Source organism: Miscanthus floridulus, chromosome 2 (genome assembly GCF_019320115.1).
Source record: "Miscanthus floridulus cultivar M001 chromosome 2, ASM1932011v1, whole genome shotgun sequence".
NCBI lineage: Eukaryota > Viridiplantae > Streptophyta > Magnoliopsida > Poales > Poaceae > Miscanthus > Miscanthus floridulus.
The window spans coordinates 8661262-8728980 of record NC_089581.1 but is presented as its reverse complement, the minus strand read 5'-3'; the positions used below and the strand labels follow the sequence as shown (position 1 = coordinate 8728980).

General features: G+C 43.9%; 6 protein-coding genes and 1 pseudogene across 7 annotated transcripts; 6 read left to right on the top strand and 1 right to left on the bottom strand.

Moving 5' to 3' along the window:
• Positions 1–269: 269 nt before the first annotated feature.
• LOC136537852 (uncharacterized) lies at positions 270–2665 on the bottom strand. Its single transcript, XM_066529826.1, has 5 exons — positions 2460–2665; positions 2213–2360; positions 1995–2099; positions 1805–1889; positions 270–749 (listed from the first exon to the last, which is right to left on the bottom strand). Exons 1-5 carry the CDS (start codon positions 2561–2563, stop codon positions 580–582), a joined length of 612 nt encoding a protein of 203 aa, XP_066385923.1. The 5' UTR covers positions 2564–2665; the 3' UTR covers positions 270–579.
• Positions 2666–7535: 4870 nt separating this feature from the next.
• Positions 7536–12161, top strand: LOC136516361 (hydroxyproline O-galactosyltransferase GALT6-like). Its single transcript, XM_066509748.1, is given in 8 exon segments — positions 7536–8593; positions 8685–8917; positions 9042–9314; positions 9316–9330; positions 9401–9529; positions 9618–9791; positions 10948–11055; positions 11472–12161. Coding segments are annotated over 8 exon segments (1959 nt in total). The 5' UTR covers positions 7536–7773; the 3' UTR covers positions 11679–12161.
• Positions 12162–12867: 706 nt separating this feature from the next.
• LOC136516350 (protein NO VEIN-like) lies at positions 12868–26849 on the top strand. 2 transcript variants are annotated; one of them, XM_066509728.1, is made up of 13 exons: positions 12868–13583; positions 15383–15717; positions 15859–16489; positions 16663–16767; positions 17401–17593; positions 17709–19477; positions 19581–19793; positions 19970–22237; positions 22310–22422; positions 22579–22966; positions 23145–23462; positions 24789–25046; positions 25298–26849. In XM_066509728.1, exons 1-13 carry the CDS (start codon positions 13011–13013, stop codon positions 26438–26440), a joined length of 8307 nt encoding a protein of 2768 aa, XP_066365825.1. In that variant the 5' UTR covers positions 12868–13010; the 3' UTR covers positions 26441–26849. The 2 variants fall into 2 exon arrangements, with proteins under 2 accessions (XP_066365825.1, XP_066365833.1); XM_066509736.1 differs by lacking the exon at positions 15383–15717 and having other exon boundaries at positions 13453–13583; positions 25298–26848.
• Positions 26850–31445: 4596 nt separating this feature from the next.
• On the top strand, positions 31446–36997 carry LOC136537851 (uncharacterized). Its single transcript, XM_066529825.1, has 7 exons — positions 31446–31685; positions 32822–32939; positions 33234–33382; positions 33519–33626; positions 33734–33853; positions 36238–36411; positions 36520–36997. Exons 1-7 carry the CDS (start codon positions 31569–31571, stop codon positions 36619–36621), a joined length of 888 nt encoding a protein of 295 aa, XP_066385922.1. The 5' UTR covers positions 31446–31568; the 3' UTR covers positions 36622–36997.
• A 2511-nt stretch (positions 36998–39508) lies between these two features.
• Positions 39509–42973, top strand: LOC136537850 (hydroxyproline O-galactosyltransferase GALT6-like). Its single transcript, XM_066529824.1, has 7 exons — positions 39509–40453; positions 40690–40913; positions 41014–41301; positions 41376–41504; positions 41605–41778; positions 42159–42266; positions 42386–42973. The coding sequence occupies exons 1-7, from the start codon at positions 39655–39657 to the stop codon at positions 42593–42595; spliced, it is 1932 nt and encodes a 643-aa protein (XP_066385921.1). The 5' UTR covers positions 39509–39654; the 3' UTR covers positions 42596–42973.
• Positions 42974–45194: 2221 nt separating this feature from the next.
• Positions 45195–47272, top strand: LOC136537849 (probable prolyl 4-hydroxylase 6; annotated as a pseudogene).
• Positions 47273–63139: 15867 nt separating this feature from the next.
• LOC136537848 (uncharacterized) lies at positions 63140–64748 on the top strand. Its single transcript, XM_066529823.1, has 2 exons — positions 63140–63668; positions 64576–64748. The coding sequence occupies exons 1-2, from the start codon at positions 63418–63420 to the stop codon at positions 64613–64615; spliced, it is 291 nt and encodes a 96-aa protein (XP_066385920.1). The 5' UTR covers positions 63140–63417; the 3' UTR covers positions 64616–64748.
• Positions 64749–67719: the final 2971 nt, after the last annotated feature.

Here is a 67719-nt window from a genome sequence, read left to right as displayed (position 1 = left end):
AGGTGATCGATTTATTCCCTTCAAAGCATGTGGGGATCGTAGGGATGGTAGTTTCTTTTTCTATCGCGCCTTTTCTTTTCTCGCTCGCCCGTTGGACAGCGTGAAAGGTGGGATCTCCTTTTCTCGCTTGCCCGTTGGACAGCGTAGGAGGTGGGATCGATCGTATGGGATGGCAGACGAACGAACCAAGGCAATTGTTGCACCAAAACAGTGTCCACACTTTATTCTTTTAGTGGCAGGAGAAGGAGATTCATGATAGCGGTGCTATATTCATTTCTGGCAATACTGTTCTTGATTTCATTTCCGTGAAAATAAAATAAAACTAAAACAATTAGGCCTCTTCGATCGTTCCCTATAAAAAATATCAACAGAAACTGAGGTCCAACACTTGCTCCGTGGCTACATGATTGACGTGGATGCGTACAGCACTAAACTCCATGGTACAACAATCACGCTTGCACTAAACTCCATGGTACAACAATCACGCTTGAATCATCTGAAAGGGAAAAGCTGTCTACAGTTGCCTAGTCTGAAAAACTGAACATTCTTGTCTTTCAACCCTACTTCACCTATCACAAGTCATGATATCTTAGCAGCATCAGCTTTGCTCAATTCTGTGTCTTCGCAGTTCAGAAGCTTATGCAGCGGGAGAACAAGTGGTGCCAGCGCCGCCAGCACGATGCAGAGCAGCGCTGCAATCCCAGCCCACCAGGCAAAATGTGGAGTCCCAAGCATAAGCTCATCGCAAACTGCACAAAAAAAATCAGATATCAGTGACCTAATCAAGTGTGCCTCTTAGGCTGTTGCATCATAAATGCCTGTAGAGCAGGGCAGGGCAGGCGATAGAAATTGAAGCATGAGCAAGGCAAAGGACACGTGGCTAATTTGTCATTTTCAGAAAGCAAGCATGGTACTTGTTTGAAGGAACCCTTTAGTTATCTTATCTATAAAACATGGCAATCATAAAGAGGATGGTAAACCAGTTGTAGTTCCAAATAACTGAATGCACACAAGTGAAACCCATTAATCCACCAGAAAAATGTACCGGAAGCTCAATAGAACATCGCCCGATCTGTATGTAGTACACAGAAATTTGTTCTTATTGTATATAGTATTTTACAATGAACTGCTACTAATGTGATGAAAACAAGTCCTTGAGGCTAAATGAAATGTTTAACATCTCCAGGTTCACTCTGGATAGATGGAATACCAAGCTTCTTAACTCTTAAGCTACGAGTATATGATTTTTTTTAACAAAAAACAAGTAGATGCTTAGTATTTTAGTATTACACAGGAACAGCAGAAATTCATGACAAATGCATTGGAACACCCAAAACCCAACCAATCATTCACACAGTATCCATTAGTAGGACCAAGGAGGGCATGCAAAAAAAAGGTATTTGCATCAATGAATCAGGGAAGTCCAGAGTAAAAAAACATAGGAAATGCTAGGTAGTACTGCAGTATTAGGCTGCCTTTTCTTAGCAAAGCAGTAAGAACCTCAGCTTTTCAAATTTAAAGTCATGAATCAGCCTATTAGGATTCCAAATAATCTTTCCAAAGCTTCCAGGTCCTAGATAAACTGTGTATAACAAGCATCAAGTATTGATGAACCAAATTTGGAAATGCATAATGCTTGACGCGGCTCAAAGGGTTGATTCATCCTATGGTTTTGCACAGGAATCAAGAGATTCACACAACTCATACATAGACTTGATAAAGTTCGTAACTTGTTTGACTAGCTTGATCTCTGATATCATAAAGGAGGACTGGAATGAATTATAGAGAAACAATTCTACCGCACCAATGTTAAAAAGTGCAAGCTCCCTCTCTGTCACATTTGGCTTTGCCACCACGCCCTCAGGCTCCACAGTGACAAGAACATAAACCTGAAATAGATCACATAGAGCTGTTAAAAAAAACTGAATGCCATTGAGATTCTGCAGGCAATGAACAAATTCAGCTCAAATGGCTGATCAACATTCAATACTAACCGGGTTGCTGCTCTCCGCCTTGAAAATTATCTTCTCCGTGTTGAGCAGCCTCCTGTTCTTACTGCTCCAATCGTCCACAAGCCGAATGGAAAAGCTCGACGGTATCTACAGACACAAGCACAACCGTCAGAGATACGAACATGCTGCAACGGTGAAACTACAATCCCTACACGTTTTCTGAAAATTCGATGTTCTCACGGGAAGGGTACTGGTCATACGGAGGCCGGGTAGGAGATCTTGACTTCGTACCACGCGGACGGGCGCAGCCCGTCGATCCTGTAGACCCGGCGGCCGTGGCGCAGCGGCATGGTCTCGGCCAAAAGCTCCTCGCCGACGCTAAGCGCCATCGCCGATTCGTTCCCCACGCTGCAGGGGGGGCCGCATGGAGCTGTCAGGACTGAGGAGAGGAGTGGAAGTGGAACAGAGAAGCGGGGCGGATCAAGGCGGGGGAACGAGGGGGCGTACCCGTTTGCCATGGAGGGGAGCAGCAGGAGCGCCGGGACGAGGACGAGGAGGAGGACGAGGCGGGCGCGGCATAGCGAGGCGAGCGGCCGCGGCGGAGACGGCATGCCCGATGATGATTCAGTGCGACGACGACGGCGGAGAACGGCGAGATGCGTTGGGTCGTCGGGAGAGGAGAGCTGGTGGTGTGGTGGCCTTGCGGGTGGAGGTTAGATGGGCCTTCAAAGTTCAAACGGACCGTTGATGGGTTACCGGCACTACTGATGTCGTTTGGGGTTGGTGGACGTCTGCCTCTAACAAATGGTTGGGCTGTTCGGATCGGTTTTCTGTAAACAAATGGGCCTCTCTGCCTCTAACAAATTGTTGTATTTACTATTGTTTACTGCAGACTCCTCTAAAAAAATACAAAGAGGGCTAATTTAGAAGAAGTGGGAGGCACGCCCGGGGCATGAAGGACTAAATAATTATTTAAATTATTTTCCATGGATTTCCTACCCTGGAAAAAGACAGGAATCCCAAGAGGATTTGGAGTGTTATCGCAGGTATATCGTATACCTGGTGATGGATTAAGAGCCAAATCCAATAAGCAGTCCAAATAGTCTCTGTCACTCCGACGGAGAATCCAATCCAATATAGTCCAACTCCATGCTAATCCAAATTCAATCAAATTATCCAAGCATGTCACGCCTTTAGTCAGGCTGCAGTACTTCCCGCATGAGTTTTGCTATTCGCCTAACACGAGCAGCCATGCAATGCACCATGCTAAAGGCCATTTTACATGTAACCAAAGATTGGTTGTGCATCTCAGTATTTGGCTAATCAAGAACCTACCAGAGACGATTAACCCATGTAGAAATCAGCAAAATTCGATGGTTTCTTGACTAAGACAGTTTGCAAATTGCAACCCCAAGCTTCGAGGAACCCGTGAGCACAGAAGGGACGTGTGCCCTGTACATTGCTCCTTGATCCTCTGGTGCGCCTTGGACTTGGAGGTGCGATGACACGAAGAAATGACAAGAGGTGAGGTCCGCAGCCGCAGGCCGCAGCGCGTGAAAACGGCGTGAGCAGGGCATGCTGCGACGGTGCGACCATCGAAGGTTTCGTTCGGCCTGTGCTTTTTCCAGATTTTGCTCATCGGAGCCCTCTCGTAGTCCCGTGAGAATGGAGGAGACAGCACGCGGTGGGGTTTCCCACCTGTAGTGTAGGCGTCGGATACCCCGGCAGTTCTGCAGCATCGGGCGTCTCATTCTACTGCAGGGTGAGCCAGATTGCCAGGCATGAGGATTGAGGGCAGCGCGGCAGCAGACGTGGCGTCGCGATAGCCGATAGCCGTTGGACAAAATTGAAATCGCGGCTGCATCCAGAAAAAAACATGCATCTCCTCGTCGCAGATAATGAACGTAACACTCCTGTTTTCCTTCGGAATTAATATTTTTTTTTCCAATACAAGAGGCGCAGCAGCAGCAGCCGAACGAGAAAAGCGAAGATTAGCCACCAGTCCACGACAAGATAGCAGCACAGAGGGAAGTCAGTTTTTTTGTAATAAAATATGAAGAAGAAGAAAAAAGGATCAGCATAGCAAGGGAGTGGGAACAGCGAGGAGGTCGTCGCCTCGTCGGGGGTGTGGAGGCGTGCACTAGCGGGGAGTGGAGTCCTCTCTTCTCTTCTGGCCACTGTCCCCGCAGCAGCGCAAGTTGCGCGTCTCTTTTTGCCGCCAAAAAAGAAGAAAAAAAAGGGAGGAGGCGCTTCCTTTGCGGTGGTGCTGCCCCCGTTCGCGGCCAGTGAGAGCTCAGCCAGATACGGTCACACGGATACGGGGCCGTGGAAGAAGAAGTGAAAGTTGCTTTCGGCGCCCGCGTTCCAATCCTTTGCTTGCCGCAAGGGACGCTTTGCTAGCGTGTTCCAGGATCACATCACACACAATGCCGTGCCGAAACGTCGAGAGAAGAAGGCCAGATCGCGAAGCAGCTCGTGTACGGTACGGAGAGAATAGCACAGTGTAACGCTGCGCATTTTCTCCGCTGAAACTTTTTTCCCCGCGATCGGGTGTATTATACCCGTATTTCTCCGCTGAAACCTGTAGCAGCAAACAAAGAGGTCGCCTCGCCCCCCACGTTCCCGTTTCGTGCACGGCGTGCGCGCGGAGCCTCGGTCCTCGGACCTCGTAAGCCTCGGTCCTCACCTCGTAATCATACGTCACGTTTAGATTCAAAGTTTTTTCAACCTGATGAATAGTATTATTTTTGTTTTATTTGACAAATATTGTTCAATCGTGGATCAACTAGGCTCAAAACATTCATCTCGTGATTTCCAACTAAACTATGTAATTAGTTATTTTTTTTACCTATATTTAATACTCCATACAAACAGCTAAAAATTGATGTAATGAAGAAAGATTGAAAAAACTTAAATTTTGAAGGGAACTAAACAAGGCCATAGGTTCGATTCCCTCCGTTTCTCGCCCGCCCCCACCACGATTCCGGCGCTCACATGGAAAGGCAAGGACAAACACCGTGCAATCGCCGTGTTTCCTCGCACGCCAAATTTGGCGCAGCAGTTACGTACGTTCCCCGAGTGCGAGTAGGGAAGCGTTTCGCGCTTTCTTGCACGGCTGGGGTCCGTGCGGTGCGGATTGCGTAGCGCAGGGACGATATGCAGATTCCGCAGTCCGTCTCCGTCCGTCCGGTGCGGCGGTGCGTACTTCGGCATCAAGTGGGCTGGGACTGCAGCGGGATGATTCTGAACTGAACTCGATGGATCGGACTCACTCAACTGGTCCGGACAAATTGACCAATCGCCGTCGTTGGTCATTGCAAGCCCTCGACCTGGACCAATTCAAGCGAAGCTTGCTGCCTGGACCGGGCCGCGCCACCGCCCACCGCCCACCGCCCACCGCCTCACCGGATGGGACGCAGCAGCCAACACGGTCCTTTCTCATGATTCTTAATTTGGGGGAAAAAACAATAATGCATTAGCCCGTTATAAGTGGCAGTGCACACTTCCGTGCTCCAGCGCTAAGAAGCACTTGTGGTGTTTGGCTGGCTTAGTGCAGCCTTGTTAGCCCAAACACAACCCAAAACTTCGAATGCTCCGTGCCTATGTCATGCCATGTCATACTATGTTATAATAATGTCACTTTAGAAACTATTGTTCCTAGCGCACCATATCTATTCATAGTGCAAACAATTAACTACTCACTTAGGACCTATTTGGTTGCTCTAGTAGATAAATTCTGACCACCGGACACCCAAAATCAATGCCCTGACCAGGGAAACTTGTCGGGGCAAGCAACCAACACGACCCCTCGTTCTCTCTGTCTATTCACTGACCATGTTTTTCCCAAACCATTTGAAGACAACATATAGACGCATGACTTGGTAATGTTTAGTGCGTAGATTTTGTTTCCCACCAATCATTGATTCGAAAACATATTCTTAGTATTCTTATTTTTTTAAAGAATTTGCAAGTATTCTAATACAAATCTACACATATCTCTTCCATGTCTCCATCTAAAAGTTTACAAAGTTATCGACAATTTTGAAAGTTTCACCAAATATTTAAGCTCTTCGGCGGATGGATAAGCCGGCGATTGTGAGAGAAAAATACGGTACCGTGGCTGATAAGCCGGGATGATAAATCTCGTTTACCACGCTCATTTTCCATAGAGGTAATATTGTTTCTCGCAATTACCACATGTAAATTTTGGATTGTCTAAACCTTTTAGTATCGTATTTTAGTCGATGTTGAATAGCTTAACTAAGAAATACGGTAAATTTCAACCGGCGGACAACTGTTTACATGTAGATGGTATCATTTTTTACCTTTTTCGCTCCTGTAATATTAAGAAACATGTATTTATAACCGAAATTTGGCTTATGTTATTGCTTATACTGATTTGTTGTGAGAGAAAAAACAATGTTCCTTTACTGAAAAGTACTGCTGAAGTAGTGTTGCAGAATAGGGCGGTCACTTTATATAATCCGGCTTGCATCGATTGAAATCCATCATAAGCCAGTTGGGGCCTTAATGCGATGCTGACCATGCCTATCGTTCTTTTTTTTTCACTCCTGTTTAATAAAGGGCCTTCTATCTCTCCATCTCTATTTACAGTTTTCGTTAGATAGAGAAGCCTTTAACATAAAATCAATTTTGGTGAGAAATCTCATGACGTTGTTTTTAAGATTATCATATCCTATAGAATAAAATAAAAAATGATCAAACAAACCACTCTCAATAAAAAGTTTTATTATATGATTTTATAGGCATTTAATTTCATGATGACTTATAAAGAGTTGATAACCGTGCCAAGAGTTTCATCTAGATTAAAACTATTTTTTTTCTTAAAACATTACGATATTATAATAAACATCTATATGCCAGCCTATTAAATTAAATATAAATAAAACCCACTAAGATGGGTCTAAAAGGCTAAGACTATGCCTAAGAGGCACACATGCGCACGATGTCGGAGGAACAGCCAAAGCTACACTTGGATACCAGAGAATAAAAATTTATTCCAACCGCTCGGCGCGCCCGTGCTGAAACAAAAGACCAACAAAATCTATCGTGTCAGATAAACGAACAATGCAAATCCATAAGATCGTGTCAGGCCAATAGTTTAGCCTAAACAATGGGAGCGTATCTCAAGGCCACTCAGCCGTCGATCCAATTTTTTATTAACCTTCTTCATCTGATTATCTCACACAAGCGCACCCGCTTCGAAAATCCATTGGTCAACACAGCGCCCCACCGCACGGGATCCCTCGCCCACCCGGAACAGCAGTCACGGCCGGCCCGGCACGCGCTGCTTTAATCCACGTGGATCCCTCCCGCCCCGCAACTGCAAGGACCCAGCCCATGGGACAACCCGCCCTCCTCACGCCGCCCACGGCCGCAGCACGAGCCACAAGCTCCATGCACCTAGCCCACGCGGCCTTCCCGCGCCACGATCACGCCGACCCCCCAGACCGCACGGCTTTTCAAAATCAGGGGAAGGTCCAAATTAACATTCGCCAAGAGGGGATTAGCGATTAAAGTAAGCGGGCTTATATGCGATTATTAAACAACTGGTATAACACGCCCCGTCGGCACGTCCCAAGTGCTCGGGCACTTTCCTTCCCCCTTGGTCCGCTCGACCGCCTCCGCCGCTGCCTTGCTCCTCCCTCCGCGACCACCACGGAGCGCACGCGCGGGCGCAGCCTCCCTCGCGCGCCTCGCCTTGCCACTGCTCTGTCCGCTCGCCCGCGTGCGCCTCCTCCTCCTCCTCCTCCTCCTAGGGTTAGGGCACGCGTGGCGGGGGGACGCGGCGCCTGGCACAATGCGGAGGCCGTCGGGGGCCGGCGCACCGTGCCGCCGCTGCGCGATGCAGGTGCTCGTGGCGGTCTCCCTCGCCTACGCGCTCGCCGTGCTGCTCCTCGAGTCGCCGCTCGTGTCCACGTCCCTGCCCGGGGCGGGGGCGTCCGCCGGGGCGTCGCGGAAGCTCCACCTCGACGGCGCGGGGCGAGCCGCGCCGGTGCGCCCCGCGAAGCACCCGCACAGGGAGACCCTCTCGGCGGACGCGGGGCGGGGACGGGCGCGCCGGCTGGCGGGGATCGTCTCTGGCCTCGAGCTACGCCACCTCAACTCCACCCGCTCCGGCTCGCTCCGCAAGGTCGCCGCCGAGGCCGCCGAGTCAGGGGCCCGCGTGTTCTCGGACCTGGAGGCTCTAGCGACGGCCCTGGCGTCCTCGCGTGATTCGTCAGGGGAGGAGGAGAAGAGCAAGTGCCCGCACTCGATCGTCCTTAGCGGCGACGAGTTCCGGGAGAGGGGGCGGACGGTGGAGCTGCCGTGCGGGCTCACGCTGGGTTCGTATATCACGGTGGCCGCGACGCCGCACCAGGCGCACCCTGAGCGGGATCCTAAGATCACGATGCTCAGGGAGGGGGAAGAGCCGATCATGGTGTCGCAGTTCATGATGGAGCTGCAGGGGCTCAAGACGGTGGACGGCGAGGATCCGCCTAGGATTCTCCACTTCAACCCCCGCCTCCGCGGCGACTGGAGCGGCAAGCCGGTGATCGAGCAGAACACCTGCTACCGCATGCAGTGGGGCACTCCGCTCCGTTGCGAGGGCTGGAGGTCCCGTGCCGACGAGGAGACTGGTCTGCACCCTCCACTGTCACCAGATAAAGTGTTGTTAAGCTACTGATTACATTGGCCCAAGGATTTTATTCTGATTGGATTGTTCTGCAGTGGATGGGTTGGTCAAGTGTGAGAAGTGGATTCGGGATGATGAAGGGCGGTCGGAGGAGTCAAAAACGTCATGGTGGCTGAACCGGCTCATTGGCCGCGCAAAGACCGTCTCCGTTGATTGGCCATACCCATTCGTGGAGGACCGCCTGTTTGTTCTAACTCTCACTGCTGGATTGGAGGGTTACCATGTGAATGTTGATGGACGGCATGTGACATCATTTCCATACCGCACTGTAAGTGGCTCTCGCTTGTACTACATGAATGGGCGGGGAATGGAATTGTAATATTATTAATATTGGTGCACTGCCGCCCGTGTTTGGCACTGTTGTTAACTTTTGTCTCTGGTGGTGCTGGTAGGGATTTGTTCTTGAGGATGCTACTGGCTTATCATTGAATGGGGACCTTGATGTGCAATCAGTGTTCGCGGGGACTCTGCCCACCACACATCCTAGCTTTTCTCCACAGAAACACCTAGAGATGTTACCCAGCTGGCAGGCCCCTCACCTTCCAGACGAACCAGTTGAGATTTTCATCGGTATCCTGTCAGCAGGCAACCATTTTGCTGAGCGTATGGCTGCGAGAAAGACATGGATGTCTGCTGCCCAGAAGTCGTCGAATGTTGTGGCCCGGTTTTTTTGTTGCCCTGGTAAATCTTGAAGACCAAACTTGAGTACTTTTTTTGTTGGGCTTGAGCTGATCATTGTTCTTTTCTGCAGCATGGCAGAAATGAAGTTAATGTGGAGTTGAAAAAGGAGGCTGAGTTTTTCGGGGACATTGTTATTGTGCCATTCATGGATAGCTATGATTTGGTTGTTCTTAAGACAATTGCCATATGCGAGTATGGGGTATGTCTAAGTGTTTTCGCTCTTCAAAATTTGCTACAATGAAGTTACTGTAAGACACTTTGTCACTATAATGAACTTGTCCTCTCAGGTCCATGTTCTATCCGCTAGATACATAATGAAGTGTGATGATGATACTTTTGTTAGACTTGATTCAGTAATGGCTGAAGTGAAGAAAATCCAGAATGGTGTAAGTCTCTATATAGGGAACATGAATTACCACCACAAGCCGTTGCGCGATGGGAAATGGGCTGTTACTTATGAGGTAAACTTATATTTGATTCCACAATGATCTCATGTGCCCTTTCTCCTTCCGTTGATTGAATAATGAAAATGAAGATGCCCTGCGCACTATGTTGCTGTAGTGAACTGTTCGATATATGGTATTTGGTCTGTCTGGGTAGCAAACAACATTAGCAATAGTCAAACATGTTTCCCTAGTAGGGTCTAAATTGTTCATGAAGCCTTGAAATCAGGTAAAAATTGATTCGTGGTACTTTATGTCAAATTTACTGAATCTTTCTCCTGTTCAAAGAAATCTAATAAGGTTCATTTCTGGAAACTATATCACATAACTGAATGAGTTAATGTGCCAATGCTACATGGATTAACAATTAAATTAGCTCCGTGAGTTGAATTGTCTAACTAATTATGGTTCCCCATGGAACAAAAGGGGTTCTGTCAATCCGTTTCCTGTAAATGTTTTTGCACTATTTTACTTCTATAATTCGTCTTTTTTTTTGGTCTGGACAACTATACAGCCTGTTCGCTTGCTCGTAAACGATCGTAAATTTTCAGCCAGAAACAGTGTTTTTCTCTCACACCAAACCAGCCAGCAGTAAATAATCCACGATACGATACGGCCTCCCGAACAGGCTTTATGTGTGTTGACTTTTGTTTCATGTGTACTGAGGAAGCTGTAGCCTTGAATCTTCTAAACTTCACTCAGTTTACAGTTTTTTTTCTTTAATCAATACCTTTTTTTTTCATTGTTAAAATTATGAGGCTATTTTGTGTTGCAAACACATAGGACTGTTCTTGCTGAGATTGGCTTGCTGTACTACTGTTGGCTTTATTGCTTTGTTGAATTAGTCTGTACAAAGATAGATATCTTACGGTCTTACCCTCAAATATGATTGTGCAACCTTTTATCTCGTAATAAAGCACTTTTATATCATTCTTGTGCCAGTAATACAAAACTTAGCAAAGCATTATCCTCTACCTCACTTCACTCGTTGACTCAGTATATCAGCGGAAAAATTGATGGTTTACCAGAGATGCCCTTTTTATCCTTTTCTACTTCATTCTCTTACCAACTACCAAGTGCGCCTTCATGTTGCCTGTAGAGTGCTGGACTGCTCTGAAGTTCAACATTTAATGCATGCATTTTCTCATCTATGCTTATCTTCTGTGCTTTACAGGAATGGCCAGAAGAGGATTATCCCATCTATGCAAATGGTCCTGGATATGTTATATCCTCTGACATCGCAGATTCCATTCTATCCGAATTTTTAAACCATAAATTAAGGGTAAGCTCAGTTGATTGCTTCTGGTCTGCATTGCGTGACACTAATAGGGGCACATATGGTAACTTGTTATAAACAGTTTGCATTCTTCATTTACAATAACTGGGGACCTACCTGATCATTTTTCCTTTCAGAATTTCTTAAATAAACTACTTCCTCTGTCCCAAATTATAAGGCGTTTTTTGCATTTCTAGATTCATAGCTTTTATTATGTATCTAGACATAATATATATATATATATATATATATATATATATAGATGCACAACAAAAGTCATCAATCTAGAAAAGCCAAAACGTCTTATAATTTGGAACGGAGGGAGTACCATTGATTACCGTATCACTAGATAGCTGGTACATGGGTTTGTAAGATGGGACATGATGCCGACAAGAGTCTAAATTTCATTTCTTGCTGTGCAGCTGTTCAAAATGGAGGATGTGAGCATGGGCATGTGGGTCGAGCGGTTCAGCAACACCAGATTTGTTAAATACGTCCACAGCGTCAAGTTTTGTCAATTCGGATGCATAGATGATTATTACACTGCACACTACCAATCACCGAGGCAGATGTTGTGTTTGTGGGACAAGCTGCAGGCTGGAAAAGCCCAATGTTGCAATATGAGATAGCAGCAATGGAGGTGGTGGTACTGGTAGGCCAATCCTTACTCACGAAGGAGTTGAGAACCTAGAAGCCTCGAGATTAACTTCAAGAATGTTGGCTGAAAATAGATTAAGCCCTCGAGATGACTAACAAATGGCCATTTAACGGATTTTTTTTTTGGTATAGCTGACCAGGCGGTGTTTCAGCTGGAAATGGAATAAAGGGGAATGTACTGCAGCCTGTAACGCCTTTCCTGATTGAGCGTGCGGTGCTCTTCTTTTCTCAACGTATAGACGGAGTTCTGTGGGCAGTATGAGACCTGCTTGGGGACTTGATTTGTAAATGGGACGGGTAGAAAGCTTAGTTAAATAACTGTTACTTTTGGCACGATTGGCTGTGGTTGCAGTCATAGACAACCCAGCTGGTACAGTTGAGCGATGTTGGCAGTGTACAATAATTTTGCTGTGCAACTTCTCTTAACATGGTCATAAGTTATGACTTGATTAGCAGGTGGACTTGTCACTATCTCACGACTTCGGCTCTGATTTTTTTTGACATTTAACTGCAGTTATTACTCCTCTTCCAAATACTCATTCCATTCCAAATTATAAGTCGTTTTGTACGTGTCAAAGTATATTTTTTTGAACATAGAAGAATTCTCCATTACTCATTAACAGAGGCCATATCGTTAGCAAACCAGGACTTGGATACAACTTGGTATACAATCTCGAACCGAGATCAAACCCGGACTAAGACCAGCTCCGACAATAGCTAGCTCATGAGCAACCAAATCACATGAACGAGGCGTATGAATGACTACCCTGGAGGCAAAATTACAATTAAGTACCTGGCACACCTTCAGTTCAGCTGTGACATCTTGCACTTGTAAGATCACTTGCTTGCCTTTATGTACTTTAACTCCCAAATAAGACCGCTCACGGAACTGCGATCTAACTCCGACATGGATATAGCTCTTAACCTCATTTAGAGCAAATTCGATGTGAATATATACTTGTATACATGTACGTTTCATCTAATGCACACAAATTCTAGCAACATACACTAAGCCAAAAGAGGCCCAACCTAAGAAGCCTGCAGCGTAAACAATTTCGACTTCAGCCCACGGGCTGGGAACTGACGTTGCCGCAAGAAGAGTTGTAACCATAAAACCAAGACCCCAGAAACCCACGGGTTGGAAAACCAACACCAGACTGCTGCCATATAAGGCCAGAGACCCATTGCCCAGGGACGCCGCCGCGCCGACCTTGCCGTCGCGCGCTGCGCTAGCTTCTCTTCCTCCCTCCTCTTCCTTCCCCTCCACGTTGTCTCCGCCTCAATCCCCACCGGGCACCACCTCGATGAGCCGCCGGGATCACCACCAGCGGCCTCGGCTCACCCACGGATACGACCCTCGCGCCGCCGCCGCCGCGCAATTTTATGGCGCCGCCTCGATGCCGTTCCCCGACCCCGGCGCGGCGGCGCTGCACGGGATGAACCCCTACGGCTTCGCCCCTAACCCCTTCTTCAATAACTTCCTCTTCCAGAACCCCGCTGCCCTAGCTGCCTACCAACTCCAGCAGCAGCAGGCGCAGGTGCAGGCGCATCACTTCGCCTCCCATGCGTACCATCAAGCCCCTACCGGTAACGCCAAGCACCGCCCGATCAAACCCGACGCCGCTGCCAAACCTGCGCCGCCGGGCTCCCAGCCGCAGCAGCAGCCGCCACCGGGCAACCAGCAGGCCGTGCTCGACCGGGCGCAAGAGGCGGCGACGAAGGCTCGGGAGGAGCTCGTGAAGGGCGGGGAGGGCGTCACGGTGTGGAAGGTAGCGCAGGCGGTGCTCGTGGCGCTCAAGGCTGACTCGTGGGACTCCCTCAGCGTCCAGCCCCAGGATGTGCCACTCCTGCGGGACCTCTTCCTAATCGAGGGCAAGGTCAGCACTCAGTACCTGTAGTCTCAAACAGTGGCGGACCCAGGATTTAAAACCAGGGTAGTCCTAGTAAAAAAATTTCTTGTGCAACACGACAAAATTCAAAGAAAAAGTTCGGTAAAATGGCTATAAATTAACCAAATTGAGATAATACAATTGAAAGGTTCAAAACTTATATAAATAGATCCGAAACTTGCACAAATAGATTATACATAAGATAAGGTCTTACATAAATAAGAGATTACAATACAAGTTCTAGTTCAAGGCTTTTGCTTTGCGCTTTCTCATTGCCATGAAAGCATGAACTATGCCATCCTCGCTTACATTGGAGAATATATCACGCTCAATAAAGGTAATCAAACAATCATTCAATAACCTATCACTCATACTATTTCTCACCTTATTCTTCGCTAAACACAATGCAGAGAATACTCTTTCAACACATGCTGTCGCCACTAGTAAGATCAATGCCAATTTAAGGGCTAAGTACACCAAACCATAAAATTCATGTTTCTTAGTGTCAACAAGCTTGTTAGAGAGCAAATCCCTAACCAAATTTACATTCCAGTGCTCACAGTCGAAACCTTTACAGTCCAATTTCCAATCTACGACTGTAAACCTAAACTAACATTACTCAAGCATTTAGTTGAAGAACATCAGACCTAATAACAGATTAACAGCACAAGCACAGCCCAGATTTGTTCCTCGAAGGACGAAGCATACTGAACCAAAGTTGACGACGGGCCAGCTCCAAGATTAAAGAGCTTGGGTTGCAAGAACCAGCATTGTCCAGACGATTTTAGTGTGAGAGATAACTTCACCGTCTACTAGGTCTAAATGTACCTAGAATCTCGCGCCAAGCAGCCACCGGAAAGGCTACTGTTACCGGCGGCGGTCAATGCAGCGGCCAGGACGGATCTAAACCCCTAAAATCCAGACGGATCTCGGACCACGGACACCCAGCGAGCCTCCAAGTGAACAAATTGAGGAGGAAGAGAGATCTCCAGGACGGCAACTCACCAGGCAGTGCGTCCAGGACAGACAGACACAGACTGTGCTGGCCGGCGTTGGCGCACCACTGCCGGACTGGCGGAGAGGCGGAGCGGAGTAGCTGGCACTGCCGCGCTGGACGCCTGGACGGCCGCTGGGCGCTGGCAGGGCAGGCCGGCGGGGTGGGGGCGGCTCCGCGGCTGGCTCTGCGGTCGCGCACGCGGCACGCCTGACTCGCGACTTCGCGAGCGTCGGGAGGGAAGGGAGTGGAGTCACGGAGACGGCTTCGCTCGGCCGCTTGCTGGTCTTGACCGGGAGAAAGAGGAGCAATGGGCCAAATTTTCATGGGCTGCGTGAAGTACTAAAAAATTTTTGGACCAAATTCCAGGATAGTCCTGGGCCTACCTGGACTACCCATTGGGCCCGCCACTGGTCTCAAATGGGATGTATGTCTAATCGTATTAGAAGTCACTACAACTCTCGTTGCAAAAATTAAGCTGTGGACTGTGGTACATGACCAAAGCTAGTTATCTTGGATATGAGCATAAGTAGCATCTAACAAAACTAGAATCATTAATAAGGAAGTAGTCAGTTGCTTTATCTTATCAACTATACTGGTCGATTTAGACCAGGGTAGTTTGATGTTTGCTCCTTTTCACGGAAAGTAAAGTGTGAGGGCTTAATTTTATTTCGCATGCAATTGCAATTCTTGCTTAGCTCCTTCTATTAGTCTCAAGTCATTACTATTCGGTAGAAATTTCTTGTTCATTCTGGTAATTTACTTTTGATGGGCATTATTTGGCGTTTTTCAGGTGAACGCATTCATACATTGCTATGTTGCAGCAAGAAAAATTGTAACGGTTTATGATCTGGAGGTTGAGATATGCAAGAATGAGGGGGTTGTACAATTTGAAGAGCTGGGTTTGGGACCTTTCCTTCAGCACCCGCTAGTTGCACATTATTTTTTAGTGTCGGCTGATTTGTCTGTGGTGCCTAAGCTTTCTAGTGAGGAGATTATCAATGTCCTGCTGAAATTTGTGGACAACTGTAAGAAAAGAATCACAATTGTAGATTTCTTGAATCATCTTACAGAGAAAAAATCAGTCTCTGGGAAGGAAAAACTTGGTGTGCGGGTACAGAGCTTGGGGTAGGTACTTGTTTGGAAATCGTGGTGTTCTATGTACTTATTATCTTTCCACATGTGATTTTAATATTGATTTTGGTGTGCTCCGCGTAATCTGAAACAGAAATGCCATTCTACTTTTACTAATTTAGGGAGGTTTTGTAGGTTGCATATTTCCTTACTACAACAGGCCAAGCAAACAGAAGTGTCTGCTGCGAAGCTTCTAGGAAATATGAGTGGATTTGGTAATAGTAGTCGGGAGAAGGATTTGTTGAAAAATGCAAGTTTCCGTACTCACAAGAAGGCTTTGGACAAGAGGTTCATTTCTTTAACTAATCGTATAAAGCAGTTACCAGGCATCAATAAGCATATCCATTTTGATTCAACCGATGATGAAACTAATGGTGATACTGGTTCTGAGGATGGTAAATCTGATGACAATGATAATAAGAATGATTGTTCTGTTCTTGACAAAAAGGATGGTGATAAGCGTGTGAATAGCTGTCCATATCCGTCAAAAACTGAAGAACTGGAAAGGCTTGGATTGAAATCTGAAATTAATAAAAGGCCATCTTTAGAGAATAGCAAGCCAAAAGAGAGTGGAAAAAAAGGGAAAGTAAGTGAAAAAAGAAAGTTTGAAGAAATCGGGAGTCCTAGCTGTTCATGCAAGCAGCCTAAGAAGCATCAAAAGTTGCAAAAGCATGAAGCATCACCGAATTGTTTCCTAAGTATAGGTAAGCTGGAGAATTTTGTAACAACATGGAAGGAAACATGTCGTGAGCATCCAGTTCAACAGGTACGTTTATTACTCATAATTGATAATTGAATCTATGTTTTCTTAAAGTAATTGTGAAGCTGAGTAATCTAATGAGGCTGCAAGCATACAACCTCCTTTTTCTCTATCGAATTGCTCTGTCTGGACTTATCCTGTTTCTAGAACTAATTTGATTGTACTTGTAACTGACGCAGGTTCTGGAAATGTTAGCAAATTACTATGGAAGAACACCAACAGAGAAGAAGAGAATAATAAATTTCTGCTCACAGTACCCAGGCATTGGCCTTCTCAACGTTGCTGTGAGTTGTTTATCCTCCTTTATTCATTTGACTTGAATTGTGAATCTTTACTCTAGTTACTATCCATTAATGACCTTTGACATGCATTTCCTGCGTGATAATAACACACAAATTAGGAACTGGTTGTCCTGATTTTCGATTTCTCTAGTCATGTAGTTCCCTCGAGTAGTCTTATATGATTTGGACTTTTGTAGGCATGTTTGTTCATGCTATATTCCTTTTTTTTTTTCTCTTGTGTTCCACACCCCACTATTATACCTTTAGAATGAATGAAAAGATCTAGTCATTGAGCAGTTTAAAATAGGGCATGATATATGATGATTCTGTTTGGCTCGACATTCAAGCGATTATGTGATAGATCTTACGATTCAGGAAAAGTTCAAATGTTCACCTGTTTAGGTGTTTGATTGAAACCTCAGGTAGTAATGCATGTTCTGAATGTGATGCTATGAACAGGCCAGATTATAGTTATTCTAGGTATGTAGAGGTAGAAATTTGTTGACCATGCATATTCATTTTTTTAGTACATGAATTTTGCCCCTTCTTTTTGTTATTAATTGATTATTGATGTGTTGGATCAGTGTTACCATTTTGAATTCTTTCTTCAAACTTTGCTGCCACATGGACATGCAGGTTAAATCAATGGGATGTGGTCTGCTGGATAGCATTTACGATGTGATACAGCTTGCTAGTGAGAATAATGTATCTTCAAGCCCTCTTCATAACACCACCACCGAGGTTATGGAAATCGAGCCTCCAAGTAAAGAAAATACTGGTTGTACTGATGGAGCCCATAAGAAGAGTGAAGACAAGAGGACTGGACATAGTGTGTACTCTCTCTTCTCTCTCTCATTTGGTTCAACTGCACTTGGTACTCATTTTCTGCTGAACCGCTGCTACAGACAAATGTCCCTTTTTCATATGTCCATTTGTTCATGCAGGTGTTGCTATTGATGATGTCATCAGGAGGATAACGGAATATATTGAATCCAACAGTAAAGTCTCTGGTGATGTGACTTTGCAAGTGAGGGCACTTAATGATTGTGAAACATGGGTAACTACTCAATTTTCAGCAAATCAATTCAGTGCTCTTGGCCATGGGACATTCCTTGAGTTTTTGGACAAACATTGTCATCAGTTCCGAACTGCTTTGAGTAGTTTCTTGAAGGAGGGTACTTGTAATTCTTCATCTCTGGAAGTTTCTGTACTGCAGCAGCAAATTGAATTTTTACTCTGTCAAGCTCAGAGTAATTGGCTGGAAGATGGTGGCTTTTCAGAGGATAGTTTCGTGATGCTTCTTAAAAGGCAATTTCCAACAATAAGCTTTAATATCGTGCAAGACAAATCTGGTGGAGGAGTTCCTGGCTTCATTGAGGGGCAGAAGAAAGACATACAAACAAATAGTTTAAAATTTTCCATCTCTTTGTTGGAGAAACGGTGGTCTGGAACTTTGCCAAGTAGACATGGGAATGTTGATGAACTGGGGAACAATGTCGCTGAAAAATCTTATTATTGTGGTACAGTTTGCTCACGAGAGGCAATTAATTGTTTACTGAGGGCTCCTATGCTGTCTGATCTGCATCTTTGGTCCCATTGGGATTCGCTATTTGCTCCTACACTGGGCTCCTTTGTACATTGGTTGCTGAATACTGGTCCAATTCAAGAGCTAGCATGCATTGCGACCACAGACGGTAGGTTTATTAGAGTAGATTCATCAGCCACAGTTGACCAGTTTCTGGAAGCTATTATCCAACGCTCACCATTTCAAGTGGCAGTGAAACTGCTTTCAGTGCTATACATTTACAATGGTTCTACGAGCACCCCAATGTCATTGCTAAAATGTTATGCACAGCGAGCAATAAAGCTCATAGTAGATAACAACAATGATTTGATGAATGCTAAATCCGAAAACAAAATATTTATGCCTGACGAGCCCCAAAACCTAAGTAGTGAAAGCTCTACTTGTTTTGCTGGTCAGTGTCAAGAAAGCTCTCAGGTGTCTTCTGCAAGATTGATCAAGTCTGATAGCTTGCCAAACTTTGATAACACAGTTCATTTGATCGCAAAATTTGTACTTGATTGTCTTGGTCATCTACCTCTGGAATTCCGTAGTCTTGCAGCAGACATACTATTGGCAGGATTTCGGGTTGTTACTAAGAACTGGCATGCAGTTATGTTGCATGAAGCCACTGAAAACGGGGAGCTTTGCATGCTTCATGATATTGGCTTGTCACTTGGAGTTGTAGAATGGGTTGAAGATTGCCGTAGGTTGTGTTTAACTGAAGAAGTTCATGTGCAGACAGAAATGCATTCTTCTGCCAAGCTTGCATCTGAGGGAGCCACACATGAAAATTCTAACATGCATATTTCTAGTGATGTTAATATGATGGATGAGAGAAGACAATTGTTTCCTGGCATAAATGATCGGGTTGGTATAGATAATGAAGACAATAAGATGTTAAATCCTGCTGGAACGGAGGCAGATATTGCAGAACTACATACTAGCAGAACTTCCAGGATGGAAGAAACAAATCTTGAAGAAGCATCTCTTGTTATTGAGACTATACGTCGTGAAGAGTTTGGTCTGGATCAGGCACTAAGTGACACTGAGAATAGCTTGTTAAAGAAGCAGCATGCTCGACTTGGTAGAGCATTGCATTGCCTTTCGCAAGAACTATATTCCCAGGATTCTCATCTACTTCTTGAGCTTGTAAGCTTGAACTATGCTCTTCCTTTACACTCAGATTTTTGTTGTGTGCTTGGAGGTTACATAGAAAGTTGAGAATATTTTTTTTTGCTGATCTATATATCAGGTACAGAACGCTGACGACAATACATATCCTGAGGATGTTGAACCAACATTAGCATTCATTCTCCAAGAGAATGGTATTGCTGTTCTAAACAATGAGAGGGGCTTCTCTGCTGAGAACATTAGAGCACTCTGTGATATTGGTAACTCGACAAAGAAAGGATCAAACCAGGGTTATATTGGAAATAAAGGCATTGGATTTAAATCAGTTTTCCGGGTAGGTATTAACACAATAATAACTTTTAAGTTACTATATATTGTCCACGGTTTCATAGATTCCCTATTGTATTGCTTATTATAGTTTGTTGGTACATACCCTATATCTTGTGTGACTTTTGAGTTGTCTGGGGGAATGAATATACCAATTAATTTTGCCACTTATATGTTTTGTAGGTAACTGATGCTCCGGAGATCCATTCAAATGGTTTCCATGTGAAATTTGATATCACAGATGGCCAGATTGGTTTTGTGTTGCCAACTGCAGTTCCACCTTACAGTATCACTTCTTTTAGTAGAATGTTAGCCGTTGAAGATGACAAGGATGCCCATTCGTTGTGGAACACTTGCATTTTACTTCCCTTCAGATCAAAATTTAGGGAGGGCACTGGTATGTGCTCCATTGTGTCTTTGTTTTCAGATCTGCACCCATCTCTACTGCTGTTCCTTCATCGACTAAAATGTATCAAGTTTAAGAATTTGTTTGATGACACACTTCTGATTATGAGAAGGGAGGTTCTTGGTGATGGCATTGTGAGAATCTCGCATGGGATTGAGACAATGAGTTGGTTGGTGGTCAGTAAGAGGTTACAAGGTACCATTGTGCGGCATGATGTGTGCACCACAGAGATAGCTGTGGCATTTACTTTGCAGCAGACTGAGAAAGGAGACTATGAACCTTACTTGAAGCAGCAACCTGTGTTTGCTTTTCTTCCTCTAAGGAATTACGGTCTTAAATTCATTCTTCAAGGAGATTTTGTTTTACCATCTTCCAGAGAGGAAGTGGATGCAGATAGTGCATGGAACCAGTGGTTGTTGTCTGAATTCCCTTCTTTGTTTGTCAGTGCCCAAGAATCCTTTTGTGCTCTTCCCTGTTTTGAGAGGTGCCCTGGAAAAGCTGTCACAGCCTTCTTGAGTTTTATTCCTCTAGCAGGAGAGGTCCATGGATTCTTCAGCCAGCTTCCTCACTTGATCCTTTCCAAGTTGCGTCTGACCCGCTGCATGTTTTTGGATGGCTCTACTGTGCGATGGGTCTATCCATGCAATACGCTTAGGGGTTGGGATGAACAAACTAAAATGCTATTGTCCGAAGGCTTACTTCATGAACATCTTGGTCTTGGTTACCTCTCAAAAGATATTGTTATATCTGATAATTTATCAAGGGCCCTAGGTATTCATGACTATGGACCAAACATTTTGCTAGATATCATCTCATCTATTTGCCGAATTGATGGTTGTATTGAGTCATTGGGCCTGGAATGGCTGTGTGCTTGGTTTGTTAACCTTTATCTGACGCTGCTGTCTTATTCTTCTCGAAATGTTTCCTCAGCAAGAAGCTTCGAAGATGTTCTTTTGGATAAAGTTAGGAAAATACCATGCATCCCACTTTCAGATGGTTCATTTAGCTCTGTTTCAGATGGTCCTATATGGTTGCCATATGATGTTGTCAGTTCCATTCCTGAATGCAGAAGTAGCATTCAGAATTTTCCAGTTCTATATGGTAATCTTCGAACTGTAAGTCCAAATCTTCTCTCTGCATGCTGCAAAAATAAATACCTCATGGAGGAAGTCAGAATAAATGATCTGGCAGACATGCTCCAAAAGATTGGGGTGCGAAAGTTGTCTGGGCATGACATTATTAAAAATCACATCATGGTGTCCTTGCGTAACGGTTTAGATGCTAATGTGGCTGATAGAATGATTAGAGAGTATTTGAGCTTTATTATGGTTCATCTTCAGTCTTCTTGCACCAGCTGTAACTTTGAAAAAGAAGGGATAGTGTCAGAACTACGGAAGAGTCCTATCTTCCTTACAAACCATGGATACAAGAGCCCAGCTGATGAACCAATTCACTTCAGTAAAGATTATGGAAATTCCGTGGACGTTAGCAGACTGCTTCAGAATGTAGAAATTAGTTGGATTGAACTTGATAGTAGCTATTTGACTCATCATGGTTCAGAGTCATCATCATTTGAATGGGAAAAATGGAGGCGATTTTTTGAAGAGATGGGTGTGACTGATTTTGTGCAGGTAGTGAAAGTTGAAAAAAGTTTATCCCAAGTTGATTCTCTTCTAGCAAGAGGCCTTTCTCTAGCTGATGTATCTGCAAAACCCTGTACCATGTATGACTGGGAGTCACCAGAATTATCTAGAATTTTATCGATATTTTCTTCAAAAAGATGCAGGGAAAATTGTATATATCTTGTGGAGGTTCTTGATAGATTCTGGGATGATTATTATAGTGCAAAATCTACAATCCTCACAGATGCTACACACTGTGGTGAAAACAGAGCAGTTGAGTCATCATTTATGAAGTGCATTCAAAGCTTCAAATGGATAGCATCAAGAACGGATGAGGATCTTCATTATCCAACAGATTTATTCTATGATTCTGAAAATGTCCGCTCTCTTTTTGGTAGTGTGGCTCCATATGCTGTACCACAGGTTGGTGAATCTGTCCTTACCAAACTGTTCTGGAATTTAACGGTTACCTCACCTTATTTCTTTTTGGGACAGGTATCTAGCAGTTCACTTAAGAAGGCCATTGGGTTCAAAACAGAGGTATCCTACTGTGATGCATTGATGGTCCTGAAGTATTGGATAACGTCAAAGGTCCCCTTTAGAGCAAGGTAACTACTAGGTTTCTCCATCTAGATTATACACTTATACTGTGTTCGAGAAATATATGAGCCACAAATTTGTTATGCAAATCCGAAGCATAATCACTTAGCCGTCCTTTTCTCCTTTTGCTTTTTGATTAATATATTAACCTTCCTTTTCTTCAGCATGAGCCAGATGTGCAAATTCTATACCTTCTTGTCAGAAGGTGTGGCGGACTCAAAGATTGACATTAAACGGGAGTTCATGTCATCTCCCTCTATATTTACACCACTACAGCGTCCTCGGGCAAGTGAGGTTATTCCTGGAAGGTTTTTGGCTCCAGAAAACCTCTATTGGCATGACCCAACAGGATGCTCTGAAATAACCGAGGATTTCGTTGCAACGAAAAACAGAAGCATGTTCCCAAGAAGAATGCTGTCTGCAGCCTATCCAAACCTTTGTGATTTTTTTACTCTGACATGTGGTGTACCAAAGGCTCCAACAACATCAAATTATGTTGAGATGCTGCTACAGCTGTCAACCATTGCATTGCCTTCACAGGCAGCAAACCATGTAAGTTGCTTTACTACATGAGTATATTTTATAGCTTACTGTTAACTGTTAAGTAGATACTCCCAGTTAATCACGATTTGAATTATCCTGAACTGAAGGTGCAAAAAAGTTTTGGCAGTTGTGTTTAGCAAGGTTATCTTTTTTAACTTACTATCTCTTGTTTTCATGTTATATATAGGTCTTTTGTGTATTTGTGAGATGGGCTAAGTATCTTCAGTCTGAAAGTGACAAGATGAATGATATATTGTACTTGAAAGAATCTCTTCAGAAATTAGAAACAACAATATTGCCCACCTCAGCCGATAAATGGGTCTCTCTACATTCTTCTTTTAGCCTTGTTTGCTGGGTAGATGATGATGAGTTGAAGCAACAGTTTATTAACTCTAGTGATGTTTACTTCATACAATTTGGTGACCTTTCTTCTGAGGATAAGCAAATGCTGTATGGAAGAGTTGCTTCTTTGATGAAAAGCTTAGGCATCCAAGCACTTTCAAAGGTAATAGACATCTTTTTATGGTATTCATGTTTTTCAATTTTTAGCTTGCTTCTCATGTGCACGAAGAGCTATGTTAACAAGGTAAGTATAAGTTATTCAAATTAAAATGGGAATAAACCCCATGAAAATGTAATTGGAGCTATTACTATAATTAAAGTCATTTTCCAAGACAATCTCTATAAAAGAAGTCATTATGGCCCAAGTGGGTTTTTGTCCACTTAAAATATTTTCTTCAATCAATCTCACCTATATATGGGGCTACTAATGGTAACGGGTGAGAAATGGAGAACTGTGGAGTTGGAAACTTGTGGCAAAGAAAATCTATATTGAAAGAAGTGTTTGTGCTCTAGCCATTTCCAATGCACCATTTTTTACCAATTCTATCTTGTTCCTTTTTTCTTGGGTTTAAAGAGTGGAAAAATGGCTGATCAGCATCAATTTATTCTATGCTATAATTATGACAATATCACTTCATCACAATAATGTAGAATTTGATAGCAGCACTTGTAGCAGAGGAATCGAGAACATGTGCCTAGTGCAGTGGTAGGGAAGCGGAAGTGTAACCTACAGGTCGGGAGTTCAACTCCCTGTTCTCACAAAAAAAGGCCACTCCTTGTGCTCTTTTCAGTGAAATACATGTTCCACTAATGGTTGCAGCATGATACGTGGCTGCAGGCGCGTCCTCGCCGTTTGTGGCACATCGCGAGGGGTTTGTGGCCTTTTCTCGACCGTGTGGAAGAGAATCTTCTACCTTTCCGTCAATGCCTTGGGGGAGGTCTTACCCCCAGGGGTCGAGTTTTTTTTAGCAGAGGAAATCAGCTTTCTCTGGACGAAGATTGTTCACTAGTCACTGAAAGTGTCAATGTCTATCATGAGCACCATGGTTGTTGGTTATACTAATCTGTTGGCTAGCTGCAGAAAGTTCTAGTTATGGCACAGTGCAAATAGACCACATCAATTTTATTTACTTATTTATTTATTTATTTATAGCAGAGTGGTGGTAAATTAAGAGTATGTGCTTATTTTACCAGTTAAGATGTTTCTTTTTTTATGTAATTGAATTAAAAACATTTTTCTCTTGCCTGGTTGCTTTGCAGTTTTCTTTTCTTGTTTTCTCCTCCCTATTTTGTGTATAGTTGCTTGTTTAGTTTTTTTTAAAAATATAAAATCTTACAGTGAGGGCCTCACTTGCTGTATTTACGGTTCAAAAAAAAAAAACTAAAAACATTGAGCACAAACAGGAGAAGTATGAAAATACATATTGAAGTAATTTTTTTTTATTGCTAAAGTTCCTTGTTTCTTATCACTCTTTCTACCTTTACGTAGGTTGTGTATCGTGAAGCAATATTTTATGGTACATCAGAGAACAGAGAAAAGGTTTCCTTGATTTGTTGGCTTTTGCCATACATGCAACGGTACATCTATAAGATGCATCGAGATACTTATATCAACTTCCAGGAAAACGACATCATGAAGATTAGCAATCTGCAAGTAGTAGTTGTTGACAAGTTATTCCACAAGTATGTACTGAGGGGACTTGAGAGTTCTTCTAAGAAAAGATTCAAATGTCATTGTCTTTTGCAGGTCAGTATCTATCGTTCGATTCTGCCATTAGCAAGTAATTACATAGTCAGATTATACAATGTCCTTTTTTTTTTTAAATGTCTTCCATTCCAAATAGGCCCTTAAGTTGAAATCTCTTTCTTGGCTGTATTCATCAACTTGCCATCTGTACATAAGCTTCATACCACTATGTCGTTAACGCTTAAAATTGAAGTTTTGCTCTGCTTAATTTCTCTGCCTTCAGATTTTTTTTACATGTTACTGGTTTGCAGGGAGATACTCTATACGCAACACAAGATGCCGATTCACATTCAGTATTTTTGGAGCTTTCTAGAATTTTCTTTGATGGATCCCCTGATCTTCATTTTGCAAATTTTCTACACATGATCAAAACTATGGCTGAATCTGGCACCCATGCTGAGCAAATAGAGTCTTTTATCGTTAATAATCAGAATGTTCCTGAGTTACCTGAACATGAAGCTGTCTGGTCCTTCTCTTCCTTGTCTGCAGCCAACCAAGGTTCAGCCAACCAAGGTGGTGCTGATACCCAGGGGATTGATTTCCAACCTGTCCGTGAATTCAGTGCTCCCAATCATCAGAAGGCAGCAGGAATGGTTTCAAGTTGGCCTCTTAACCATTGGAGAACAGCACCCATCTTCAGAACACCTCTCATAAACCAGCATGCAAGCATGCAAGAGGCAAAGGTGAATGATGCTGGACCTTCATCAAACTTAAACATGCCTGCTATGTATGGACACACCGAAGATAGTTTGCTTTCTGTTGATCTTGAAGGGGATTGGATTATAGAAGAGAAACCAAGGACCGAAACTACATTGCTTGGAGATAGTTCAGCGGAAATCTTTGATGAGCCTCAGATGGCGATGTCTGCTGAACCTTTCAATGCACCTGCTTATTTGAACTTGGAGGAGGCTGGAAGTTCAAGCCCAACGGTACATGTTGAGTTAACAAATTTCGATGAGAAACTGGCCAATCTTGCAGAAGACAAGAATCAGCGGCCTTCAGATGCAAGCCAGTTAAGAACAGGGAGGCTTGGTGAAGCACTGGTCGAGAAATATTTTGCCAAACAGCTAGGTTCCAACAATGTTAGGTGGGTGAACGACAAAATTGAAACCGGACTGCCTTATGATATTGTTATAACACACCCAGAGGGTTTCACAGAGTATGTGGAGGTTAAAACAACTGTATCTTCAAGAAAAGATTGGTTTGACGTCTCACCAAGGGAATGGCAGTTTGCCTTGGAGAAAGGGGATTTATTTAGCATTGCTCGTGTCATGTTAGGTACAAAGAAAGCAAGTATAGAAATGTTAAAAAACCCACACAAGCTTTATAAGCAGAAAGTATTGCGGCTTGGTCTCCTGATATCCAGACACATAATCTCGTCAGCAGCGACCTAGAAAAAAATGTCAGTTTTGTTGAGGCTAGCGCCGATGATCATTCTGCAGATTGTTATTACTCTGACTAATAATCAGTATAAAGGACTGGAGTGAGTATCTTCATCTTGATAAGTATTTGCTGATCCAAGTTAGCAGATTCTCCATTTTGGGGAGTGATGGGGTACAGCATGAGTGCAAGACTACATACAGTTCAGCCTGTCTATAGTAGCCTCCCCTTTTCTATATTCTAATAACTCGAGAAATCTTCTCCATTGGCAGCTCTCGAGTCAACCCATTCTGATATTTTTGTCACACAATGTAACTTTTTTCCTTTTTTTTTTTTTGGCCCAGAGACCTTGTCACATATGTTGCTTGTGTAACTAAACATGAAGTTGTACAGAAATGGATGCAATTTGATTTTACCATGTGCTATTAACTAATGAGCAATACTAAAACCGTCGACTGTTCTGAAGGTGCCTGCGTGGAAACCCCGGATTTGTCGGAGCTACGTTTGAAGTTAACCGTTATCCCAATAAGTGATTCTCTATTATTTATTATTTATTTATAACACGAATTTGGAGGCTAAGGTCTGGCATGTCATTGGGCCATGTCTCTTCCAATTCCCAGCCGTATCCTACCGTCAAAGCATCTGCTAGATATAGGCCATGTTCGCATCTCTTATAATCTGTATTTTTTAGCTTGTTTTTGCAGACGCAACAGTGTTTTTTCTTTCATAACAAATCAACCGGAACAGTGTTTCGGTTTATTTTTTCAGCGAAACGAATGGGGCCATAGATTATTGTATAGAGCAGAGTTTTTCTAGCGTCAAAACGCTCGCTTCTCCTTTTTTTTCCAGCTGCATATATTAGTTACTGCTACTCTCTCTATTTTAAATTATAAGTCATTCCAAAAATATTGGAGAGTCAAAGTATCTCAAGTATGACCAGAATCATAGAGAGAATTACAAATATTTATGACATCAAATACATATAGTATGAAAGTATAATTAATGAAAATCTAATGATACTTAGTTGACATCGTAAATATTATTATCTTGTCATGTAAATTTGATCTAACTTGAGATGATTTAACTCTTCGAGAATCTTAGAATGATTTATAATTTAGGATGGAGTGAGCAGTTCATTCTCTGCAGCTGAGGATAAGAAAAGCTGCTCGCTCGCGGAGGGCGGAGGGCGGAGACGCGTGCTTTGCTGTAGCTGGCAGACCTGCCACGCCAGGTGCCAGCCATATTGTCCCCTCCCCTTCCCTATTCTTTGCACCTCCCCGGTTCCCGTCCGCTCATGCGTGCAGCCACGGCGAGCATCGGTAGCAGGCCGGAAGAAAATTCTATGCGACACCGTCCCATAGAATGGGGCGTGCGGCACCCGGAGGACACCGTGATCTGGACGCCACGATCTAAAATCGCCTAGGTTACAGTATGTCACACGCCAACGCCAGAGCCCGTGCGACACCGTCGCACAAAATTTTCGTGCTCGTGGCCTCGCCTTTGCTTTGCTGAGCGCGCGCCTGAACAGCTACGCAATGTCGATTAGGCAATTCGGGCCAGACATCACCGCCAGCCAGTCCACATATCACAGGCCGGGCCAGCGAAGCCTGATTCACGGTGCTTACTCATACTCATTGATCGGCTATGCGAACGGCCGCCCAAAGTTTGCACCATCGTTACCTCATCACGTCGGGATCAGTGCAGAAGTGTTCATGGGCACCTCGCTATCATCGAGGCCGCAGCGCGCACTCAGGCTGCTGAAGCCACGGTCAAGGTGTTGATGTAGTGGCCATCGGGGCTGCACGCTCGGTTGCCGTCGCAGGAGCAGCAACGCCCCGCCGGATGCCATCTTGTGCAGGGGGGCAGAGCGCCATTGGACCACCGAGGGGCCGTGTTGGCTGCCCATGCATATATATCGTGAGACCCCACTAACGGGCCAAAGCTGAGCCGGCGAAATACTGTAGCTCAGGTATCGGGCTGTAGCGTGCAAGGTACTGTAGCAAAAGAATTAGGCCTCTTCGACAGGGTTTCACCGGCTCCAGCTCTGGGTACTGTAGCAGTATTGTAGCACGAAGCCGGAGAAGCTCGAAATCATGGCTTTACTGGCTTCGGCTCTCTCCAGTTTATTTTTTGCCTCGATTTTCCGAAACGGGAGCCTCCAAAAGCCCTGCCAAAGGGGGCCTTAGTACCCCTCGGAACCAGAGGAAGAGTTGAACCAACTTAAAAAGCTTGAGCTCTGTGAGGTTATTAACTCCGGTTCGAACTTTTTGCGTGAAGTGAGGACGAAAGCGTAAAAGAGCTAATTAGCAGGTGTGGTTCATTTAATGTGTAGAGTGGATCTTAGCCGTCTTCCCGGGCTGGGGCGTTACAAATGGTATTCAGAGCCAACTCTCGCGGTTTCACGGACATATGGCTCAGGAGCTCGGACAGGCTGCGCATGGCTCTACAAAGAGCATGGCACTTGCCCCGGAGAGCTGGGAATATGGACGTGGGCCAAGAGAGTCGGTCATGGACATTTGTCCCGTTTGGTTAGGTTGGTTCGGCCCTCAACGAGGACGTCGAGTCCTCAAGGGTGGGTGTATGTGAGACCCCGCTAATGGGCCAAAGCTGGGCCGTCGAAAGACTATAGCTCGGGTTATCGGTATTGTAGACATGGAAGGTACTGTAGCAGGTGGACTTAGTACCACCTCGGAACCCGAGGAAGGAGTGAACCAATATTAACTTCGGTTCGAATCTTTTACACGAAGCGAGAACGAAAGCGCAAGAGAGCTAATTAGCAGGTGTGGTCCATTCAATGTGTAGAGTGGATCTTAGCCGTCTTCCCGGACTGGAACGTTACATATATGCACGCATAACTTGCATCTCATATATGGTGATCATGGTCACTGACTACATACGATGCAAGTTTTGCGTCGTCTCTACAAATCTTGTTTATTAGCTTATTTTCTTTTAGCTCATCTTATACTGGGTGCATGCAACTCATGCTACGACGTGAACTGGGATCAGGCGATCAGCCCACGGTGGGTGTGACCTGACGGTGTATTCCGTGATTTACGTCCTCGTGATTCCCGGCGCCGGCCGGCCGCAGCCACGCAGCGGACGGACGGACGGGATGACACCAGCTAGAGCTAGCCGTGACATCTTGGGAGCCACTTGCTTCCTGCAATTTATGGACGGACCGGAGTATCGGACTTGTCGTACGTACAACCCTGTCTACGGTTCCTCCCATCGTCGTCAGCGAGGTGTATGGTACAGTATAATTCATCACATGACTAGTAGTAGTTCACTAACCTACACACACTACTTCGGTAGGTGCCTAGGAGAGGTGGATTTTGGGGGAATAAAAAAGATAAATTTCTGGATGAGGGAGTACCGTACTTGTACCAAGTTCACGAGGGATGTTACTTCTCTAAACGAGAAAGTTAAATGTGCCCATAAAGACATATGCTCTCATAACATCCACCACCAATATACAAGTTACGTGGTAGATGTTGTGGGAGCATATACTATTATTGAAAAAAAAAACTTGTCAGTGGTCAAGTCTCAAGAGGCATGCTGGTAGTAGCAGCGGACGACAACAAATACTTTTGCGCGCGGCAAGTACAACGTGAATTTTATCTTTGACAGCAGCTTAAGCATATGACACAAAATGCGCCCTTTGGGTTATGCACGCCTTTTGGGTTTTGGTTTTCTTTGCAGCGACCAGCCCCCGGTGGCCGCGCCCATAGAGCCCCCTTAGTGCCCCCAAGAAATTCCAGCCATGGGAGCAAGGTTAGGAGGGCTTGAAGGTTGAAGACTATGGCAGGAATGTGAACCGAGGAAGGCTTGTTCATTCCTGCCTTCTTGGCTAGGTGGCTGAGCGTTTGCCGCCTAATCTAGCGGCTGACGAATTACCTGCACAAACATGCCATGATGTCACGCATGTGCAATCATCGTCTCTTATTGTGTTTTTTAGAAAACACTAGGTACTTTCATATAGTTTTATTTAATTGCCACTAAAATTGTTAGACAAATAATATTTAAGTCTCTTTTTTTGAACTATCCGTATGGGTTTGAACTATTTATATTGGAGTTTATGGAAGTTTCAAATTTTTTTTTATTTTAATAGGAATTATATTTTAAATTTTATAATTGTTTAACGAATTGCATTTTTTTATAGGGCACACCCTTTAATAAAACTAGAAGCATGTCTCGCGCATTGCTACGGGAATTACCTATAATCTGAAATAAAATTAGACTACATATAATTACTTATATGAAGGGATGAAATATCATAATCATAAATTAAGGCACACTAACGTAGACAGCTAAATGTATATTAGTGGATGATGTATCTCACTGATGTGTATATCATAATTATAGATGCTAGTGGGCTTTCATTGCATATGATAATGAACTACGGAGGTGGATAGCTTACATGTTAAAATACAACCTATAATAAAGTTTAGGATTATAATATATATAGATCCTAAATCCACCAACGATACATATACTACCCTCTATTTTCTTCTTTTTTGCGAAATTATCCCTTGTTATGATAGCAGCCATAAGAAAAATGAACCATCGGAGGAATTTTAAATTGGAAAATAAATAAAAACTTAACTAAAACATTATAACAGATTCAAGATCTAATCATTCAAGAAATGCAACATACGTAAATCATATCTACAGTACCAAGCTCATCATGTACTGGATACATGTTAATCCCCGTCTATGACCAAGAATATTCTGATTGGTTTCTATAGTGAACATTAACCGTTTCAACTCTTAACTACTATATGAGAAAGAAAGAAAAAATATAGGATATAAATATGAGAGCAACGTACTCTTCTCTATTCTATCGATCCTATATCCGTCACATCCGAGGGCACGAGTTGGCAACCAATGCATAGGAAAGCTGTTCACAAGTGAGCGGGCCGGCATGGACCGACTATCGGCCCACCATCTCGAACGAGGAGGAGCAAGTGGCGCCGCGAGCATGCCGTGGTCCGTGGGCTTGCGCGCGTGCTGTTGCTGAAAGGCGAAGGCCCCGAGCGAACAGGCAAAAGAGAGGAAGCGCCGCCGCGGATCGGTGTCCGTGCCTCCGCGCTCTCTTCCGCCGGCGCAACTCCAGCCGCCGCGTGCCTCCTCTCTCCCTACCCGATGCGGGCCCTCGCGCGCACCGCGTCGCTGCTCCGCCGCGCCGCGGGGTCCGCGCCCACTACGGCGGCGCTGCACCACCACCACCCGCCGCCGGACGTAGGCTCCTGCCTCGCGAAGGTCTGGACCCCCTCTCTTCCTCCCTCCCCCTGTCCTCGGTGGTGCTGGCGCAGGCAGCGGTTCCAGCCTGCCTGTTAGAACATCTCGTAGATCACTTGTAGGATGGGAAATGTGCCTGCTTCAGGCTAGAGTTGTGGTTTAGGTGCAAGATTGCTCGGCCACTTGCCCGATTCCCGCTTGAAATGTAGTGATTTAGCAAACATCTGATGCTTTCACTCGACTGCAATTATGTTTAGTCTTGAGGATTATGCTAGTTGGCGTATTTACAAGGATTGCTTCATTCCAAGGTTCGTGAAGGGAAGCACAAAATAAAGTCCATTTTCAGCAATTACTGTCAGTATCATTGAAGAGGTTTCAATCTTCAGTGCTGATCCATTTTGGCATATATATGTGTCAATTTTGTGTCTGAGGCAGTGAGGCCTTGCTTGAGAAACATCTAGCAGCAATTTCGTTACATTAGTTATGGTTGATTGGTTGTAGGTGGCGATCCTGTGTTTCAGTTGAACCTTAGTCCAATTGCTTCTTCCATTCATTCCGTTCCTTGTGCGGCCAGTCCTGTGAATTTGCCTGTTTACCTGATGCTGCATTCAGTACTGTTCAACAACAGTATACAGTTTTTAAGCCTTTGGAGACGAGGGATTTTAAATCTGGCTTTATTATCAACTTTTACATCTGAATAGATCTTGGATTAGTGGATTACATGTGATGACAGATGCTCTGCCTGCCCCACTCAAACTTGCTCTGCTCATTGTCTTTCTGTTACTGTTCTTGCTTTTGCTTTGCTGCACTCGAACTCTGTTTTATTTTGTTTCTGTTAACAGAAATGGGACAGCCTTGCTTTGAAAACATGTGCTGCAAAAGCTACAACTATTGCATCCTCCAATCTTCTGGAGCATTTTTTTTCTTTAACTTATCTGGTAGGAAAGCATCAATCATACTTGCCTGTTAGCACTTTGGGGTATCAAGATTTTGACATAGAAGTTTTCTTATCTTTTTGCCAAGATCTAGCTTATTACATCCAATCATCTGTTAAGAAGTCTATTTCATTGCTCCCCGTTTGAAAATGTGTTTTGGTATATTTGACTACACGTGAGTTCTGCATTGACTTTTGTTTTAAACACTTATTCCATTTCCAGAATCTGCCAGGTTTCTTTTTCAATGGGTATTCTACTCTTTTGGCTCCACCAAGTGAAGTGCTGATTCCACCAGAACTTCTTTCTAGCAGGACTGTGTGGACACCAGATCGGGAGCTTGGTAAGTTCTCCCCCTATTAACTAGTTTCAAATCACCATTTTAGTGGCATTTCTCTCAATACTAGTCTTCTCAATTTTCTTTTAACTACAAATAATCTATCATATGACTTACCATCTTATCTTAGGTCAGCTAAAGCTTTGCTTCCTGTTTGTTACCTAATCGGAACAAAATTTGACATGAATGAAACTTCACTTCACTTCTGCAGTATTGCAGTTATTTATGAATAATGCCGATTTTCTTTTGAATTAAGGATATGCTGAATTTTGATTCCTCTGACTTGTTATAATATTGCAGGGCAGTATGAAGACCTGGTAGCTAGGGTTACAAACTTCCATAATGAGGACAAGGGCTTCATGGTTTTGGATGGTGATGTTTTTGATGTTCCAATTAGGAAGGATATTGTTCACCGGGTAGTAAGGTGGCAGCTTGCTAAAAGACAGCAGGTGCCAATAGGATCACTCATTATATTTTTACGTGGTCTTCATTTATGGAATTCTTGGACTGATGTATATCATCTTGACAAAATGACAGTTCTGTCTTCTGTATTCTAATAATTTAGGCCCTTCTTTGTCTTTACAGGGGACACACTCAACTAAAACTATCAGTGAAGTGAGTGGCACTGGAAGAAAGCCTTACAAGCAAAAAGGAACTGGAAGAGCACGGCATGGCACACTGCGTGGTCCCCAGGTTTGTTATTATAACTGAATGAATAATGATACATATATTCATATTGAGATTGCTGGGAACATACTATCCAGTTTGGAGTTCAGTCAACTAAATGATGAACATAACAGTTCCGCGGTGGTGCAACCATGCATGGGCCTAAACCACGAAGCCATGCAATCAAGCTGCAGAAGAAAGTACGGCGGCTGGGGCTTAAGATTGCCTTGTCTGCTCGAACTGCAGAGGGAAAGGTATTTGCTATCTATTAAACTAGAAGAATACCCCGCGCGTTGCTGCGGGAATTGCAAATTAGTGGATTGCGTGGCATGATGACATGGACAACAAAATACTTATGTGTCTTGCTGACGTGGACATTATAATTGCATGGGCTAGTGGATTTTAATTGTGTGTAATAGTGCATTGCCTAGTTGGACAGCTTGCATGTTGAGAGAAATAGGTGACTTGCTGACGTGGACATGGGCTAATGGATTTTCGCCCTGTTCGCTTGGCTTATAAGCCGTATTTTTTCAGTCAATGAACAATATTTTTCTCTCACAACAAATCAGCCAACAGTACTTTCAGTCATAGCTTATCAGCCAAGCGAACAGGGCATTTAATTGCGTGATAGTGGATTGCCTAGTTGGATAGCTTGCATGGTAAGAGAAATAGGTAGTGGGGTTTTGCTTTATAAGAGTATAAGATAAATTAATATATATGTGCTTTGATGTGCTCACTTTTAGTTAATAATTATTATTATATCTACAAAATTATTGTTGACAAATGAATTGCTATACTTATTAATCATGTTTAATAGTGTGCTCTACGAAGAAACATGCTTACTATTTTTTTAAAAAAAAAACTACACGACTTTGTTGCAATTTTATTTGTAAATGTTATAATTGAACTCCTTTTAATATCTTGACTTTCTAGATCCCCTTTAGTCTTTAGGATGGTAAGATAAGTTGCTAACCACATGTGTAGTTATCTTGTAAATAACTATGAACTGATGAGTGTCGATTAATATCGTATTACGTGGTGCCCTGTGTCCTGTTGTCCCCATTGCTTATTTAAGCCTTAATTTATATATGAACAGGCTGTTCTCATAGATGGGGCGATTTAATGACATTATCATCAACTTAAATTCATAGGATCATGTTTTCACGACAGTTCATTGTTTGTTGCCTGATTTTACTGTGAGCTGACTATGTTTTCCTTCCTTCCTGAACTGCATTGTTGTTTACTAAAATCTATTTAGTGGTATGAAAAAACATGTTTGTTTTACACAATGTTTTTTGGTGTGGCTCTTAGGCCATTCTCAGTGGAAGATTTCATATTGATGTTTCCAATAGTGCCACATGTGCAATAGTGTATTGAATTGATGAATGAAAAGGTCCAGTGTTTTAAGTTGTCGAATGTTGATTAATTGGACTGATGGATCCTATGACTCTAAATATGTCCACAGATTCGATTTGTTTGACCAGATTTCTAGTCGACCGACTAACCTTTGCTTAATCACGACCCTCTTCCACAAATCTCCATTGGCTCCCATTGCTGCAGGGCGCCTGCATGCCTCCGCTCAGCGCAACCATTGCCGCAGGCTCAGTCCCGCAGGCAGCAAACAACACCGAATTCTACCGCTGCTCACCAGATCCCTTCTTCCATCCCGAAGATGAGCTCCTCCTCTAGTCCTCCAATCCTCCTCCATCTTCTTGTTGCTACGCTGCGTGTGTATTTGATTTGTGCTCTGCACCTCTGTGACTCTGCCTTGCTCTAGCTCTACTGCTGCTGCTGTTCTTGCCTCATGCTCTATGCTGCCGCTCTCTGCATATTGCTTACATACACTTATGTGGCTATGTGATGTATGTGCAGATGTTGATAAGCGGCCAACTGGCCATCAAATCTCACAAGAATCTGTGCCCTAGTGCTTTATACTACATGCTATATGGTATATCAGTCCTGGAATATATACGGGCCGGCTATATGGACAATTATGACCGACTAGGCTCGACTAATCAGGCTGGTCAACAACTAATCGCGATTAGTCGTCTGGTCGGTCCCATGACGACTAGGGTCGACTGCACAATTTGATAACATTGAAATGGTCTCTGCAATGCATTGTTTCATTTTGCTATTTCATAGGCAGCACATGCAAGAGACAAGTTGTATTGAAAACAGTGTAGACATAGTTTCATCTAGATGAAACTCATTTCATCTCTCTTTTCATTAATCCCTTGCCACATCATCAAAAAGGCTGACGTGTCACTATATTTAATGAGAATGAAACTCCCATTGAGGGTGTATTCAATTGTTCATGTTTAGCATAGCCCTTACCTTTTACGGACTTAAATCACATTAACATCAACTTAGTTTACTAGGATCATGTTTTCACAAAAAGTTGAATTGTTATTTACTACCAAATATAAGTAAAAACTGACATTGTTTCCTTGCTTTCCCTGTCGAAAACAATATGTACATATGATAATATGTCTTTGTTTTATCAATGTTCTCCGACGTGGTTATAAAATTTTAGTGTGCACACATTCAATGTCTGTTGAACTTCTGTCCTGCAGGAAAAAACCCTTATGAATTTCATTGTTTGCTTTAAAATTTACGGGTCTATGTTTTTTTTGTATAGCTCTTGGTCTTTGAGGACTTGGAAGTCCCTAGCCACAAGACAAAAAACATTGTGCAATACATTAGACAGATGGATGATACAAAGAAGGTTCTGTTGGTGGATGGAGGCGACATTGATAAGAAGCTAAAGCTGGCTACTCAAAACCTTCACTACGTTAATGTACTTCCTTCCATAGTAAGTTCTATGATTTCAGTACTTGAGGTTTGAGTAATCAAACTAAGTGTTATTTGCTTGGAATATCCTTTTCTGGTTAAAAGACCATTCTGCTTTCATGAAACGCAGGGGCTCAATGTTTACAGTATCCTCCAGCATGACACCCTTGTAATGACTCGGGCTGCTATCAACAGAATCGTTGAGCGGATGCATACCCCCATCAACCGCTAGCAAGGAGGGTTTTGGGTCAGACCACAGTTTGTTACAACCAGCAACTGTGCTTTCGTCCCCTGATGAAGCTCGAAGATTTCCAGCTGTCGTGGTGCTAACTCGGAGCTGCAACATGAACTGTTTATTTTCTGTCAAACTGAAGGTGCCGAGGTAGGAGGTAAATGTTGGAGCCCTTCCGTGGCTTCTTGCTCGGACTATGGTGTCCTAGTTTTGTAATTCAAGAATAAGACACGTAGCTCATGATTATCATTGTCTTCTGGACGCACAAGAGGCATGCAAAAATGAATTTGCTCTACTACGTTCATTGCATTTTCGCGCTTTTAATCTGAGCCAACTTTCTATATCCCAATAAAAATTGTTGCCCAGACAGCAGGTATTGAACAGATGGTCGGCAAGAGTTGTTGTAATGGCGCAAATAGTAGCCTGTTTAAACATGAGAATTAAGAAATTTTATGAGAGAAACAAGTGGGTCATATGTGAGCCACTATTATATGGGTGAACTGATAGATGAGCTATAATTGTCTATACAGCCAGCGTAGGGTTATATTAGCTTTCTCTTCGATCGAAAAAGTGGTTGATGGTAACAAATAGTTTAAAATTTTCCATCTAGAAACGGTGCCCTGTAACTTTGCCAATTATAGACGTGGGAATGTTGATGGACTGGGGAGCAAAGTTGCTGAACAATCTTTTATCGTGCAACAGTTTGCACACGAGAGGCTCCTATGATGTCTGATCTGCATCTTTGGTCCCATTGGGATTCGCTATTTTGCTTCCACGCTGGGCTCCTTTGCACATTGGTTGCTGAATAGTGGCCCAACTCAAAGAGCGAGCATGCATTGCAACCACGGATAGTAAAATAAGAGATATTTTACCAAACATTTTTCTAACAAAATGGTAAAATAAGGAGACGTTTTACTAATTTTTTTTTTTGTAACAAGTGAAGGCAAAGCTACTCTATCAAGAAATCAAAACCCGAGCTTTAGCTGAAGCGAGAGCTCTACTAAATGGATCATTTGTCGCGTGATGTGACCGAGTGAATTTGCTCGGCCACGTGGCTTGACGTTATTTTTAAAATATGATTTTGAAAAAAGGTTTAAAAAAATTGCTGGACAGACTGACTATGCACCCATGCGGAACGCGGGGAGTAGGATCGTCGTGTCCCCTATTTCAAGACGATAATGATATGATTAAGACGCCCGGTCACTTCCCACCGCTCACTCTCGCAGTACTCGCGCCCCTCCCCATTCTTATCCCTTCGCGTCCTACCCCACACCCGACGACGCGGTCATCGCTGCTTCCCTGGTCGGCGGCGGCTCCTTCCTCCATCCCCGACATCCTCCTCCCCCACCCAGGCGACTCCTTTCCCTTTTCTGGCGTCCTACCCCCACCCCGGCGGCTCCTTCCCCTACCCTGCATCCTCCTCCCCCACCCCGGCGGCGCCCCTTCCCCCACCCGGCGTCCTCACCCACTGGGAGCGCCCAACACCCGCGAATCCGGTGGCCCTCTCCCCACCCCAGCGAGATCCAAGTAAGCCGTTGACCCTCTCCTACCTCGGCCGGCGGCGCCCTCCCCAGATCCGGTAGCGTCTCCTCTCCCTCAACCGACGGCGGGCATGGCGTGCGGGCGCGCACCATCCAGCGAGCCTGCGCCACTGCAGTTGCCCCACCAGGTAGGTCATGGCCACGCGGCGATGCTGTGTTTGAAGTGTTTCTGGACGTTTTTCGGACATGTTGCAACCCCATGTTTCAAGTGTTTTCAGATGTATGTTTTAATTGTTTTATGCGGATGTTGCAAAAGTAGATCGGGATGTTACATATGTTGCAATAATTGTACATGTATGTTGTAAGCGTCTACGCCCAATGTTTCATCTGTTTTTTTTACGTATGTAGCAAGTGTTTCAGACGCATGTCTCAAGTGTTTCATCTGTCTTTTTTACGTGTTGCAAGTGTTGCATCTGGATGTTTTAAAAATAGATCGGGATGTTACACATGTTGCAATGGTGTTTCAATTGTATGTTCCAAATGTTTCATCTGTTTTAGACGTTCGTTGCAAATGTTTTATTTTGATACTGCAAAAGTGGATCGTGGTGGATGTTGCAAAAGTGGAACGGGTGTTGCACGGCGTGGTCCGTAGCTGTCGTTGTGCGAGGCGTGGGGTGGGCGTGGGTCCCTGTGACGGACGTGGGCCTAGATGCTGGGGGCGAGACACGGGGTGCGAGGCAGGATGCGGACGCGAGAGCGGTACATGTGTCGGAGCCACGTCTGGACGACGTCCTGTCCGAGCGCTAGACGTATCGAGGCCCAACCAAGCCAACCCAATCCATCTCCTACTTCAACATAACACGCGCCGCAACCGCACCTAACGTGACAACCCAGTGTCCGGGCCGGTGGCGCCGCGTCCCGCGTGCGGCCTCCCTCGCTGGCTTCATCACGTCGGTGGCGCGTGGACCATAGCGTGTGTGTGCGCGCGCGCACACAATCTGCGTCGATCCTCGTCCCTGTTTTCCCTTCCCGGCGTCGTCCAAACTTGCAATCTGCCGATCTCCCCTCTGACTTCCACTTCCACCCCTGCACTCCTGCCGTGTCCCGACGACAGTCCACAGGTGGGTAACAACCCGTACCTACGCATTTACGTGAAGAAAACACGAGAGAGGTTCAGGTTCCAGTCAGAGAAGTTGAGGTTCGCCGGTAAGCTGACGAGCAAAATTGGGTGAAACAAAGCCCGTTACCGGAAGCCGTGGCGTCGGGACGGAATCACGAACGCCGCGTGCGTTCCTGCCTGCCCCACCCACTGACCCACCCCACCCCCACACGGTGCCACCGCAACGGTCTGGTCTTTAAACAACGACACACCCAGACGCCGCATCAACTCCCAGCCCAGTCTTCCTTCCACTTCCACGACACCTCGCCGAAAAAGTCTTGCCCGCGCACGCGCACGCCTTCCCAAACGGCTACTTGACCGACTCTCCCCTCCCCTCCCCCCATTCCCATTCCCTCGCCCTGCTGCCCCCGTTCGCGAACGAACCACCGCGCCATGCCGCCGAAGCGCGCGTGTCGCCTCGCGCTGCTGGCCGCGGCGGCGGCGTACCTCCTCTTCCTCCTCCTCTTCGAGCTGCCCTCCTTCGCCGTCTCCACCGCGTCGCCCCGCCACGCCCACGCCCAATCCCACGCCGCCACGCAACGCGCCCGCCGCCGCGAGCTCCTCCACGCCTCCTCCGCGCCGCTGCACGCGTCCTCCCCGCTCCGCCCCGTCAGGACTGCCCCGCTCGCCGTCTCCTCCATCCGCGTCAACCGCCGCGCCACCAACTCCTCCTCGTCTGCTGCCGCCGCATCATCCATCGACGCCTCGGCCAACGCCGCCTTCGCCGCCGCGGCACCCCACCTCGCCCGCCTCCTCTCCGCTCCCGCTTCCCCGTCCTCATCCTCCTCCCCTTCGCCGTCCCCGTCCGCTGCCGCCTTGGTCTCCTGCCCTGCGACGGTCTCGGTGCCGAGGGACCGGCTCGCGAGCGGCGGGGGAGTCGCGGTGGACCTGCCGTGCGGGATGGCGGTGGGGTCGCGCCTCACGGTGGTGGCGCGGCCGCGGGCTGCGCGGGCGGAGGTAGCGGGAGCGAGGGACGGGGCTGCGCCGGTCATGATGTCGCAGTTCATGCTCGAGCTCCTGGGCACCAAGGCGGTGCAGGGGGAGGAGCCGCCCAGGATACTGCACTTCAACCCCAGGATCCGCGGGGACTTCAGCGGCCGCCCCGTCATCGAGCTCAACACTTGCTACCGGATGCAGTGGGCGCAGCCGCAGCGCTGCGAGGGGTGGGCGTCACGGCCGGACGACGACACTGGTGAGCTCCTCCGTTGCTAAGCTTTTTTTTTTTCCTCGGCTATGCCTCGTTTTGTGTACTGTCGCGTCGTTGGGTAGGAAATTACCTTGAGGTGGTCTGAACCTGGCATAGTAGCTGTTTCCAGAATTCCCCCAAAAGATACAAGGATTCCTTTGTCTTCAAGAATGTAGTACCTTTGAAAGTCAGCTTGGTAAATTGTCTTCAAAGTAACTGAAGTTATATTATTGACTTTTCAGTTGACGGGGAATTGAAGTGTGACAAATGGATTCGTGATGATAACAACGAGACACAAGAATCACGGATGAAATTGTGGCTGAACCGTTTGATTGGTAGGCCGAATGTCAACTGGCCATACGCATTTGCAGAGGGCAAGCAATTTGTTCTAATCATAACAGCTGGTTTGGAAGGCTACCATGTCAATGTTGATGGCCGGCATGTTACATCGTTCCCTTACCGCACTGTGAGTTTGCTATGGAACTCTGTAAGGATTATTCTCAGCAATATCTCAACTTCTCAAGATTTAATTTTCTAATAATGTTGCTCAATATTTGGCTTGACAGGGCTACAATCTCGAGGATGCGTCACGGTTGTCTTTGAAAGGAGACATTGACGTCGACTCCATTTTGGCTGGTTCTTTGCCCACTTCACCTCCTACTTCTGCAACAAAAAGTTATCTTGAGATGTCTGAACAGTGGAAGGCCTCACCCTTGCCAACTGAACCTGTTGAGCTTTTTATTGGCATCCTGTCATCTGCTAACCATTTTGCTGAGCGTATGGCTGTTCGCAAGTCATGGATGATTTCGACCAGGAGATCATCTGATGTTGTTGCTCGCTTCTTTGTTGCTCTGGTAGATTTCTGCAGCTGAATTATTAGTTCGATAGCAATTTTCTGTTCAAATCTAATAAAGAAAACGCTTCGCAGAATGGAAGAAACGAGGTCAATGAAGAGCTGAAGAAGGAGGCAGATTACTTTGGGGACATTGTTATAGTTCCATTCATGGATAGCTATGACCTTGTTGTTCTAAAAACTATTGCCATTGTTGAGTATGGGGTGCGTAATTTGGATTTGTGTGAATGGATTTGTTTTAGTTCCTCTATCATGCATTAGTATGATTTGCATAATTCATCATGACATTGCAACTATTTTTCAGGTGAGGGTTGTTCCTGCAAAGCACATAATGAAATGTGACGATGATACATTTGTCAGAATTGAATCTGTATTGGATCAAGTAAACAAGGTCCAAAGGGGAAAGAGCATTTATGTGGGAAATATAAACTACTACCACAGACCCTTAAGATCTGGGAAATGGTCTGTCACATATGAGGTAAGACTCTATTTTTCTCTACAGTTAAAGAGCTGTCACATGTGCATTATGCCGCTCCTTAAAAAGGATAAATGAAACCCTTTCAGATGACCATCCCTTAATGCTAGGTTACAGAATTAGCAAAAATTCAGTATGTTAGTTGTTAGGTCATCAGGTATGAGCCCTTTTTAGTCTCATGAATATGATTTACCCTTTTCAAATATGATATGATATGTTAAGGAATTGAAAGCACTATTTCGGATAGTATGGTGACCCTATATGTTTCACACCAAACTTGATTTGTTATGTTCTTTTCGTCTTACATTTCATTTTGGTGATTAGTGGTTCAATACCACATTTATGCTACACAAATTTGATCTTTGTTTTTCTGTTCCTAACAGGAATGGCCAGAGGAAGTGTATCCTCCTTATGCTAATGGGCCTGGCTATGTCATTTCATCAGATATTGCTCAATATATTCTATCCGAGTTTGATAATAAGACATTAAGAGTAAGTACAGCAGTTATACCCTTTCTCTATCTCTAGTCATTGAATACAGCAATAGTGTTTTTTTTTTATAATGGAGTCTGAATATGTGATTTCTAATGGCTATGTTTTTCATGACACAGCTATTCAAGATGGAAGATGTTAGTATGGGCATGTGGGTTGAGAAGTTCAATACTACTCGTCAGCCTGTAGAGTATTTGCATGATGTCAGGTTCTACCAGCCTGGCTGCTTTGATGGTTATTTCACCGCACACTACCAATCCCCACAACACATGATTTGTTTGTGGAGAAAGTTGCAAGCTGGGAGCGCTCAATGCTGCAACGTAAGATGACAATGGACAGCACAGTGATTAGTATAATGGAGAACAGATTGATCATCGAGATACAAAATGAGGATGAGTTTGAGGCACTTGTACTCTGCGGACCTTGTTACCATTCGTTCATTCTTTTGGTCAGTAGTTGATTCAGCTGCTGATGCTAACAATGGAGCCATGTTTGTAGACTGTCTCTGTACAAGTCAAATTTATTTGACCTATCTAGGGTAGGAGCCTGATGGTTTATGTGTATGTCATATTCTGAACTTTCTCTAGTCGCATATATATACTGTATCATATCTTCTTTGTTCGTTGACAGCTTGATAACTACTGGCTTTCAACTGTTCTCTCTCTCTCTCTCCCTCTCTCTCTCTCCCTCCCTCCCTCCCTCCCTCCCTCTCTCTCTCTTGATCTCGACGCGGGGACACTATTTCCATTCCAGCAAATGGAAATACATGAGTCCAGATAGAGCAGAAAAGGTGCAGGTTTAGACTAAACCCTATTTGGATCAATAGAGCTAATAGTTACCGCCTTCATTCCAAATTATAAGATGTTTTAACTAGATACATTGCTTTTACCATACATGTAGACATAGTTTATATATATATCTAAGTACATAGTAGAAAAACTATGTATATAGAAAAGCCAAAATGTCTCATAGTTTTGAATGGAGGGAGTAACTGCTAATGATTAGCTCCTTGGATCAAACAGAATGTCATGTATTGGGCGAATGTATTGGGCGTAGTTAGGTTGCGGCAAAGCGAACGCTTGAGCTTGCAAAGAGGCTCTCGGCCCAAGTCAACTGAAAGGGCCAACCAGACTACCAAGGTGAAGGAGGAAACACATCAGGGAGGATAGAACAGAACCAGAAACGCCAATCCATCTTCTACCTCTGAATCATTTGGGTAACAAGAAATGCAGTCATCTTCGATAATGGGCAAATCAATCTTAACAATTGGAGAAGACAGTTCAGGGAGGAACTTGGTCTTGTTTGTACAAAGGCCAAGCCAAATAGACAGACTGCTCTCACCAACTGGAAGGAGAATTACACTTAGTCTCTGTTTTCTTTCTTTTTGGGCCTTGTGGCCTTGTACTTTCTGTTTTTTTCTCCTGCTTTTCTGTTGCTCTTTCTTCTGTGTAACCTTTGTACAGTTCTTTCTTTAATTTATTTGAAAAGAAAAAAAAATATTAGGTAGGGGGCTCCCCTACCGATTCGGTCAAAAAAAAAATCTTCTACCTCTGAATCTTGTTCGAGAACCTCCATTGTTGTTCTTGCTTCCTATCCCTAATTCCTCTCAATCGGTCAATCCCTCTCCGATTCCTTACCAGTTACCTTGAGTTTGTATCCTAAACCATCAAGAATTGTTGGTAGCTATGTTGTGCCTGATGTGCACCGTATCGGACTAGACGGAGGGGAGTATTGTAACTCATTTGGGGTGTCGTCAACCCTCGTCCTTTGATTTGACTTCAAAAATCCAGGTATTTTAGGCACAACGAAACGTTTCACTTCAATCCCAGTCGTGTGATAGCATGAGAGCCTCGAGTGGTGTCCCGAGCAGGGGCTTCACTGGCCTGACTAATGCCTTAGATGGAGTCTTCATGAGCTAGTCAGCCTAAATCAACCTGTTCTCAAATAGTATTTAGTGCCTTGGTGAGAATATGCGAGATATATGTCATCGTCATTTAGGAAGCTAAAAATGCATTTTGACATACATAAATGAGAACATGAGACAATAATGATACAATTTGCAAATTTAGTATAGAAATACATTCCCAAAGTATCAAAAACTTAGATGAGAACGAGAGCTTGGCCGGTTCGACTAATACATAGTTGGAGTCTTCATGAGCTAGTCGGCCTAGATCATCTCGTCCCCAAATTGTATTTAGTAAGCTCAAAATACATTTTGATAGACATAAATGAGAATATAGGACAATTATGATACAATTAGACATTTTTATAAAGTATCAAAAACTTAGATGAGAACGAGGGACAAAAAGAGCTAGTCGGCCTAGATCATCCCGTCCCGAAATTGTATCTAGTAAGCTCAAAATACATTTTGATAGACATAAATGAGAATATAGGACAATTATACATTTTTATAAAGTATCAAAAACTTAGATGAGAACGAGGGACAAAAAATTTAAAAATGCTTGGTGCTAATATCTTGCACCGTATAATTTAACCGCTATGTATACACCTTTTTTAATTTAATTAATTTTTTATACATACAATATACATACTTTTTTTATACTTTATTATAACATATACATGTATACATAGCGTTCCTCCCTTCAAAGGCTTACGCTTTTGAATAAGGTGCGTTAAATCTGGTTTAAGGATACGGTACTATTCGCCCACAGAAAACTTCCACGGGCTGTGCGGCATGTTCAATTCCCCGTCGCGCCCGTCCGTTTCCGCTTTCGAGTCTGGCGTCTCCCGGTCTCGGCTCCACTCCATTCCAGTGGGCGGCCGCCGCCGACCGAATCCAGGTGACCGACCACCCCGCGTCCCCGCCTCTCCCTCCTGTACTCACTGACGCCGTCTCGCCGCCCCTTTTATTATTAAAAAAGTAACAAGAATATAAGAGACAGGCACGACCGCCTCCGCCGTGCTCTTCCATCCGTCCGCAACTCCCCATGGCGCCGCCGCTCGCACTGCTCCTTCTCGCCGCCCTCGTGCTCGCGCGGGTCGTCTCCCACGCCCACGGTGCCGGCGGCGGCGGCGGCTTCTACGATCCGGCGCGCGTCACCCAGCTCTCCTGGCGCCCCAGGTGAAACCGTGAAACGCCTTTGTGCCTGCCTCTACGGACTACGGCTGCGCGCGCGGCCTGCGCTTTCACATTCTTCGTGTGGCTGACAGTGTCAGGCGTGTGCGCTCTCGCAGGGCGTTCCTCTACAGCGGCTTCCTCTCGGACACCGAGTGCGACCACCTCATCAACCTGGTGGGTTGGGTTCCTCTCCCTCATCGATTCGCGAGTCGGCCTTTCTGCAGCCGCCGCTGAGGCTTTTCGTGGTGGCGAGGATGTTCCAGAGGCGCTCACAGAGTTTCCTTTTCGTTTTTGTGGGTTCAGGCGAAAGGCAGCATGGAGAAGTCGATGGTGGCGGATAACGACTCCGGGGAAAGCCTCATGAGCCAAGTGCGCACCAGCTCCGGCGCCTTCTTGGCCAAGCACGAGGTAATCACTCTGCACCGTGGTATTCTTCTTGCTCGATCAAGGGCAGAGTGCGTTCGTTCCAACTCTCTCCTCATCGCCATCGCAATGTGCACCTGCATTGGCACGGTAGAGACAAAGTGAGCAAGAAATGTTTCTTTGTACTGTAGTAATAACCGGCGATTAATTCACTATTGAACTGCTGGTTTAGCATGTGCTTGTTTAGTCCTTGTGTAAAAGACAGCTTATCTGCTGACAGTGGTCTTTCCTTGAGATCAAGCCATGATGACTAAATACTAGTACTTCTGCTAACTGATGATAACTAAAACAGGTGAATTTGTACAGTTGTCGACAAAATAAACCCCTTTCCTTGAAAAGATCAAAGTAGCTATTTATCTGACTGAAAAGATATTTATGGCCTTCGGCTTGGTGAAATATATACACCTACAGATGTGAACACTGATGTACTTCTTTCTGTTGACCCATCAAAGGATGAAATTGTCTCTGCAATTGAGAAACGCGTAGCTGCTTGGACATTTCTTCCGGAAGGTAATTTGCACTGGGTCATTTGCCTCATGCCCTCATGGAGCTAGATGGACATTTTCTGACTGTTGAGGTTTCTCGTTCAGAAAACGCTGAATCAATGTAGGTTCTGCGCTATGAAATCGGTCAAAAGTATGATGCCCACTTTGATTATTTTCATGACAAAAATAACGTGAAGCGTGGCGGTCAGCGATTTGCAACTGTCCTTATGTACTTGACAGATGTCAAGAAGGGTGGAGAGACTGTATTTCCAAATGCTGAGGTACACACTTACTTCTGAGATTATTTTTCTGTCTTTTGAAAATAGAGCTGTGAGATTACTTCAGTTATTTGTTTTTGCAATTAGAGTGACTTATTTGATCAGGAACGTATGAATTCATTTGGCATGTTGCTTTCAGGGAAGCCATTTACAGTACAAGGATGAAACTTGGTCAGAGTGTTCAAGATCTGGCCTGGCAGGTATCTTTCAGCCTCTTACATATTAAGAGTAATACTTTTCCGAGCTGATCTGCCTCTATTGGCATTGACGATTTACTTCAGTAGCCCCAAACAAAGTTGTGCGTTGTCCTATTCCCATGACAAGGCTGTGCTCTTCTCCTGCAGTGAAGCCAAAAAAAGGAGACGCGCTACTGTTCTTTGGTCTTCATCTCAATGCAACAACTGATACAAGTAGTCTTCATGGGAGCTGCCCAGTAATTGAGGGTGAGAAGTGGTCTGCAACGAAATGGATTCACGTCAGATCATTCGATAATCCTCCAAATGTAAGGACGGACGCGCCATGTTCCGATGACAACGAGCTCTGCCCTAAATGGGCTGCTATTGGGGAGTGTTACAAGAACCCAACATACATGGTTGGCACCGAGGATACTCATGGATTTTGCCGCAAAAGTTGCGGGCTCTGTGATGCTTGAACTGCTCAACCGATCTGAATGTGTTTTGGGGTGTTAAGCCACTCACTATGGTTTTGACCCCATCATGTGTTTCACTCTGCTGAGTTGTAGATAGCAGATGAACCAGGTCTCTGAGTAATACAGGAGTGATGTTTACTCCTTTCCATATGACCTGTAAATTGACCTGACAGCATCTTAACATAATAAAAGTAAAAAAAAATCGGTCAGGACTTCGCAAACTCGTTCTGATGTGTTAAGTGTTACTGGCCATACAGCCTGACGGAACATCAAGATATTCCTTCGGCAATATCCTGCATAAGTTGGCCTGAACTATGAAGTCTTCAGAGTTCAGGTCCCAATTCATCCTGCCAAGGCCACACTGCAAAAACCTGTTTCTCAGAATTTTCAGTTTCATGCCCAATAGTTCCAAGCAGGTCAAGAGGAAGTGCAAACTTTAATTTAGGTTATAAGCATGAATCATAGCACGCATTCAATTGAAGTCTTCTGATGCTGAGGAAAAATTAAGTAAAAATTAATGATGAAACAAGCAAAAAAAAAGTAGTACTTAAGAATGCTGAAATTCTGGAACTAGAGTGTTTGGTCATCATCGTATTCCAAGTAACTTCACGAAAGAACGGCTCCAGCTTGCTTGCCATCGAGGCCAACAAGCTCAAGGGATCTGCAAGACCGCAACGGCTAGCCGCAAGCAACGCCGTGGAGGCACGGCGGAGAGGACTTGTCAAAAACGCTCCATCGCAGCCTAGTCGTATCGTACGGTTCCTAACTGCCCGAATTAGAGGGGTTGAACGATAGCTCAAGTTAATGCAGGAACCCGAATGGAAATATACAAAGTAACCTACTGCCGCTGGGCCCAACGACGTGTTCAGATTTTTTTAAAACAAACCAAACAGAAGAACTGCTGATTATCAAACGCTTCTTTTAATCCGCTTTTCCATCTATCTATATCTATATCTTTACACTTTTTTTTAAGCTTATATCTTTACTCTTTATCTCTACGTACAGACGTCTGTTTTCTTTCTTTTTCGCCTCTCTTGTTTTCGTCCGTTCGTACCATTGTTTTTTCTTTTTCTTTTTTCCTATATATATGTTTGTTTCACATAAATATAAGAAACAAAGAATAAAGCAACAAAATAAAGATTTTCACCATCAAGTTTTTAACATAACTTTAATTAAAAAAGATTTATCTATGGCCGTTTGGATCCGTTCATTTCGAGGAATTGAAATCTACTTAATAAATTAGGCTGACTTGGAATTTGACATTCCACCACCTTCCAAAGTTCACGTATGAGCCTTTCTCAAATTTATAGGACGGGAGATGGAAATTGATGAGACCAATTGATATTTAAATGCCATAGTTAGCGTATCATTCAAACATACAGTATGAAGAGATGTTTGTGTTCAGAAATTCTTCAATTCAATAAGTTCATCAATATCAATGGTAACATTGATGTCTATCCTCCAAAAAACTACAGTCTTTCCTATACATTGTTACTCCATGTACAGTGTTTATTGAGTATCTTGAAAGTTGTGCATGCATATAAATAAAAAGAGCTAAAAGCAGGCAAGCAAAGTGAAAGAAGGACCTGAGGTGTCCATTGTCCCTGAATCTTACATTTGTGTTATTGTAAGTTCTGTCTCACTGAGTCACCAGGTCATGGGTTTGAAGCAGCTTCTCTGCAGATTTTGCAGGGGGAAGGCTTGCCTCAGTTTTTCTCTTCCCCAGACCCCACTTATGTGGGAGCCTCCGGCACTGGGTCTGCCCCTTTTAGATCACCATTATATGTTTCTATTTTTCAATTTATAACATACTCTTTAACTCGTTCTCCTATGGTAGAAATGCAACACATAAGTATCTCTCTTGTATAGCCAACGATATATACAAATATAATCCATATACAACCATATTAGCTTAATTAATATGTGTCTAAATTATAATTATTAAAATGAATTCAATTCCAAGAATCCAAACAGGGCTTATTAGAATCTGATTCATACGATGATCCAACTAATCAAACTATAAACTAAAATCTAACAGTTTGTTGTTCAATCCAATATAAACAAATGTGCCTCCATGATATACACATGCACCACTATAATCCCCGACGAGGACCACCACATGGAAAATAGGGAGAGGTCTTCCATCATAATGATCGGTGGATAGATGACCAGTACTTGACATACTAGCAACTATCTCCTTCTCGATATTGAACTGTAATATCGTATAGATAGCCTAAAAATTAAAATTATGGTATATTTACGAGTAAATATTTTTGTGCTTTACGTAGGAGAAAAAAGCTATCAAAAGAACATTCACGTTCTCGTTTTCCACTAATATTCGATAGCTTATTTTTCTTGTTGTAATGTATGTGCATATTTGCTTTATAAAAGAGAGAAGTGATTCTTTGGCCAATCTTTTTTTTTTTACTTTCTAAAGTGCCCTCGCATCCTTCATGTATCATATGTGACCCGTACAACACTACATGTTTATACTAGTTAGAATAACTCGCATCCAGTGATGGTACGAAGTCTGATTCTAATACGTATTGGCTTTCGGTGCAACATACACGCATGTTTGCAAGGGAAGACTCTTCCCTCCCCTGGGATCCAGCTGGGCCCCTACGCCTCACTACCGCCATTCGCTAGAGCTCTCTTGCAAAGGTCTCATGCTATTCTTCGGTGGCAACTGCCAAAGATATTGTTGATACAAAGATTCATCACACACCATAAGGAGAAAAATGCTTGGGTCGCAAATGGACCAAAGAATGCAGCGGATAACAGCACGCTTTCATGGAGAAACGTGGCAAGGTTTTCAAGCAAACTAGCAAAAGATAGTGTGGCAGAACCACCAATTTAAACTAATCATGTGCATACTCGCCCACCTATGGACACTAAGACACTAAGCACGTGATGACTAACTTAAATCTGGTCATGGAGCCCACAATTCGGGAGAACTCAAAACCATTCATGTTTTCATAAATAATATTACAAGCTTCGGTTCACATTACGATACATGATCCAATTAATATTACAAATTTACAATACCAGTTCAGAGTGACAACGGAAGTTCAGAAATAAAATAGATGATTACAATATCAGTTCAATTCCTTTTTACATTATTGAAAGTTCAAACCATAACTTGAAACTTAACTACGACAAGGTCGTGACACCCTTCTCCGTTGGTTTTGACTTCCCGAATCCGGGTTTCTCGGGCGCTACGAAACGTTTCAGTCGGATCCTAGCTGAGCGATAACCCGGGGAGCCCCCAAGCCTTGAGTGGCCTTCTCGAGCAGGGGCTTGATCCATCTGACTAATGCCTTGGTCGTCAAACAGTTTACTGGCTTGGTGAGGATACTCGGGATACATGTCTTCTTCATTTAGGGAGCTTTTGATTGTCCTAAATGAGAACACGGACAATTGTGGTACAATTAGCAAGTTTCGTATAAAAAAGCAATTTTAGAGTATCAAAGAACCTATTAGATGAGAATGAGGGATAAATTTTAAAATGTGGTACAATTAGCAAGCTTCTATACCTATATAATACTAAGGAGCCAAAATTTCATCATATTTTTCCGTTCACCTCGCTCTAACTACCAGGACAACAGAGAGTTTCTTATGTCTCACCCTTTTTTACTTCCCAAAGTATACTCACATCCTCCATGTCTTATATGTAACTTGGACTCATGACCCATGCTCATATGAGTTAGACCAACTCGCGTTTAGCGATCATACGGAGTCTGATTCCTATACGTATTGAGTTCCGTTGTAACACTAGGATACATTTATTAGTGAGTATAAAAAATGTTCCTGAGTAGGGGCTTGACAGGCCTAATTAATGCCTTAGTCATAGTCATGAGGAGCTAGTCGGCCTACTACTCCGTCCCAGAAAAAGAGTCGCTATGGGAATCGTGCTGGTCAAACTTTCTCAACTTTAACTAGGTTTATAGAAAATGCGTGCAACATTTATATCTCCAAATAAATTTATAATGAAAGTACATTCAACGATCTATCTAATGATACTAATTATGTATCATAAATATTAATATTTTGTTAAATATATTTGATCAAAGTTAAAAGTTGTTGACTTTTTGGAAAGCGAGAATGACTCCTTTTTCGGGACGGAGGAAGTAGCTCACTCTGTCCTCAAATAGTACTTAGTGGCTCGGTGAGGATATCCAAGATACGTGTCGTCATCATTTATGGGGGAGCTAAAAATGCATTTTAACATACATAAATGAGAATATGGGATAATTGTTGTACAATTAGCAAATTTAGTATAAAAATGCATTTTTAGATTATCGAAAACTTACATATGAGTTGGAACAATTCGCGGCTTTGGGATCATTTGGAGTTTGCCTATTAGTACTGGGTTCCTTTACAACGCAGGGATATGTCATCCTTTGATTTGACTTCTAAAATCCATGTCTCTTGGATGCTTAGAAACATTTCACTCGAATCCCAACAGAGTGATAGCCCGGGGAGACCTCAAGCCCTGAGTGGCCTCCCGAGCAGGGGCTTCACCGGCCTGACTAATGCCTTAGTTATAGTTATCATGAGATAGTCGGCCTAGCTCACTCCGTCCTCAAATAGTACTTAGTTAGTTGGTGAGGGTATCTGAGACACGTGTTATCATCATGTATAGGGAGCTAAAAATGCATTTTTGACATACACGAATAAGAATATGGGATAATTGTGGTACAATTAGCAAATTTAGTATAAAAATGCAATTTAGAGTACCAAAAACTTGTATAAGAACCGGTGACAAAAAATTATCATCACTTATAGGGAGATAAATATACATTTTGATAGGCATAAATAAGAACATGCGATAATTGTGGTACAATTAGCAAATTTAGTATGAAAATGCAATTTTAGAGTACGAAAAACTTATATAAGAACGAGGGACAAAAGTTTAAAAATGCTTGGTGCTATATTTCTAGCACTGTGCACATTAGCTGCTATGTACACGTGTTTATACACTTTTTATATATATTTCAAATACATGTTTACATACAACAGCTTCTTTAATTTAAGTAGATAGCTTCCTCATCAACACCTACATGTTCATTCTCTGGTGCTGGGTTTTTAAGGTAATCATCCTCACCATTATCTATATTGTTGTTCTTAGGTTGGCTATCAACATGAAAATCCCATTCGTGACCGGCTCATATGGATCCAAAGGACCTCGGTATACAATGAACATGATGATAACCATTCTCTTCAAATGCTTACTGAACATAGACATCAACTCTTGGTCGGATTTTACTTATGGGAAAGATTTTAGACCTTCATCATAATATTGAATATAAGCTACTTCCAAATTACCAGCCAGGTACTTCTCTACCACTGATTCATAAGGTCCTTAAAATTTGTTGTGTCTGAATAATCAACAACCATGTCAAACTAAAACATTTCATATCCTGTCTACACTTCTTATGGTTCCCTAACAATTTAATTTTTAACATGAAACTTGGATTTTGATCCATCCTGTTATTTAAAAACAAACTCATTTTTTAGAACTAGGTAAATCTAGAACTAATGCTATGACGAAATAAGATGAAAAAATTACCCTTGGAGCCAGCCATCTTGGAGGCGACGACACGGGGACCTGCTCAGTGGTGCCATGCTGGACGAGGATGTGGGCGGCAGCACACTGCTCGGCAACATCATGGGAGGCGGGGTGCTGCTCGTCAACGCCTAGGGCGGAGGTGCAAGCTCGAGCCACGTCGGGCTGGTCCGGGCTCCAACTCCTGAGTGACGGAGATGCCCCCTCGTGGCGTCTCCTTGCAGCGCTAGACCAGCCCTAGCCATGCGAGCCTTACTAGACGGGTTGTGGTCCCTCCACTGCGCAGACCGCGCTGGGCATGGCCAGTCGGGCAGCTGCGCCCTAGATCTGCTAGATCCAGCACCGCCGAAGCCACCGGCGACACCTGGCTGGATGGGCCGTCGGCTCCCTTCTCCTCCATGCGCGCGCTGCCAAAAGATCCATCGGCTCCCGTGCCGCCGGGGCCTGCACCCTGCTTCCCCATACGCACATAGCCAGGTGACGAGAGTCAAACATAGGGGTATGTTATGTCACCGGGAGTTAGGCTCCCGACCAATAGATCCCCTGACCAATCGTTCTAGGATCGCTCAGGGGCTATACCTATCGAATATGCTTGCGCGTACCCTCCGGTCAAAGTCTGGGCAAAGCCCCGAGCTCCCGACCGACGGAGGCCTGAGCCTGGTCCCCGCTCGAGCTAGCGGTCAAGCTAGCAATGGGCACCCCAAGCGTCAACCAGCCCGCCAAGCGTCCAAGGCTCGGGGGCTTCCCGGCGCAGTCCCGACCAATGGACGTGCGGCGCTGTCGTCCACTCCTCCGACAAAGTCATGCAGGCGGCATGACACAAGAGGACAAATCCCTCCCCCGGCTCTAGGGGCGCGGGGGCTCCCGGGCCTGCTCGTCAGCCCCTAGAGCCGAGCGCCTTCATCACCAAGGAAGCCTCGAGAAGGCTCATCCGGTGGAGGCTGGTCCAAGGAGACAGCCCCTGGCGGTCAGACGCTAGGATATTAGAGACGTCAGGCAGTGCTCGTAGCTCCCCCGACTCCACGACAAGCCAAGGTCCATCTATGCCACAGCCGCAGCAGCACCCTCCTGGACCCCGATGCACGAAGGCTATAAACTGTAGCTTCCAAACCGCCTTGTACTCGACCTTCCTCTGGATATAAGGAGGGGGTCAGCCCCCACAGAGGGGGGGGTTCCCTTCATTCGCTAGGAGGCTAGGCAAGCGAGAGCTTAACCAAGAATAGAGCAACCGAGAGGAGCAGCCGAGTGTTCCTCTCCCCGGCAACCCAGCAAGAGCGAGGACCGTTTCCCTTACTCGCTGGAGAACTCGACCTCACCGTCGATGAGCCTTAGGATAGCACCGAGCAATCCCCTACCAAACTCTCTTTCTACTTCATTGTAACCCCTAACTTGGATGCTCTGGGATACAAAGATCAACCCACTGCTAGACGTAGGGCCTTGATAGCCCGAACCAAGATACATCACCGTGTCCTCGCCCATGTTCCCGAGTACCCGAGCCATCGGAGACCCACACTCAGTGACACCTGATGAACAATGACGTTTGTCGCGGTTAAGGACCCACGACACCGGGGCATGGATCCACCGGCTCTCGCACTGCCAAAGCCGCCTGGCTACAGCTTGACGGTCGCTCGTCGTCTCCCTCCTCCATATGTGTGTGGAGGCCTTAGGTCTCATCGGTCGAGGTTCTTTCGGTCGCGAGAAACAGAAGGGAAAGAGTTAGAGAGGAAGGGGTAACTTAGACATTTCGCATAGTGTAGAAGAGGAAAACTGATGGAACACACTAAAAGAGTAGACGAAGGCCATATAGGTAAAGGGCATTCGTTTTTGGGCCTCATAGATAAGTTCAGAAAAAGGGCCATACAAGAAACACACAATTTTTCGGCCATGCAGGTAATTCTTTCTTTTTATTACACATGTACATAGCTTTGCCACCCTTTCTGAGAGACAATTTGGTATGGAATCGATACACATTTAAATAAGGTCTACTACCTGTATTTTAACAATACAATACTAAAACCTCTCGCGGATATTTTAACAAATTGGTAAACATTTTTTCTTACACATATACATAGTTGTGCCTCAGTGCCACCGTCATTCACCAAAGCTCTCTCTCGGATGCGATGGGTTGGTGGTTACATCATTCTGACCTATACGGTGATTGAGGGTTGGTTGTGGAATCAAAATCATAGAATTATCTTGGAGGCATCAATTCCTTCATGAGATCGCACTGCAACAATGGAGAGGGGAGCGTGGCCTGCTTGCCTTCTATTCTCCCCTGCAACTCAGCCAACATCGTCCTCTCGTGGTCCCCGTGCTCTCCTCTAGTGTAACTGCCTCTTCTCCAGTGCAACTGGCGATGATATCGATTCTCAAGACCTAGATGATATCCCTCAAAAGTTAATGGACCTTTGGTGTGTATAACTCTATTATATATATGGACCGCAAAAGTTGTTGCATATATATGTGTGTTGCTTCTAGCTGTAGATCGGTCATAGGCACACAGTGTGTTTATATCATGCCATGTTTCTACTCTCACCGGTTCTTCTTCACACTTCCCTCACTCTCTCCCTACTTTCTATGCTACTACTAGAGCAGGCCTTCGTGTATGAGTGGAATGTGTAGCTCTTCCTTTGTGCGCATCCTTGTGGTCATGGGCTGAGAGTGAGAGAGTACCCCTCTATTTATAGTACTTTAGTGTGGGCCCATGGATCTAGGTTCCTTCTCCCTTGGATCAAACCACCATAAAATGGAAGTTGGTGATCATTTGCAGATGTGTTTCCTTGCATGTTGACAGAAGAAAGACGGCCAGAAAAAATTGACAAAGTTTGGCCACCAAGAGGGTTGGTCGACCCCCTGTGACAGGTGGGCCCTTCCCACTTGGTGGGGAGGCTTTATCCTTCCCTCTTGTGTGTACACAAAGTGGTGGGGCCACTTGGATATCTTCAGTACGTGAATGATGAGCCCTTCAATCCATGTGAGAGCATTCTTGGCCGTACAGAGAAAACACAAAGTGAATCCAAGAGTGGACATCACTTAGATGTGTTTTTCTCACTTCACAAGGATTGGGGCTGTGGGTCCACAATGGGAGGGTTGGCCGACCCTCCCTATGTGGGACCACAACCATAACTTTTCTCTATTTTGTTCCTACATTCAAATAAATGACACGTACAAGTGGAACCAAGTTATTTTTATAAAATTCATTACTACTTTGCTCATTTTCTTCCAAAAGTGACACTTTGTTGATGGTTTTGACTATCTAAATGACCAAATCAATGATCAAATTGCCATCAATAGTGATCTCAACATATGTCTATATGCACTAACCACATACTAGTTAGGGATGAATGCACATGTACAACCAATTTTACCTTTGCTTTAGTCTGAGGAGAGACTAGTCATTTATCAGTGCATTCAACTCATGTTGGAGAAGTCTAGGATGTTCAATGCATTTCTCAACTTGCATAATCTTGCTTCATCAAGTGGCTTGGTGAATATGTTAGCTAGTGGATCTTTGGTGCCCAAACTCTCAATTGTGACATCCCTTGTGACTTGATGATCTCTAATGAAATGATGACGGCAATGTGTTTTGTTCTTGAGTGTTGAACCAGGTTGGTGGCTACCTTCATGGCACTCTCATTGTCTTTAGGTTTTTTTAGGCGCAATGAAATGTTTCACTCCGATCCCAGTCCATGTGATACCCTTGCCCTGGGAGCCTTGAGTGGTGTCCCGAGTAAGGGCTTGACTAGCTTGACTAATGCCTTAGTTGGAGTCTTCATGAGCTAGTGGGCCTAGATCATCCCGTCCTCAAATAGTATTTAGTGCCTTGGTGAGAATATGCGAGATATGTGTCATCGTCATATAGGAAGCTAAAAATGCATTTTGACAGACATAAATGAGAACATGGGACAATTATGATACAATTAGCAAATTTAGTATAAAAAGTACATTCCTAGAGTATAAAAAACTTAGATGGGAATGAGGGCTTGACCAGCCTGACTAATGCCTTAGTTGGAGTCTTCATGAGCTAGTCGGCCTAGACCATGCCATCCTCAAATAGTATTTAGTGCCTTGGTGAGGATATGCAAGATATATGTCAATATGTCATCGTCATTTAGAAAGCTAAAAATATATTTTGACAAACATAAATGAGAATATGAGACTATTATGATACAATTAGCAAATTTAGTATAAAAAGTACATTTTTAAAGTATCAAAAAGTTAGTTGAGAACGAGGGACAAAAAATTTAGAAATTTAGATGAGAACGAAGGACAAAAAAATTAAAAATGCATGGTGCTATGCCTTGGTGAGGATATGCGAGGTACACGTCATCGTCATTTAGGAAGCTAAAAATACATTTTGATAGACATAAATAAGAATATGGAACAATTACGATACAATTAGCAAATTTAGTATAAAAAGTACACTTTTTAAGTACCAAAAACTTAGATGAGAACAAGGGATAAAAAATTTAAAAATTTATGAGAACGAGGGACAAAAAAATTTAAAAATGCTTGGTGCTAATATCTAGCACCGTATAATTTATCCGCTATAAGAATATGGGACAATTATGATACAATTAGCAAATTTAGTATAAAAATATTTATGAGAATTAGGGACAAAAAAATAAAAATGCTTGGTGCTAATATCTAGCACCGTATAATTTATCCGCTATGAGAATATGGGACAATTATGATACAATTAGCAAATTTAGTATAAAAAATATTTTTAAATTATCAAAAACTTAGATGAGAATGAGGGACAAAAATTTAAAAATACTTGGTGCTAATATCTAGCTAGCACCGTATAATATATCAAGATATTCCTTCGGCATTGTCCTGCATAAGTTGGTCTGAACTATGAAGTCTTCGGAGTTCAGGTCCCAATTCATCCTACCATGGCCACACTGCAAAAACCTGTTTCTCAGAGTTTTTCAGTTCCATGCCCAATAGCTCCAAGCAGGTCAAGAGGAAGTGCAAACTTTAATTTAGGTTATAAGCATGAATCATAATCCGCAATTCCGCACTGATGCTGAGGAAAATTCAAGTAAAAAATAATGATGAAACAAGAAAAAAAAATAGTACTTAACAAAGCCCTTGTTTAGTTCGCGAAATTTGGACTTTGGGGCTACTGTAGCACCTTCGTTTTTATTTGACAAATAGTGTCCAAACATTGACTAATTAGGCTTAAAACGTTCGTCTCACAATTTCCCACCAAACTGTGCAATTAGTTTTTCTTTTCGTCTACATTTAATGCTCCATGCACGGGCCGCAAACATTCGATGTGACAGGTACTGTAGCAACTTTTTGGATTTTGGGGTGGAACTAAACAAGGGCAAAGCTGAAATTCTGGAACTAGGGTGTTTAGCCATCATCCTGTTCCAAGTAACTCTACACTGCAGCAGGAAAGAACGGCTCCAGCTTGCTTCCCGTCGAGGCCAACAAGTTCAAGGGATCTGCAAGACCGCAACGCCTAGCGGCAAGCAACGGCATGGAGCCGTGGCGGCGAGGGCTTGGCAAGAACGCTCCATGGCAGCCTAGTCGTATCGTACGGTTCATGACTGGCAGAATCAGAGGGGGTTGAGCGATAGTTCAAGTTAATGCAGGGACCCGAATGGAAATATACAAAGTAACCAGCTGCCGCTAGGTTGAAGACGACTTGTTCCTTCGAGACTTTTGTTTTTGGTAAAAAAAAAGAACCGAGTAGAAGGACTGCCGATTATATAAATAAAAAAAGAAGAAAGCTCAGACTAAACAAACAAAAATGATCCCATAAGTGGTTTATAATGAAAGACCAAAGCTACAGTAACATGGTTAAGACAACTCTAACACTACAAACCGCTCACGACAAGAGCAAGACTGCAAACATAAACACCACATCAAAAACATCTATTGAAAAAGGCAAAGCCTCCGCCACTAGGTTTCGGAAGGCATGACCTTTTAAAACCATCAATGACTTAGATGGTCTTGCGGCAACAAATCATGCAAGTGGTCCCCATACTTTTGAATTACATCCTCGTTGAACTTTCCATTATTCTCAATAGCGCCCATGTTCCTTCGAGACATCATGGCCCTAGGCCACACCATGTGGCCCCAATCTGTTGACGGTTGTTTAGCTGCTTAGCTACTAGCCAAGTGGCAAGGGCCACTCTTCTCTCCCCTTGAGCTCTAGCTGGGCCCCTACGCCTCATCGCTGTTGTTGTGCACTGGAGCTCCGTCGCAAAGGTCCTCGTGCTTTTCTTTGGTGGCAACTTGCAAGGATATTATTGACGTAAAAATCTGTCACACACCACAAGGAGCTAGAATGCTCGAGTTGCAAATAGACCGTGAAGAACACAATAGATAACAACACGCTTTCGCAATGAAGCGCGGCCAAGAAAACTAGTAAAGCATGGCTATCATGCCTACATGACGAAGAATGACTAATTTTCGTGCAAACTATCAAATGAATCAACGAAGCTCACGAAGCTCTCATCTGGGAGGGACTCCGTTGGGGCAAGAACATTGACGAGTTGCCCTAGTCAGCCAATAAGCCTAGGACGCGATCTTTGATCGTCGGATCAAACAATGAACAACATGGAGGTTGGAAGATGTTAGGGCAAAAGAAAGGTAGAGAGTAGATTGATTTTTTATTTGATTGTGTGTTGAATACCTCAATGTACCATCACATTTATATTTATACCTCAATGGCTGGTTCCTTGTCGGAACAAAAAGTTATATAGGAGATAATGCAACAATATAATTGTATTGGAAAGCACCTAATAAGATATGGATCATGCAATAAAACAAAACGAAAAAACAAGTAATGCTCCTAACAAATAAAGTCTCAGAAAAAATACGTTCGAAAATTCAAATGGGCACAATTTTAGTGTAATATTAATAAGTTAGAAAGTATTTCAGTTAATCAAAAATTTTGGGCCTTGCTAAAATTCAGGTGCCGCGACCGTATTGCATATATCTTTATATTAAAATTGTAGCTTTAGTTCATTACAATTTTTGTAATTTTTTATTCTGAGAATAAACAAAACCTGTTAGACAACCACAAATCCGACAAAATCTAATCTATGCTGGCACAAAGACAATTAACAATTTACAATTATTTTTATAGTCAGACAAAGACAAAATTTGATATATTGTGACACAAAGACAAATAACAAATTATAAAAGTAATAATTTACTTCTACTAGTTGGTGATACAAGAGTGTTGTATGAAATCATCTTTAAATCCCTACACCTGGAATATAGAAGAAGTGCAAATAAAATTGGTTAACCGACTTTTTGGTTTAATCGGTTCGGTTCGGTTAATCAATTTGGGTGAATTTTTCCGCACCCCTACCAAGATCCCTCGAGCCATGAGTGGCCTCCGGAGCAAGGGCTTGACCCATCTGACTATGTTTGGCTCATCCATCCTCAAACGACACTAAGGGCCTATTTGGTTGGTGGCCTAGGAGTGTTGCTTGGGCCAGGCAACAACATTCAGCACCAGGGCGCCAATGGACGCTTGAAATTGCTGCCTGGGCCAGGTAGTTTTCGTAGGGTCTCATATAAATAGACCCTTAGCGCTTTGGTGAGATACCTGAACGTGTTTTTAGCATTTAGGGAGCTAAAAAGGTAGCTTGACAAGAATATGGGACAATTGTGGTAAAATTAGCAAATTTAGTATAAAAATTATTCTTTTAGACTTTTAGGGAGCTAAAAATACAGTTTGACAAATATAAATGATATAAACATAGGAAAATTGTGGTAAAATTAGCAAGTTTAGTATGAAGCACATTTTTTGGACTATCACAAACTTGGGACAAAATAAAATTTAGAAATGTTGTGTGCTAATTTCTAGCGCCGTGTATACATAAAAAGGTAGTTTGACAAGAATATATGGGACAATTGTGGTAAAATTAGCAAATTTAGTATACAAATAATTTTTTTAGACTTTTAGGGAGCTAAAAATACAGTTTGACAAATATAAATGATATAAACATAGGACAATTGTGGTAAAATTAGCAAGTTTAGTATGAAGCACATTTTTTGGACTATCACAAACTTAAAATTTAAAAATGCTGCGTGCTAATTTCTAGCACCGGTGTATGCATGTACATCATACATACATTCATGTGTATTATATGCATACATTCATCATACATGTGTGCGTACATACATTTTTCTACACATAAGTAGCTTGTGCCTCCTGGGAGGCATATTGCTAGCAGATTAGTACATCTTTAAATATGGCGCACGAAATATGTTTCTACGGTACGGTACTATATCACCTATACAAACCTTCGCGGAACGGAAACAGACGAAAATAACCTACTCCCGCTGCTGGGCCTAAGGCGACGTGTCGGCCTGCTAGCCCACAGGTTGTTCCTGCTAGCCCGCGGTTCTCCCTTGGGCCTAGGCCCCTACGCCTCACAGCCGCGGTCGTTCCCCGGAGCGCTCTCGCGGAGGCGTCAAACCGAAATCCTTCACGATTTCACAGAAAGGGAGAGCGACAGAGCGTGGCCTAGCCTGCTTCCTTCTGTACTTCTGTTCTCGCCTCCACCGTCGCCCGAGCGGGTGTCTGAAACTGACGTTCATTATCTCTTTTTTCCCTCTCTTTCTGATTCAGAGCTTCCCCGTAGCTTCTTTTTTTTACTCGTAGCCCCAAGTTTTACTCGTAGCCCCAGCTGCCATGATAGGATCGGATAAAAAAATAGGTGCTCTATGCTTGTTATAGTGGCTTGCAGTACATATGCTGGGGAGAGAGAATATGGTCCATGCTAAAAAAGAAGAGGGAGAGGAAATAAAGGTGAGGTACGATGAAAACAAAAGGTTTCTTTACAAACCACTACGAGTGATAGTTTGTGTTATGTGAATAGTAGTCTCAACATTTCTTAGTTTATGTGGATCATTTTATTTGTACTGTAGTGTTAGCCTCCATCAGTGATGCCCCTCAAACGCAACCTGACTGTGGAATCTATCTCCAAATGTCGCTTGCTTGCAGTGAAAGCAGTGTAGGGTTGTAGTGTTACAGAGCGTGAGAAATGGTCTGCACGCAAGTGGATTCATGTGAAAAAAAAATTGAATGCATCAAGCACGACGCAAAGCGAAGGATGTTCTGTCTGACGGGGGCGAGATTTGCGTGTCATGGGCTGCATCAGGCTTGCGAGAATAGCCCGGTCTCCATGGCTGGCATCCTGGCACAGAAGACTCAGCAGGCCAGTAATTCAGTACAACAAGAGCTGTAATATGTGCAGGTTGCAATTCGTTGATTCCCATCTGGTAGATGGCAACATGCAGTTTCACACCTTCTTGGACATTGACGCTGACACTTCAATATTTGAGTGATATATGGGATGAGTGACATTCATAATGTTCAGAAGTTTTGAACTCTGTTCGTGCATTACATGAGTCCTGAATTTACTGCAATTTGGAGAAGCTGTAATTTGTGATTTACTGCCACAGTAGGCTGGCTGGGGTGACACTGTGGCATGCAACTCTCTGTTCCTGCTTTGCTTTACTATTTTGTTGTCTAGCTTCACAGTGGATTTAAGGACAGCGACTGTGTCAGCCTGTCTCAAAAATAACCAACTTCTTTGGCCCTTTCCACAATATAGAAGCTCTTTGGCCTCAGTCTCCTGCCTCAAGCTTTGATCTGCCAAAGAAACCCTGCCTCCTGCACAAGAGCAAGGAGAGAGAGAAACAAATATATAATTACTATTTGGCCAGTCACTAGATTCCATATGTAGGGGCACCAGCATGAAGGAAGCAGCAATCCAACAAAATCTTGTTACACTGATATATAGAGGTAATATTCGAAATGAATGGGCTTCAGTGAGCGTGCTCAGAATATCTTATCAAAGGGAATTTATTTAGCAGAGAATCAAAACCACGATTTTGGTTCGTGATGAAGGACCATTTGTATACCAATTGACCCAAAGAAAAAAAGGACACTCAAAAGGATTGTGACAGATCACATGAAAGTGAAGTTTCTTTCTTCAGGGTGCTGCTCACTTTGGAGCTGCTGCTGCTTTTGAACATCACTTTAGCCATGGCAATCTCTCATGTGTCATGCTGTTCTGTCCTAGAATGACTCAAAGATGAATTCTTTCCTTTTCTTTTGCACATATGACCTGAATTACCTTCCAATAGGAATGTACTTGAGGGAGAACAGGGGCAGCCTTAAGGATCTGATAGCTGCAATGCCTCTCAAAACTTTTCTTTTTTTTTTCATCCACTGTCTTTTACCCTTCTCTTCACAAGAAGAAACAAGGGATTAAGAGGGAAAGTTAGGAAAACAACATAACTCAAAAAGCAAAGTGCAATAAAAGCAAGCATGGCTCAGCTTGCTTTGATTCTACTCTCCCCCTCCCCTCCCCCTCCCCCTCCATTAGGGACGTCCTTCAAAAGCACAGCAGAATCGGCCAAAGCAAAAGAAAGCCCCAGAGGCCAGAACAGAACAAGAAGCAAGAATACCGCAACAGCGACTGACACAAATCCTGCTGCTACTTCCCCACATTATAATATGCAGTCACGTTGCGCAGCCGCAGCCGCAGCAGCGTTGCATCGCATTTGCGCCACCCCATGCCCATGAGAAGAAGCTCTTAGAAGACCAGCGTTGTCGCCAGGAGAGAGGAGGAGGAGGAGGAGGCGGCCACGGAAGAAGACGACGCTGCGCGGCGACGACCGGAGGGTGTCATGAGAAGGCCGGCCGTGTTCGTGAGGCAGGCGGCGCCGGCGGCATTGGCCATCTTGTTTGGAGCGCTTCTTCTGATGTCGTTCGTCATGGACGACGTCAAGAGAGCGGCTCTGCCGGCGGCGATCGGTGGGAGGAGGATGCTGGGCAGAGGCGCTGGAGGGCAGAGGACTCTGGAGGATTTCAAGGCTGATAACCCCTTCCAGGACAGCAAGAGAAGGGTGCCCAATGGTCCTGATCCTATCCACAACAGGTACTTCGATTTACAGATTACTGCACTACAAGCTTGGTTTTGGTGTTTGAGTTGGTCCTTTTTTAACCCTTGTCATGAGGAATTTTGCCACTTCAGAAAAGCAGTTGCTATCTCTGTACCAATGCACAGGTTTCTTGAAACTAGACGTTTTAGGCTTAAAAATGGCTTCTTTACTACGTATGATGAGGCAACAAGATACTGTAGGTCTGTAGCCTTCATCCAACTTGAAATGGAATTCCAACACATGACATTTTTGTCGTAACTTGTTTGTTTAGGCTTGCGTCATGGGAAGGGAACGCTCTTGTTTCACCAGTTTCTGTCTGCTGGCATGTAGTCTAAGGTGAATGTTTTGCAGTGCCTTCAATGTGCTGTGTAATAGCCACAAAACGTTCATTTTTTTCCAGACATGTAATTAGTTTGTCTCACCATATGCACCCATTTACCATGTTTTGTCTGAAGATTTTTCATGTTGGATATATAGTAGGTCAGAAAAGAAAGAAAAAACTAATATTTCACATAACATAAATAAATATATGAGTAAAAGCAGGGAGGGAAAAACAAAGGGAGACGCATATGAGCAAAAGATGTCACGCGCTCCTTTTCCTCATCACTCCCACATTCCCCTATGATGATATGCTAATCTTTCAGCAAAAGCAAGCAGATAAGTCCTATTCCCCCAATGAGTAACATAGATGCACATATCATTCTTGAAATCATTAGTCTACATCCATGAAAGCAGTCAAACAAAGCGCACCACCACGGTTCATCATTGATAAATAAACAACAGAAAGTCTTAACGGTTTCAGTGCATCACCTGCTGAAACAAAGACTGTGCTGTCTCAGTCAGTCCATGCCTTCAGGCTTCTTCCCCTTCTAATCCAGTTTCAAATCCTTGTGCCTTCTCCAGGGGAACCGGCAAGTCAGGACGATCGCCGGGCCGAGCATGACGTCGGCAGCGCGCATGCCGAGGCGTGGAAGCTTCCGATTCCGAAGAGGCCGGCGACATGTTGGGAGCAGCAAGCAAACAGAAGATGCATTGCATGGCATTGCATTGCATGGAGGAAGAGGAACAGACAAGAGGTGCATTGTGGTGGGTCTGGCTGGGATATGTTGGGTGTAACTAGGGGGAGGTGGCCTATCTTCTTCTAAGCACTGCTATTTAAGACAGTTTTAAGCATGATGAAAACTTTAGCTTTTTGGGGGGAAACAAAGGCTATTCGATTCTACCAGTGGGGGTTTGTTTTTTGTAAAGAGAGCAGTAAGTATCAAGCTTCCCTCTCACATGGAAACAAGCAAGCATCAAAGATTCTTGGCAAAGGGATGTGGGCAAGAGCTCCTCCCCTCTCTCTTTTGGCCGCAGCTGCTTTATACCCTGTTTTCTTTGAGGTGTTCATTCTTTTGCATTACCACTGTATGGTCTGCAGCACAGCAGCAGCAGCACATCATAATTTTGCTAAAGGGGTCATGGGTCTGAACTCTGAAAAGAAGCACCGGCACATACAATTCTCTTACAGAACTTTATCTTCTTTTTTTTGTTTCAAAATATAGTCCCACATGCCAAAATTCAGGCTTACAAGTCTTGTGAATGTCTCTAGCAGTCTAGTTTTTACCACAAAACATGAACCTTTTGCATCAAGCATGCCACAAACAAACAAAACAGGAGCAGGTTAAAAGCAAAGGGAGAGAAGGGGTAAAAAAGAGAGAGAGAGGAGAAGCGCCAGCCAAGCCAGCCTGCCAAAGCAGCAAGCCTGCCTTTTCTATTCTTTTGTTTCCTCCCTCTCCCTCCATTGTACCTTCTCTCTTTAACTTCTTTTCTTGTGAAGCTTTGAACAGGCAAAGTGGCCTTGCTTGAGTTCTAAAGCAGACAAGGATGCTAGAGAGAGAGTGTGAGGGCACTGTGACTCTGTGAGATAAGAGCTGTGGTTTCTGTCCAAAAGATGAAGGCTCCTGGTCCTGGGGGCTAACCTATTGACCAGTCATCTTGTGTTTTACTAGTAGAACTGAAGATGCACTGCATTGTGTGGACTGCTTTGTTCATCAGATGCTGAGCAAAGGGGAGACAGAGATGAATCCTGTTCCTGCGTTGCATGCCTCCAGTCAAGAGGCACCCTGGGGCCTGGTGCCGTGCCAATGCAAGCACAGATCCATTGCTTTTTAGTTTTTACTCTTTGGGATCCAAAAACAGTGCGTACATAGAGTACATCCTAGCTTCCAATGCAGGGTCTCTTTGTACGCTGTATTTCAGTTGCTTGGAAACAACTGAGAGCTTAGTTTCAGTGCATACTACTGTATGTGCTAGGACTAAAAAGCCTAGAATTCTGGATTAGTTGAAACATGAAGTCATAAATCTCCAGTTTAGATCTAGTTAATTAGGTGGCATTTCAACTTTTGAAGCAGCACATTTTAGGGCATTCTGATTAATTAAAAAAGAAAATGTGATGTACAAGAGCGACGTTGAGTGCTGTGTTCGTCTTACCTCTCTGAGATCTGACTGGATGTAAGTTTGCCAGGAGCAGCAGATGTACCCCCGAGATAGATTCTTGCAAGCCTCTGACGTCTGACGTCTAGCAAAGCTCAGCAGATGCGTAGCGTATCTCAGTGATTGATAAGATGAGCCAACGCCCATGGAGTCGAACGCTGCACGCAGAGGCAGAGGCTTGTCCCAGCAGGGGATCTTGAGTTGAAATCGAAGCAAGTGCACTCGGTTCGAATTGCTGTGGCTTTTGATTCCATGACTTTTACGGCAACGGCACACAATAGTAGGGCATTTGACGGTCCAGGGGAGTTAGCACAAGTGATTAGTGATGCTGCCTTCCACGGTCTCCCACTTCATTTCGCTGAAATTTAGCTTATGCTGATGCTTATGCTAAAATACTATGAGAGTAAAACACTGTTCGTTCGTTAAAAAGTACGGTTAAAGTAGTGCAGGAAATAACAAGTTTGGACATATGTCATACCATTGAAACACGATATTTTGAACGTGACATTCACAACATTATATTTGTAGACAATAGTCACTATTAGTTGAGTGTTTATGAAGTATGAACAATTTGCACATAATTCAAATGTCCGCGTGCAACTATCTATTATATCACAATGTCTATGATACGTTTAAGATAGACTTATAGTTCTGCAGGAATTAAAACTCTTGAAATTTTCAATATCTATGTCAAAAAGTCCTTACGTGAAGTTATATATGAACTCAAAAACATCTCATGTGCAATTTGTAATAGACTAGAAAGTAAATATCATCATGAAACAATGTTTATGCTCATCATATTTATGTGTGTGAGTTGTTCGTTATTTCACGCCGACACGAATTACATTACAGGAAAGTAAGATAGACCTTTGGAGAGTAAATGAATTGCCAACTGTTTTTAATAGCATACTCCCTCCGTCCTATAATATAGCGCATTCTAGAAATATTAGGATAAATTAAGAGAGAACATAAAAGACGCATATACTCTTATTTTATTTCCTAATCAGGCGCTATTATCAACATGATTGGTTGCTAGATGGAAAGTATTTAATGCAAGAATGGTTTTTGTACTCTAGAATGCATTATATTTAAGGACAAATTTTGAATGCTAGAATGCACTGTATTACAGGACGGAGGGAGTAGGTCACTATACCATTCTTCGAGGGTGTTTAAAAGCAATTTATGTCTTTATGTCACATACCATAAGGAGGTATAGTTTTCCACATAAAAATATTATGGTCCTATCCATGGTATTGCACTCTCAAGGCAAGCTTATAGAGATATACCATACCTACTCTAGATTAGTTAAAAGTCGAGATACCATACAAGAGAAAAAAATCTCCAATTTGAATTAGAATATAAGCTTGCCTAAATGGAACCATAACAATTTTTATGTGAAAAAACTATACTTTCAGATGGTATTCCAAGCAAGGCATTAGTGTTCCTCTTTACTTAGTGGAGAGAGAGAGAGTCATTTTGTAATCTATTTGCCATTTTACCTTTGAGCCTGGAAAGCCTAATAACTTGTACAATTATACATAATGAAAAAATTTAAGTTGGGGACTCTTCTGC

What these genes read in the sequence shown, in the direction of transcription:
- LOC136537850 (XM_066529824.1), top strand. Translation starts at nt 39,655, where the DNA reads ATGCCGCCGAAGCGCGCGTGTCGCCTCGCGCTGCTGGCCGCGGCGGCG. An exon ending in ACGGCCGGACGACGACACTG is followed by an intron (nt 40,454 to 40,689) that starts GTGAGCTCCTCC and finishes TTGACTTTTCAG; the next exon opens with TTGACGGGGAATTGAAGTGT. An exon ending in CTCGCTTCTTTGTTGCTCTG is followed by an intron (nt 41,302 to 41,375) that starts GTAGATTTCTGC and finishes AACGCTTCGCAG; the next exon opens with AATGGAAGAAACGAGGTCAA.
- LOC136537852 (XM_066529826.1), bottom strand. Translation starts at nt 2,563, where the DNA reads ATGCCGTCTCCGCCGCGGCCGCTCGCCTCGCTATGCCGCGCCCGCCTC. An exon ending in AGATCTCCTACCCGGCCTCC is followed by an intron (nt 2,100 to 2,212) that starts GTATGACCAGTA and finishes TTGTGTCTGTAG; the next exon opens with ATACCGTCGAGCTTTTCCAT. An exon ending in AGGCGGAGAGCAGCAACCCG is followed by an intron (nt 1,890 to 1,994) that starts GTTAGTATTGAA and finishes GATCTATTTCAG; the next exon opens with GTTTATGTTCTTGTCACTGT.
- LOC136516350 (XM_066509728.1), top strand. Translation starts at nt 13,011, where the DNA reads ATGAGCCGCCGGGATCACCACCAGCGGCCTCGGCTCACCCACGGATAC. An exon ending in CTCCATATGCTGTACCACAG is followed by an intron (nt 22,238 to 22,309) that starts GTTGGTGAATCT and finishes TTTTTGGGACAG; the next exon opens with GTATCTAGCAGTTCACTTAA. An exon ending in CTTCACAGGCAGCAAACCAT is followed by an intron (nt 22,967 to 23,144) that starts GTAAGTTGCTTT and finishes TGTTATATATAG; the next exon opens with GTCTTTTGTGTATTTGTGAG.
- LOC136537851 (XM_066529825.1), top strand. Translation starts at nt 31,569, where the DNA reads ATGCGGGCCCTCGCGCGCACCGCGTCGCTGCTCCGCCGCGCCGCGGGG. An exon ending in AGCTTGCTAAAAGACAGCAG is followed by an intron (nt 33,383 to 33,518) that starts GTGCCAATAGGA and finishes TTGTCTTTACAG; the next exon opens with GGGACACACTCAACTAAAAC. An exon ending in CTCGAACTGCAGAGGGAAAG is followed by an intron (nt 33,854 to 36,237) that starts GTATTTGCTATC and finishes TTTTTTGTATAG; the next exon opens with CTCTTGGTCTTTGAGGACTT.
- LOC136537848 (XM_066529823.1), top strand. Translation starts at nt 63,418, where the DNA reads ATGAGAAGGCCGGCCGTGTTCGTGAGGCAGGCGGCGCCGGCGGCATTG. An exon ending in CCTGATCCTATCCACAACAG is followed by an intron (nt 63,669 to 64,575) that starts GTACTTCGATTT and finishes TGCCTTCTCCAG; the next exon opens with GGGAACCGGCAAGTCAGGAC.